The 68693-nt window shown below is 55.3% G+C and overlaps 2 protein-coding genes and 2 long non-coding RNA genes across 12 annotated transcripts in view; all 4 read left to right on the top strand.

Annotated features, from left to right (window-relative positions):
• LOC127462008 (uncharacterized) overlaps positions 1 to 3274 on the top strand; it is a 6119-nt gene extending 2845 nt beyond the window's left edge. Inside the window, exon 2 of the long non-coding RNA XR_007900279.1 lies at positions 1 to 3274. This exon is cut by the window's left edge and continues 125 nt beyond it. This is a non-coding gene — a long non-coding RNA (uncharacterized LOC127462008).
• A 4128-nt stretch (positions 3275 to 7402) lies between these two features.
• Positions 7403 to 21475, top strand: LOC127461989 (ankyrin repeat domain-containing protein 26-like). 9 transcript variants are annotated; one of them, XR_007900267.1, is made up of 19 exons: positions 8422 to 8826; positions 9241 to 9355; positions 9600 to 9773; positions 9862 to 9968; positions 10676 to 10766; positions 11023 to 11198; positions 11367 to 11460; positions 11922 to 12203; positions 12461 to 12696; positions 14369 to 14501; positions 15703 to 15984; positions 16676 to 16911; positions 17588 to 17812; positions 18271 to 18918; positions 19079 to 19245; positions 19779 to 20108; positions 21066 to 21101; positions 21226 to 21264; positions 21390 to 21475. XR_007900267.1 is itself a non-coding variant. In XM_051770238.1 (14 exons), exons 1-13 carry the CDS (start codon positions 8609 to 8611, stop codon positions 17787 to 17789), a joined length of 2346 nt encoding a protein of 781 aa, XP_051626198.1. In that variant the 5' UTR covers positions 8422 to 8608; the 3' UTR covers positions 17790 to 17812; positions 18271 to 19065. The 9 variants fall into 9 exon arrangements, 2 of the variants coding, with proteins under 2 accessions (XP_051626198.1, XP_051626199.1); XR_007900265.1 differs by lacking the exon at positions 21390 to 21475 and having other exon boundaries at positions 21226 to 21358; XR_007900266.1 differs by lacking the exons at positions 21066 to 21101; positions 21226 to 21264; positions 21390 to 21475 and adding an exon at positions 20227 to 21057.
• Positions 21476 to 45831: 24356 nt separating this feature from the next.
• LOC127462004 (uncharacterized) lies at positions 45832 to 46703 on the top strand. Its single transcript, XR_007900276.1, has 3 exons — positions 45832 to 45868; positions 46068 to 46133; positions 46527 to 46703. It is a non-coding gene; the product is annotated as an uncharacterized LOC127462004 (long non-coding RNA).
• Positions 46704 to 55673: 8970 nt separating this feature from the next.
• On the top strand, positions 55674 to 59802 carry LOC127462018 ((3R)-3-hydroxyacyl-CoA dehydrogenase-like). Its single transcript, XM_051770276.1, has 8 exons — positions 55674 to 55725; positions 56160 to 56359; positions 57378 to 57494; positions 57733 to 57831; positions 58217 to 58302; positions 59017 to 59101; positions 59510 to 59584; positions 59751 to 59802. The coding sequence occupies exons 1-7, from the start codon at positions 55674 to 55676 to the stop codon at positions 59579 to 59581; spliced, it is 711 nt and encodes a 236-aa protein (XP_051626236.1). The 3' UTR covers positions 59582 to 59584; positions 59751 to 59802.
• Positions 59803 to 68693: the final 8891 nt, after the last annotated feature.

The raw sequence follows: 68693 nt of genomic DNA, 5'->3' as shown, positions 1-68693 counted from the left end.
GAGGGGCTGCTGCTGGTGAGCACCGTGTTGGAAAGCTTCCCCCAGAGCTTTGGAATGCACATGAGAGAGAATCCGAGGGAAGAATTGCAGGATGTAGAACCTGTGACTCAGACCTTCTGTGTTCAGTGGAGGAGTTTGGGAGATGGTGAATGACTGTAATTCTGATAAAGAGCAAAACCTAACGTTTGCATTGACAGCTGATGACGAGGAAGTACCATTACGACCCTTAATTAAAACTGAGACCACAAACGATTGTCAGGGTCAGCAAACTGCTACTAAAATGGTGCCAGGTACAGCTATGGAGATGTGAAGGTCTGGCCATAAATGAGGTGAGATTGAAATCTGGCCAGTATTAAAGCAGTGGGATGCTGAGAGGCCAGGTGTGCTTCCCGGGTAGCAAAGAGTTAAAATCACTGCAGTAAACAGAGCAAGTGGGATCTGCCAAACTGCTGAGTTACTTTATGGCTCCCAGTTGAAAAGTGGCAATCTGGTAATCTTAACCCTAAAGGAAACACAGGGACTGTGCTCTCACAGTGCTGGGGTTTGCTGCAACACCAAACAGAATTTCTGAAGTTACAGCTAATTTGGCTCCACTGACAGCTGCAGCATTAAATGTTGCAAACCCAGGAGCCACAGTAGCAGCACACCCGTGCTTCAGCCCTGGAGGAGTGGTCTCAGCCTTCCCTTCTAATTCTCCTCCCTGGGCAGTTTATTACAGACAGTTGAATACCAATGCCTGGCCTTTACCAGCTGCTCTGCCAACCAGAGGGGACCCCCCTGAAAAATAGGGGAAGTTTGTGTTGTTTCCTTTTCCCAGGAATGCCAGCACTCCCCCCACTGAAGGTGAGAGGAACGAGTTGCAAGCAGGGCAGCTGCCAGCGGATTTCCCCGAGAAGGCTCACAGCCAGCCAAGATGGGATAATCATTTTTCCCTTAGGCCCTTTGAACTTTGGTTACTTGCTGCTTGAGTAGCATCCTGCCAGACAAGACATTCTTTCTTCTTTTTAAGGATTGGTCCATATTAGGCCAAATTTTCCCTTTCTTTTTCTAGGAACCTGCTGACAGGTGAGACCCAGCTGCCTGAAACCGATGGAACTTTTAATTGCCCCATAATTGCTTGTGCTGTCAGTTTATTAATGTTTGTGATTTGTTTGTGTTTCCATGGAAAGCAACTTGTTGAGAACTAAAAATATTTGGAGGATTTTATAAGACAAACTTCTATGTATTGCAAGTTTGATTTTTACTAAGTTTATTTTGTCTTTTTACTAAAAAGAATGGGGTGGGGAAAGCTTTTATCTTATGGACGTATAAGTTTGTCTCAGAAAACTCAATCAAATTTAGCCTGGGAGTTGGTACAAGAATTTATGCCTATTTGGAATCCTATAAATATGTATTAATCTTCCCACTCTGCCTCAGAAGGATTTAGATTTATTATGATTTGGCTAAATTTTTCAGAGATGTTAATGAGTGAACTAAATAATCTTAACAAAAGAAAACATTACGTGGGAAATGGTTGAGTCCCCCTTCCTAAACCAGAAGGAGGGACGGCCACGGACTGCAAAGGGGACATGGATAAAATACAGGAAGGTCTTTTACCAGCTCTCAAGACCTGTAACCAGTTTTGGAAACGCTTGTATTCTCACTTGAACGTGTCTGATGTACTACTGGGTTTCCTACCCTGTGTCCTAAGCAGGTTTTTTACTTTGCATCTCTTCTTTCATTTATGCTAATCAATATGGTAACTATAGTCCATTGTGCACCCCACATGCTTCTAAACTTTGGGTGCAATTTACTGTAGCAGCAATTGTAAAGGAATGTGATGAGGGGAATTTGCCCACTAGAATTTAAAAAAAAGGAAAAGCACCTGGGGATAATACAGTTAAATTTGAAAGGGAATTAATTTCATTTATGACCCCACCACCAGTAGAACCACAGCTTTTTGTTCTGTGTCAGGACTAAATCACAACAGAGCTCTCCCCTGTGCTCTGTCCCCTGAGAATGGAGCATAGGCTCGATGTAAAGATGTGCTTATATGAACACTCTTTTACATTTTGTGGGGCAGGAACGTTGCCTAGAAATTCTTCCAACTCGATGTGGATGTGGCCAAGAGAGAACCCTGTTTTAAAGCCTTTGAACTGTATGAACACACCTCCTTACAAACCCAGTCACACTTGTTCTGGTGTGCAAAGGGAACCAATTTACTGTGAGACCTGGAGATCCCCTTTGAGTCTTGGCTGAAAAACACGTGTCTTATACGTGAGGTGTATTTGTTGGGGATCCCCCTCGATGGGATTGAAAAATTAGTACTTGCTGTGGAATTCTGGGACTCATTTCAAGCCCCAGATGTACTTGAGAGACCCCTGGACTTGCAAGACAAGCAGCTCTGGTGCCCCACTTGGGTTAGCTTGGGGTGTTCCTGACTCATCACGCAGGTCTGAGGTGGGGGGAGTGCTGCCATCCATTTGCCCAAATCGTGTCTCTCCTTACCCATTGGCAGGAAGGACAGGGCAGGAACTGAGTTGTCCTGAACAAAGCTGAGACTGGATCACTGACACACGTGCCCCAGATTATTGTACGGTCGGGCAAAGGATAGATTTTCATCTTTGGGTATTTTTTACACCTTCTCTAGTTCTAACACACCACCAGTGGGCCTTGGAAAGTACCCCAGGGCAGGTGCATGCCCTCAGTAATTGGGCCAGGTGTGTGTTCAGAGAGCTGAACTTGGGAGTCCAGCAGGTGTCAAAACTGGCTTTACAAAATGGGTTGGCGTTAGATATGTTACTGTTAAAGGAACAAGGGGCGTGTGGAATGTTAAATCTTACTGAATGTTGTATTGCCATTCACAATGTAACGGCAGCAATTGAAAAAACCTGAGCCAAAAATGAAAGCAATGGCTGATCAAACATCAGAACTTTTGCAATCACTCCAACCCAAGGACTGGCTTCAAGGAATTGGCCCCAGCTCCTGGCTGATGTCCATGTTCTAATCCTTGGGACTCGCGGGGTGGGGGCAGTGGCTGATGAGGATTGGGTTGATGGTTGCAATTGGATTTACATTTTTCATGATTGGAACAGCTGATGTCCGTGGTATGATTACTCTTGTTGTTGTTTCTGCTGTTTGTGTCTTTTCTGCTCTGTCTTGTCTACGTGCACATCACCCTGATGGAAAACCCGTGAACTGAGGAAAAGTCCCTGGCAGAGAGTGTTTGAGCCATGGGGTGGGGGAAGGACTTCAATGCAGTTGCCTCTCTCCAAACCCTGTCAAAGCCACAGAAGGAACTTGCTGTAAGAGAAGCCACTGGACAAAAAATCCCCCCTGTGCAGACGGTGAGAACTTGAGATGAGCCCAGAAGGGAGGAATCTGCAAGAGGAAAGAGCTCATTCCAGGCAGGTGGTGAGGCAGATCTGGGGAACCTCCTCCTTCCTGCATCTCAACAATAGTTCCCACTGTGGCAGCCTGGGGGAAAGGAAACAACTGCTCACACATGTGCCATCCCAAGTAATGGGAATGGGATCTAGGCCCCTTTTAAACTCCATGAGTTCAAGTAAGGCAGTAAAACTTAGGAGATTGATGTATCTCACCATACTCAGCCATAAGGTTCACATCTGCAGCGGACACTTTTATAGCATGGAGGCAAGAGGTACCTGCACTACCACTTCATGAGGTAAAGATGATTGACTGTAGTCAAGGGGGGGCTGTGGCAGGAGGGCCTACCCCGAGAAGGCCCAGAAGCCCATCAGAAAATGCCCACAGTGCAGGCTCTCATGCAAGCTGGCTGTGGTGAGTTCCTGGTGGTGCCACAGTGGTGGGTTTTGGTGTTGAATGAGGCTAAAACCAGCCTGGTTCACCAAACCCCAAACACATCCTGCTTTTTGAAGTTGGATGTGGCAGATAAGCTGGTGGCTGGCCTGTAAATTTGTGACTAGCAGTCAATCACTTTATACTATAAAAGTCCAGTCCACTTTTCTGCAGTCAGGTTCTTCAAACCTAACCCTTCTTGGGGTGACTGTGTGGAGATTCCTCCCTTGGGCTGGGGACCCCCCAAGGATACTCCTTGAGGTTGAGCAAAAGAGTTCTCCCCACAAGTGTTGGTATGGGTGAGTTACATCCAATCTCTACTTAATGATTATTTCCCTTCTGCTACCTTGAATATAATTGCTTCAGTAATTGCTTCAATAGAGTGCACTATCCTATCCTACCCTGTACTAGTAGTAGTTGTAGCCTTTATATTGTGCAGTAAATAATTCTCATAAAGATCTTCCCTCTGTTCACCTGTTGATTTGTCTGATCATTTGTATCAATAAATGATTCATTTTATAGAAATAGTCTCACTTTGTCATCCTTCAAACCTGCAGGACAGAAGTGGTTCAATCCCACCCACCTCTGTAATTCCTCAGATTTAAACCATTGACATGATCCGAGGCTAAGATTGGATCCAGCCACACCGAGACTCCTCTCTGAGAAGGACTTTAGAAAGCAAGGGGGTCCTTTCTGCCCCTTGTGACTCCCCAGCAGGGCTTCTGTAATAAATGTTGTCTGAGCCTTCCACTCCCACCCGCGACAGCGATCTGGGGGTGTCTCGGCCCTCCTGGTCTTGGAGCCAGAGGAGCTGCTCCCAGGTCTGCTCTCAGTGCTGCTCCTCGTGCAGAAGGAGCTGTGTCATGGCAGTCCCAGCCCTGAGGACATGCTGTTTGTCCTGGAAAGGGAAAGGAGAGGCTCTGCTGGGAGGGCTGAAGGTCGGTCTGTCCTCCCTGCTGGGAGGGGTTTCCCTTTGCCTTCTGGCCTGCAGGAGAAGGGCTCCCTGGAGAGCAGAGAAAGCAGCATTTCCCCATGCTGGCCCCCCAGGCCTCCCTGCAGAAGGGGCCCAGGACTGGGCTGTGTCCCTCCAGGGAGCCCCCAGCCTCGGGCACGGTGCTGGCAGGCTCCTGGCTTGGGGTGCTTCGTGCCCTGAGGTATCTGGATTCAAACCCCTGGCTGTTTCTCTCCTCCTCCCCATTGCACCTTTTCCTCCCAAGTGGCTGTTCCCCTCCAGCCTCTTCCACTGCACCCCTGCACTTGCCCTCCCAATACTCACCCTTTTAACCCTAAAGCAAAGCCAGGGAACAAAGTCATGGGAAGGGACCCGGCAGCTTCTCCACCCCAGCACTGGGGAAGGGACCCTGCAGCTCCTCCACACGCAGCACTGCCACATCCTGCCCACAGGAACCTCCCAGGCTTCCCCCGCTCCTCCTGCTCACTCACAGCAGTTGGGGATCTCCAAAGCCTGACCTTGCAGCAGGCTGACACTCCCCATGTTCCCTCTGAGATCACAGGGAGGCATCCAAGGTCACTCCAGCCCCTGTCCCCGGGATCCCGGCCAAGGAGCCGACACTCAGCACTGCAGACGGGCACAGGATCCGGCCCCTCCACACCCGACTGGGCACAGCAGGGCGAGAGCGGCATTGCCACGAAGGGGATGCACCGGGGGCTGCGGAGAAGGCAGAGACAGGCACTGAGAGGAGTAGGGAGAGACACAGGAGGCTGGGGCTGTTCCCTGGCAAGGCTGGGTGCTGGGCCATGTAAGATGAACCGGGAGGGTGTGGGGAGAGCTGTCTTCCTAAGGGGGACCCAGAGGAACCCTTGAGGCAAATGAGGAGGACAGAGAGGGGCAGAGACCCTGCAGGTTTTTCCCACCGGGTTCCTACCCTGCAGGAACTGGGATTGGGCTGGTAAGGCAGAGCAGCCGGCTGGCCCTGGTTCAGAGCAAGGAGGCACAGCAACTTCGTAGCCCCCAGTCCAACAGGGAGCTTTAGAGAAAGGGGAGGGACGTCCCCATGACCGCAGACCCCTGCCCAAACCAGGGGGCCGAGAGTGCCGTGCCAGAGCTGTGGCCACTTTGCCCAAGGCGAGGAGCACAGCCTCACCAGGGCCCTTCCCCGTGGCCTTCAGGTGGCTCTGGAGCTTGGACAGGGCACAGTGGGAGCAGGAGCGGGCCAGAGCCACCCAGATGTCACTCACAGCTGCCGTCACATCATCTGTCACCCCCTGAACAAGCACCACGGGACAAGCTCGTGGCTTCCATTATCTGGTGGTTTGACACTGTAATGGAACTACAGTGGTATTTTTTCCTGTCATGGGTCCTTTTTCCTGTCATGTATGTTTTTTGCCCATGGAAATAGGGAAGGTCTCCTTTCCAGGACGAAGCCATCCCAAATGTCCCATTGCTCTGGTGGCAACTCATGGAAGTTGTTCATGTCTGCAGCTTTAGTTGCAAGCTGTTTCCTTCCACCTCTGGCTTGGGCTGCTGAGGCTGCACCAGCAGCTCCACTGTGCAGGGAACAGAGGCTCTTTGGCTCTCTGGTCCCTTAAGTGTCAGCTCATTTGCATCTTCCTCTGGAAACCACCCTCACAAAACCTCCTATTGATGCATAGATAGCACATAACAGTGACAATGGGAAGCTGATGTCCAGTTACAAATTCAGACTTCCCAGAGCTGGGGACTGTCACTTCTTAACTTCATTTGCTGCCCCTTGTTTCCCTCACCTGCTGGAACACTCTCAGCACCCTGTCTCTTATACCCAGAGCTATTCTGGGGTTAGGTTGACAGCTTTTGAGCAAAGCTCTATTCTAACTGAGAAAGTTTTGGGTAGTCCCATTTCTGGAGAAAATTTATTTATTCTAGGATTCTATGATTGATGAGGGTTTCCTTTCTTCAAACCTTATAAGTTATGTCCTGACTTCCTTCTATTTCTTTTTTGGACCCAATGAATCCTGCTTTTTGCCGGCTGGGGTCCTATCTGTGCAGGTACTACTGAATATGTAACAGTTCTCCTCTAGTTGGGGGGGCTTTTTTGTTTTGTTTTGTTTTGTTTTTTAATTAATTTCTGTATCAGGGAGAGTTCAGAATAAACAAAACCAATATTTATTAGCAAGAGGTGGCCAACAAAAGGAAAAAACCCAAGAGAGAGGAAGGAGGAGAAAAATAAGCCCTCAGTACGACTCCTCAGTCCCCCAGGTGTTGCTTCTGAAGTTATCTCACCGACCCAGAATGCCCAGAATTGCCCAGAGCAGAAGCTGCATTCTGGGAGAGTCGGCAGGCTCACAAGATCGCAGCGTCCCCGCAAAAGGCAACGTTGTCCTTTCATGTGAAGCTTGTGTCTGCCGAGCACCAGCCATCTGCTTTTTACCCAATTAATTGGTGAGGTCTGCCTGGGCAGGTGTGGCCAGCACCACCCAGCCAGAGGCCTTCAGTCCCTGCCAACGTTCTGGAAGTGGTGCCCCTTCTGTGCATGCGTGTCCTTTGCAATTCCCCCATGCTTGCATGCTGTACTTCAGGGGGTCTTTTCTAAATGAGTCTGGCGGCGTACTTCATCCCCCTCCTCTTCACTTTCCTCTTCAAATGCCCTTGGAAGGCCATCAGCCAGTAAGAAGACACCAGTTAATTGCAGTTTGTACAAAACGCCTCCTTCAAAGACCAAGTTCCAGTTTCTCAGTGTTTGTTTTCTCCTAACTTGGCAGGAAAAGGAGAGACTCTCCCAGGTGGATGGGCCAAACACAGACCAAAAGTATCAACATCTAACACAACCCTGATACACCCGCAAAGAAAAAGGGAAATTTCATCAGCCTGCTTGCGGTGCACTGTAGTGTCCCTCCCCTGAGAAAGCTGGTGCAGAACTTGTGGGCCTTCACTTGGTGTTGTCATCGAGACAAAGTGGGACAAGATGTGTTTGAAAGTTTCTTCCTGCCCTGCTGTGTGCTGCCCGTTGGCTGGTGGAGGAGCAGAGCAGAAATTCACTGTTGGCATCTGGCAAAGCAGCAGGAGAGAGCAGTTGTGAGGGGGAGAGGGGGTGAGGTGTCTGCTCTTCAAGAGGGACAAGACAAAGGAGTTGGGGAATTGTCCTGGAACTCTGGCCTGGCAGGCTTGGAGCGCTGGGTGGGCATTTCTTGAGAGCTGTGGTGGCCCCACTTCCTCCTGAGCCTCATTGATGGCAGTGTGTCCAGAGGCAGCCCGGCTCCAGGCTGAAGCAAAAAGCCAGAGCGGGTGATGCGGGAGCTGCTCCAGCGCCTACCGCAGCCTCCGGCCCGGTGGGAGCGTCCCGGGCCCTGCCCCGGGCGCCCTGAGGCGGGGCAGTGCCCACTCCCGCCGGCCGCCCTCACAAGGCCCAGGCCGCCTCCTTGCCACAAGGCCCAGCAGGGCCGCCCTCACACCTGCCCCGCCCTGCCCTGTCCCGCCCGGCCCCACCCTGCCCCGTGGCCTCTGTCACACCCCACGCTGACGTGCTGAGCCTTCCACCAGCCATTGTGACGCCACAGGCGCCAGTCGGGCACGGCTTTGTTGGTGCCCGCAGCCGGCGCTCAGAGCTGCTGTAGCCTCTCGGGGAGCAGCAGCACATCCCGCTCGGGGAGCATTGCGCGCCTGCATCGCCGTCTGGGCAGCTGCAGGCCACGACCACTGCGCAGGGCGACCTCGTCTGCCTTGTGCTTCATACCCTGTGCCCGTCCTTATTCTCGCCCCTTTGTCACCCTCCCCCTAAACCTCGCCCCGTCCCATTCCTCATCCCCACTTGGCTCCCGGCAGCCCGCCGGGGCCTTCTTGCCCTTCCTGCTGCTGGGAGCTCCAAGCAGGGCCATGCCGTGGCTTCTGAGCAAGAAGCGACGGCAGTCGCCCTCCAGCAGCCCCAGTGGGCAGCCCTGGGCTGCCACCAGCTCCAGCAGCGCCTCCCAGCTCCGGGAGCAGGGGCTGGGCAGGCTGCACCGCGCGGCCGCCCGCGGTGACCTGGGCTGGCTGAGGCGCTGGCGCTGGTACGTCAAGGTAGTCGGCATCGACAGGCCAGACCAGGAGATGCGGTGAGTTCTGGGCCACGCTGATGGCACACCTTGCCTGCTCCTGAGCCAAGCTGCAGTAGTCCTCGGCAGCCCTCTCTTAGGGACAAGGCTTGAAAAGTGACATTTGCCCTGTCAGCTGGGACAGGGAACTCTTGAGCTTTTCACTGCTTGCAGCTGCCGCCCGGGCTCCAGCGTTGCTGCAAACGCGTGTTGCCCACCTGCCCCTTGGCCGTGCTCTCTCTGCAGGGCTGTTCTGCAGCTGCTCAGCCCTCACCTGTTCTCTTCTGCCCTCTGGCTCATCAGGGCAGGGTTGCAGCAGCAGCAGCAGCAGCAGCAGCAGCAGAGTCCGGGCAGGGTCCCCAGGGTGTTGGGTACAGACACAGCTTGGGCTCATCCTTTGTCTGTCTGGGTTAAGAGAGTCTGTTTAATTTTTAGGACACCTCTGCATCTGGCTTCGGCCAATGGCCATGCAGATGTCGTCAGATATCTGCTAAGGAAGAACAGCCAGCCCAACCTCGCTGACAGCTTCAAGAGAACGGCCCTGATGAAGGTGTGTGCAATGCCTTCTGAGCTTGGAGGTGGGGCTTAGTGCTGGGGTGTTAAAGGGGAGGTGTCTGGCAGGATTCCTTGCAGGGCAGGGCCATAGAAACACACCTATTGCAATGGGCACGGCACAGCCTCTGTTAGCTGATCTTTGAAGATGGTCTTCTATGCCAGCACTCGGGAGCTGAGGGAGTTGTGACAGAGGGGGATGAAAAGTTGGAAGCCTTTCCCTTTTGGTGTGTTGTTGCCAGGCAGTCCAGCAGGAGCAGGAAGAATGTGTTGCTGTTCTGCTGGAACACGGTGCCGACCCCAATCTGGCAGACGCTGACGGCAACACTGCCCTTCACCTGGCTGTCCTCTCTAAAAACACAGCTGTAGCAGGGCTGTTACTGGAGCATCATGCCAACAGTGATGCTCAGAACCAGGTAACCTTGGCACGGGGCTAAAGCTGCTCTTTCCAACAGCTGCAGAGCTTGTCTGTGTCTTTCTAATGGGGATTCTTTCTCCTTTTAGTGGGGATTTACCCCCTTCAAACTTGCAGCCTTGCAACAGCACGAGGAGATTCTGGAGTGCCTTGTGAACAAAGCAGCTGACAGGCCTGCTCAAGCCCAGGGGGAAAGGTGAGGGCTTTGTCAAAACAGCACCCGGGTGTTCTGGGTAGTCTGCAAGTGTGACCCAGACGAGGGGCGTGGCAATGAGCTGGGAAAAAGAAGGAGCAGCCCCGTGGAAGCAGTTCCCCGTGGGACTGGTAAATGCAGGTCTGCCCTTGGCTGCTCTCCTACCTCAGGGGCTCTCATCCTTTGCCCGCTGAGGTCTGCAAGAAAGCCTTGTCTGTGGTGCCCTCTCCCCACCCAGAGCCAGAGCCCCGGGGAAACTTGCCAGTAGCTCAGCAGCGTGGCTGCTATGCAGGCCAGGGGGGTTTAAGGCACGGCAGAGTCGGTGCGTTCAGTGCTCTGAAGGGAAGCGTTGGGGGAAAGAGAACCAACACTGTCCCAGGGGACACGAGGGGCTCCGAGCACACAGAAGGAGAAAACTTCCTGCCATGGAGATGGTCAGGGGGTCGAAGGGCTTGCCCTGGGAGTTTGTGCAGCCGCATCTGGGGGGACTTTGAAGAGCAGTGCAAGGAGCCCTGAACAGCATGGCCTGAGCTGGTAGCTGAGGCTGCTTTAGGGAGGCCCCTTGTAAGAGAAATTCTCCAATGCTTCCATGGACTTGGCTTTGCTTTCCCGGAGCTTGTAGGAAAGGGGGGAAGAGCTGTTTTGGGAGCAAGCAGGGGAAAACTGATGCAGGATCAGACATGTTTCCGATGAAATTTTGCATGCTTTAGGACTGCTCTTGTGGTTCCTGGAAGCCCTGAGGCTCACCTGGAGGAAGATAATCTGCGCTTGCAGGAGGAGCTGGACAGGGCTGGCGCGGAGGTATGGAAAGCCTGTCCCCACAGGGAGAAACCTGGGGGTGCCTGTTGCTTCCTATCCATCCTGAAAATGGACAAAACAGTGTTCAGTGTGTTCATTGGGGAGCAGAAGTGAAGCTTTGAAGGGACTTGAATGGATTGCAGTTCTTTGGGCAGAGGGGATGCACACAGACATGCAGCACCTGAGTTCTTCAGCAGCAGCTGGCTCCTCTCTGGAAAAGCTCCCCTGACAACTGTGCATTCTTCCCGTGATTTTACAGCTGAGGGAGGAGGAAGAAAAGCATCTTCAGTCTGAGCATTGTGTTCCTGACTTGAAGACTGCCTTGGATGCCAAGAAAAGAGAGGCAATAACTTCCTCCCAGAAACTGCAGGACTTCCTGTTGGCATCTTGCGAGACCAATCCGACTGTGAACCAACTGGAAGAAGACGCGCAAGAGTAAGAGAGGAACCCAGTGAAGCGAGGGGTCTGTGGCTTTGGGGATTGGGTGGAAACAGGGGGAGAGTCAGTGGGATTTTGAAGGACGCTTCTGCTGTGGCTTCTGTTCCTTAGCACAGTTTGTCTGGCATTGGCTTTTCTGGTAATAAAGCTGTATTTCTTCTTAAGGTTTGCAAGTGAGAACAGCGGATTGGAAGCCACTGTCCAGCAGCCAAGCGAGAGCGTTGAAGCCCTTCCGAGAGCCCTGCAAGCCTCTGCCTCAGTAAGCTGGTGCTAAATTTGCCTTTTTGTGACTCTGGAGCCCAGTTGCTTATAAGGGGCAATTATCAGATGAAGTTTTCCTGGAGAGCCTGGGGAGCTCAGCTTCTGCCTTCTCCTCAGTAGAGGCTGCTCAGAAAGCAGCCTGGTCCTTTCCCCAGCTGCTACAAAAGCCCTGAGGGTATTTGGTGTGCTGGACACTGGAGGAATTCTTAGATTCTAAATGAGGAGTTTCATCATGAGCTCCAAGGGACCCAGAAGTGTTGTTGCCAGAAGTGTCTCCCAAATTCTTAAGTAGGTCTAAAGTTTCTTCTTTCTGTTGGGGAATCTTTCAAGTGTTTCCTACGTTCATTTCCAGTAGATGATAAATACAGTTACCATGGCCACCCCCTTGAGAGGTTTTCCCAGAATTCACTGCCTTTAGGTCATGCTGAGTTTCCTTTTCTTTTATTTTTCTGTGCACAGGGTGGTGAACTTTCCCAGCAGCTGGACATGGAGCCTGGCACAGGCATGCAGCTCGAGGCCCTAAACCAGGCTTTGCAAGAAGAGCTGTCCACTCTGCTTGGGAAGTGTGAACAACTGGAGAAGAGCAAATGTCAGCTGCAAGAAGAGGTGACAAAACACCACCATCATTTGGAGACTTTGGTGCTGGATGGCAGCCAAAGAGAACAGTGTACAAGAGAGGTGGCAGAAGGAGCTGACCAGGAAAGAAGTGCAAAGCTACAAGAGGTCAGCCTCGTTTTGCAAGTAAGTGAATTTCTCCCCAGTGTCCACAGGCTCTTCATTAGGAGCTTTGAAGCAGAGTGCTCATTTGGGCTTCTTTCCCAATGAAAAGAATTGTTTGCCCTGGCAGCTCCTGGGTTCTGCCTTGGTTGCTGCTGGGAGTGAGGAGGCAGAGCTGCCTCTCTGAGTAAGGCTGGGCCCTTGAAAGTGGGTGTGTGCATTTTGTGCTGGGCAGAGCTCTCTTTTTCTTGTGGTGGTTGAAGGTGCACTGTCTCCTTCAGGCACAGGCAGCCCACCAGGCCCCACTAGGACAAACTGGAGACAGTCATTGTGATTCCATGAGAATCCAGTTGGAAGAAAGAATTAGAAATCTGGAAAGTGAATTGGAGAGGATCAAAAACACCCAACAAGAGAGTGCTTCTCGTAAAGAAGCAACACAGGGAGAGATGGGGATGTACAAAGAGCTGTATCTGGAGGAAGTGAAAACCAGAAGATGCCTTGCCAAGAAACTGGAAAGGTACGTCCGTGCTTGTTTGGAGTGGTGATAAGAGAGTCCTTTTCTTCCTGCATTTTCCTTGGAAATCCATCTTCTACATCTGGCCAGCATTATTGCCCTCCACTGGCCAACAGGGTCTGATGGAGGTGCCAAGACCCTCTCCTTGATATTTGAAAAGTCGTGGCAGTCAGGGGAAGTCCCAGGTGAGGGGGAAAAGGGAAACCCACTGTGCCCATCTTTGAAAGGGGTAGAAAAGAGGGCCCTGGGAACTGCCAACGTGTCAGCCTGCCCTCTGTGCATGGGGAGGTGATGGAAAAGATCTTTCTAGAAGCTCTGTCAAGGCACGTGGATGACAGGGAGGTGATTGGAAGCACCAGCACAGCTTCCCCAAGGGCAAGTGCTGCTTGACCGACCTGGTGGCCTTCTAAGATGGAGCGACTGCCTCAGTGGACAAGGGCTACCCATGTCATCTCCCTGTCATTCTGGGAAGCCTTTGACAGAGTCCCCCACAACATCCTTCTCTCCAAAGTGGAGAGAGATGGATTGGATGTGTGGACTGTTAGATGGAGAAGAAATTGGGTGAACAGTGCCATGCAGAGGTGGTGACCAATGGCTCAGAGTGCTGAGGGCCATCAGTGACGAGTGGTGTCCCTCAGGGGTCTGGATTGGGCCCAGTGTTCTTTAATCTCTTCACTAATGATCCAGAGGAAGGGATGGAATGCGCCCTCAGCAAATTTGCAGCTGACACCAAGCTGAGGGGTGTGGTTGACACAGCTGATGCCATCCAGAGGGCCCTGGACAAGCTGGAGAAGTGGGCCCATGGCAATCTGCTGATGGTTTACCAAGAGCCAGTGCAAGATGCTGGCCGTGGCTCAGGGCAGCCCCTGTATCAGTGCAGGCTGGGGGATGAAGAGGGGCAGAGCAGCCCTGCCGAGAAGCCCTTGGGCTGGAGGAGAGGCCGGACATGAGCTGGCGATGTGCGCTCGCAGCCCAGAAAGCCAATTGTGTCCTGGGCTGTGTCCAAGGCAGCGTGGCCAGCGGGTGGAGGGAGGGCATTCTGCCTCTCTGCTCTGCCCTTGGGAGAGCCCAGCTGGAGTGCTGCATCCAGCTCTGGGCTCCTCAGCACAGCAAGGACCTCCAGCTGTTGGATAGAGTCCAGAGGAGGCCACCAAGGTGCTTGGAAAGATGGAGCACCTCTGCTAGGAGGAAAGGCTGGGACAATTGCAACACTTCAGCCTGGAAAAGAGAAGGCTTTGGGGTGACCTAATTGTGGCCTTTTGGGGTGTGAAGGGAGCCTACAAGAAGGATGAGGAGAGTGCATTTAAAAGAGCAGGTAGTGAGAGGACAAGGGGGAATGGCTTCAAACGGAAAGAGAGTAGGTTTAGATTTGATCCTCGGAAGAAATTGGTTGCTGTGGGGGTGGTGAGGAACTGCAACAGGTTGCCCAGAGAAGCTGTGGATGCCCCATGGCTGGAAGTGTTCAAGGCCAGGTTGGATGGGGTTGTGAACAGGCTGGTCTGGTGGAAGGTGTCCCTGCCCACAGCAGGAGGCTTGGAACTGGATGATCTTTAAGGTCCCTGCCAAGCCAAGCCATTCTAGGCTTGGATGCTGTCTGTGCTGTTTCTGTGAGACTGTGGGGGAAAGGCTGGTTCTTCCTGTGTTTCATGGTTTTCTTGACTAATTTGCTGTGCAGGCTGGAAAAGCTTCTGAGGATAGAGAGCAGGAAACTCCGGGTTAATGAAGAGAAAGGAAGTCAGTCCCAGCTGGAAGAAATGAAGAAGAGATATTCTGAAAAGGTCAAGGAAGTTGATAGATTCCAAAGAGAGGTGAGCTGTGCTCTGGGTGGGGTCTTTGGTTGTGGTGTTCCTTCTTTTGAAAGCTGGGAGATGCTTTCCCTCTATTTCTTGTCATGCTGATGATTTTTATTCCCTTGGCTGCATTTTGGATGTGATGGGCTTTTCTTAATGCTCCTCCTGCTGTTCCAGTGGGAGATGACTTGAACTAATCCGGGGTAGTTCTCCTTCTGGGGAAAGATGCAAATGTTGAGGGCAAAGCAGTAGGTGTAAGGGCTGATGGAGGCCAGGCTGTCCTGCAGAGGAGGGGCAAGCCAGGAGTGGCAGCCAGCCTGGCAGGGTGCGTGAGCTCCCGGGCCAGGGAGCCGTCCCACAGGCCCTGAGCAAGAAGAGCAGAACAGGCCCCCTGACAGTGAGCGGGGTCAGCCAAGAGTGCAGATCCCTCAGCTGGGCCCTAGGGATGGGCAGGTCTGCCGTCCTGGCAGGACATCACGTCCATGGGCTGAGAGCAGTGGGGCCCAGCTGAGGCCTGGCTGCAGCTGGAGGGAGGCTGTGACAGCGTCCTCTGGGTGTGACAGATGAATTGCTGCCCTGGCAGAGAGGGGAGGAACAGCACTGTCACTGGCAGGGCACCATCAGCCCCTGAGCCCTGTCTCAGGCACAAGCTGAGCAGGAGGCACTTGAGGTTTTGCTTTTCTGCACAGTGTTGTTGCTGCCCAGGGCCCAAGGAGGACAGGGGCCTCCCAGGGGAAAATCTGTCCCTTCTTGCTCACGGGGAGCTGTTTCAGCCCATCCTGTGGCGGGGAGCCAGAAGGACTGTTCCCAGCAGGTCTTTTGAGACTGCTCTACCTGTGCAGCAGTGGCACAGAACCTCTCATCCCTTCTCCGCTCGTCACTCGGATCCGTTGCTAAAGCGGCGTCTGTCAGAGTCACGCCTGGGTTTGAAGGCATCCCTGTAGAATGGCTTCCTGCCTTTGCAGTGATTCCTTTGGAGTCCAGAAGCGTGGAGCATTTTTGCATGAGGAACTCCAAAAGGCTGGGAAGCTGAGGAATCCTATGAGAAATGATGGGAATACTGTTCTTGCTGGAAAAGAAAAGCCTGGTTGCACTTTGTGTCTAGTCCTGAGCCAGCAGATGATGAATAAAGTCTCCCTGGGCAGCCAGTTTTGGATTTTCCCAGAATTCACTGCCTTTACACCACGCTGAGCTCCTTTTTTGTTCTTTCTGTCTGCAGGTTGCTGAACTTTCCCAGAAGCTGGACAGGGAACGTGAACAGTGCACGCAGCTGGAGGCCAAAAATCAGGCTTTGCAAGAAGAGCTGTCTACCCTGCGTGGGGAGTGCGAGAACCTGGCCATGGACAAATGCCAGCTGCAAGAAGAGCTGGCTAAACTCCACCATCATTTGGAGACCAACGTGGTGGATCGCAGCCAACTCGAACAGTGTAAAAGAGAGGTGGAAGAACAAGCAGACCAGGAAATAAGACAAAAACTCCAAGAAGTCAATGAGTTTTTGCAAGTAAGTGAATTTCTCCCCAGTGTCCACAGGCACTTCCTAAACTTCTCTTGTGGCCATGGTGTTTGGTCTTTTTCTTTTGCTCCTGTATTCTGTGGGTTAGCTTCTGTCTTTGCTGAAGGCAGTGGCAGAAGGCAATCTGGTTGGGCAGGAGTGCTGTCATGGGTGTGGAATGTGCCGGCAGGTCCCTGAATGCAAAGGCTGCCCAAGGCAGATTCCCACTTTGCAGTGCTTGGGGGGATCTCTGTGCGCTGCTCTGCTTCTCACTGCTCATCCTTGAATGGGTTTGGCAACTTGCAGCTGTCATGGCCAGACCTACAGGTGCTGCTTTGTCCTTGTAGGGGGTGAAAGTGCTCAGAAAAGGAGTCACTGAAATTCCAGGGATGGGAGGGAGGGGGTGGAGGTGGAAGCTCTTCTTGTCTTTGAAGAATCCTTTTGGACATGCCCTGCCCTACAGATCCAGTGTCTCTTCATTAGTAGCTTTGAAGCAGAGTGCTCATTTGGGCTTCTTTCCCAATGAAAAGAATTGTTTGCCCTGGTAGCTCCTGGGTTGTGCCTTGATTGCTGCTGGGAGTGAGGAGGCAGAGCCACCTCTCTGAGTAAGGCTGGGCCCTTGAAAGTGGGTGTGTGCAATTTTGTGCTGGGCAGAGCTCTCTTTTTCTTGTGGTGGTTGAAGGTGCACTGTCTCCTTCAGGCACAGGCAGCCCACCAGGACACCTTAGAAGAAATCAGAACCAGTCATGTGGAGTCACTGAAAAAGCAGCTGGAAGACAGAATTAGAGATCTGGAACGTGCACTGGGAAGGACAAAAAACAACCAACCAGAAAGACCTTTTCAAAAGGAATCCACCCAGGCAGAAGTGGACAAGTACAAAGAGCTGTATCTGGTGGAAGCCCAAAGAAGAAAAAGCTTCGCCAAGAGACTGGAAAGGTAAGTCCATGCTTTTTTGGACTGGTAAGAACAGACTCCTTTTTCCTCCTGCATTTTCCTTGGAAATCCCTTTTCTACATCTGGCCAGCGTCAGGTGTGAAAGCAGAACGTGGCATCTTTGTGGGGAACGTTCCTTCAGACCCTTCCCTTCCTCAGACCTGTCTTCCTTTCTCTTTAGAGTTCCAGCAGTAACCCCACAGCAGCACCACTATGGCATTATTGGTGTCTTTTCAAGTTGAGGTTGTTTTAGCAGGCAGTCTTTTTGCCAGTCTCTACTCTCCTCATCCCGTGGGTGACAGAAAAGATGAATCTTGTGCCCTTTCCTGTTTGAATAAGGAGAGGCCTCTGGGAGAAGAGAGTTGGATTCTGTGAATCCAAAATAAGGCGGCTCTTTCTTGGCTTCTGTTTTGGCAGCGGGTCTGAGGGTTGAGCTTTCCTTGAGAAGGCCAGGGTAGGCCAGAGTTCTTCTGGAGGTGACACTGGCTGCTCCTTGCACTTGGTGTGATTTCTTAGAAACAGGCCCTGTGAACAAGCTCAGATCAAAGGATGTGCTGGTTTTGGACGCTCTTCATGCCCTTGGCTTTTAGAAGTCGAGTAGTAGCCAAGGCTGTGGAGGGTAACTTTGCGAAAGCCTTCCTGCCAAAGATGACTCTGTGTGTGCTTGTGAATGTTTCAGAGCTACTGAGAGACTTGCAGAGGCCAACACCAAGCTCTTTTTGGAGCGCCACAGAAGCAGATCTGCAGTCCCAAGCAGCGCTGTCAGCGGACTTCTGGCTGCAAGTCCACTTCAGGATTCACCTGGCCTGGGACATCTTGGCATCAGTTTGGGACTGAGCAGAAGTCTGGCTCTCAGAACACCACCCAGACACCTGTGGTAAAGCCCAAGACTTCTGCTCATCAGGTTTGTCCAGATTTTCCAGAGTGGTCAAAAAAGATTGAAATGGAAGCAATGAGCTGTGGAACTCCATTCTTTCCCAAGAGAAACTGTGGGCAAGAGCTCTGTGGCACAGGAACCTCCCACCTAAGTTCTACCCTAAATTTACACGTAGTAATCTTCTGTAGTCTGTGGGGTTTGGCAGGAAGCCAACTCCAACTGGCTACAGATGGTTTTGGTGTCAGAAGTGGGATTGTTTTGGTTCCTTTGGTTTTGTTGTGGGAACGTTGTCTGGGAAAGCTGCCAAGAGCAGGTTTGTTTGTAAACATCCACCATTGTTTTGGGACACTCCTGGGAGAGCTGCCAAGAAGGATTGTGTTTATCTAAACATAGCTTTGTTTAGGAACAAGGAGAAAGAAAAATAATAACAATGGTCTTTTTACTAATTTTTTTCCTGATTCTTGCTGGTTTTGTGCCTGTCCTAGGACATCCTGTAAGGGACCATTCAGATGGATGGAACAAATTGCTTCCTTTCCTTAATTTGGACATCCACGGCCTAGTAGCCAGTTTCCTTAATGGTGGCCTTCAAGGTTTGGTAGCAAAGACTCCAAGATCAGCTCTAACCCATCCCTACATTGCTCAGTGACAATGATCCTAGTGGTGAAGGCAGCGAAAATGCTACTTAAAATTGGAGAGGTGGTGCTGCATTGGTCCCCTTGTTGTACGAAAGGAATCGCTGGAGCTCTGGGGACAAGAAGTGCCAAGGGCCACGACAACTGTACACAGGCAACAGTATCGGAGGAACCGAGATGCTGTGACCCCCATCCATACATCCAGTACATCCATGACATCATTGTGTGGGGGGACACAGCAGAAGAAGTTTTCGAGAAAGGACAGAAGATCATCCAGATTCTCCTCAGGGCTGGTTTTGCCATCAAGAAGAGTAAGGTCAAGGGCCCTGCCCAAGAGATCCAGTTCCTAGGGCTGAAATGGCAACTGGACGACACCAGATACCAACAGACGTCATCCACAAGATTGTAGCAATGGCTCCACCCACAAACAAGAAAGAAACCCAAGCTTTTCTGGGAGCCATTGGCTTCTGGAGGATGCACATCCCAGAGTACAGCCAGATGGTGAGCCCTCTTTCCTTTGTGACCCGTAAAAAGAACAATTTCCAGTGGGGTCCTGAACAACAACAAGCTTTCAGGCAGATCAAGCAAGAGATTGCACATGCCATGGCTCTTGGAGCAGTCAGGACAGGACCAGATGTAAAGAATGTGCTCTACTCTGCAGCTGGAGATAAAGGTCCCTCCTGGAGCCTCTGGCCAAAGGTGCCTGGTGAGACGTGAGGGCGACCACTGGGTTTCTGGAGCCGAAGCTACAGAGGTTCTGAGGCCAATTCCACCCCTGTGGAGAAGGAAATCTTAGCAGCCTATGAAGGCATAGGAGCAGCTTCAGAGGTAATTGGTACCAAAGCACAGCTCTTCTTGGCACCCCAGATGGGACCCCAGCATGCAAAGTGTAACTAGATAAGGGAAAAAGGGGGTAGGGTTTATCCATTTTAGGGAAAGGGTGGCCAAAAAAGGAAATACTGCAATGCAGCAAACTTTGGCCAATCGGGGAGCGGGGTCTAAGGATACAGACATCAAGGGGATTTTTCATCAAACAACTTCAGGGGACAAACAAGGGAAAAACTACAAGAAATGTTAAGACACAACCGTAAAACTCGAAAGGCTTTGGGTCTGAACTTCTTGACAACTTCATCCAGGGCTTTCATCCTCTGGAGGGTCACACATTTCTTGTTGTCTTCTCCAGCTTTCAGATTCAGCAATGTCCTCACTCCCGACAGACCAGGGTCCCCTTTCCAGAGTAATGGAGGAGCACCGTGATTTTTTAAGCCAAAATTCCCAGATTTGAATGAAATGCTCTGGAAAGGCTCTGGAAATCATTTGGTGTTCACAGTGAGTCTCTGGTTTCCCATCCCCTGCTTCAGATGTGAAAACATGTTCCTTGCAGTCGGAATGTAAACTCATCAACTCCATTAAACTTGAGCACTATATCCCATCATCCAGATCATCAATGGAGATGTTCACCAGGAATTGCTGATCACTGGCCTCCAGCTGGATGTTGCACTACTGATCACCACCCCGGCCAGCAGATTTCAACCAGCCTGCTGTCTGCTCATCCAGCCCATACTTCATGGGCTTCTCTGTGAGGGAGCCCTGTCTGTGTCCACTAGTACACACATTCATTTTGATTTTAAACAATCAAACAGAAGTGAGTGTTTTAACAGCAGAATTATTTTTCAAAGGGAAATAGAAGGGTAAGAGTTTTTAATTTTAATGATCATGTTTTACATGATACTAATTGACCTCTAGTAGAAATGAGACAGCACCTTAGGAGACAAATCTACATTCTCTATTTATGCCTCTGAATTACAGGTATGGCTTTGATGGAACGAGTGCCTTCAAGCTCCACTGGCAGGCACTGTTTGAAAACTATTTGGGTGATTTTTGATAAGAAATGAAAGATGCAACGGCAGGAAGCCATTCAGCCATCCCTGACAAGGGAGGTCCACTGTCAATTGCTGGGAGGGCCCCCACCTGTTTCTTTTAATGGTGCTCCCAAATCCCACCCCTTGGACCTCCCAATCCCATCCTTTTTGGTCCCCTCAGGCATCACCTCCCCAGGATCTGCTCTGTGTCCTACCCAGGATCCCCAAACATCCTCCCATTGATCATTCCCAAAGCTTTTCTTTCCAGACCTTTGCCTTTCACCCAGAACACTGCCCTGGTACCTCCCAAGACCATTCCTTGCCTCCCTCTCCACTCCCAACCATCTCCCAGTGCCCTCGTTTTTGTCCTCCTCCATCCTCCTCCTCCTGTCCCCACCAAGCCTCTCCCTTGCAGTCCCCATGTCCCTACACTTGAATTCCTTTCCCCTCCCCTGCATCCCACACAGGGCCCCTTCAACACCCCAATCCCAGTCCCGTGGGCTCCCCAGTTCCCCCCAGTTCAGCATCTTTGGGTCCCCCCCAACCTCCCCCCACCCTCCCTGCAGGCCCTGAATTCCCCTGGCTCTCCTTGTCTCCATCCCCACCCTGGGCCCTGCAGGCACAGGGGTTGGAGGTGAAACTGGGTGCAGTGGGAGCGGGGGGAGCAGAAGGGATTTTCCCCCTCAGATGGGGGCAGCCCTGGGCTGGGGGGGCTGGGGACACCCGTGTCCCTCCCCCAGCCCCACAGGGACCAATCCTGAGCAACCCTTTGCTCTCCTTGCCCAGGCACTGATGGCAGGAACCCAAAATGATCTGCAGGAGGTGAGTGGGCCGGGGGGACTGGAGGGCATCCAGTCTGGGAACTGGGGGACACTTTGGTCCCCCCATCCCTCGCTGGCACCGGGGACATCCCAGTGACCAACCAGGGCTCCTGGTCTCTCTCCAGCTGCATTTAGTGGACGTTGGGATCCTGAAGACGGCTCAGGTGGGTACCAGGAGTTCTGCCTGAGTCGGGTCCTCCCCTCACATGGCCATGACACTCCCGGACATCCCAGTCTGCCCCAGTATACCCCAGTGCACCTTACCCAAGGATCCCATTTCTTCCCCCAGACTCCCAATACATCCCACTGCACCCAGTGTGTCTCTGAGCCTGTCTTTGTCCCCAGCCCCTGTGGTGGAGAAGGTGGTGGGTCCTGTTGGTGAGAAACGTGTGGCTGCATCCCTGGATGGCTGAGGTGAGCAGTGCCTGCAGGGAGAGGGGTCAGGACAAGGCCCCTCTCATGTTGCAGTGGACTTTGAGGGTGACGATTTGGGCTCTGTCTTTCAGGACTGGTGGTGACACCCATGCCCTGTCCCCCTCCAGTGGCATGAGGAGATGATCATCCCTGGAAGAACCCCCTGATTTCCCTCAGAGCCCAGGGGCATTTCCCCTGAATGATCAATAAATGCCTTCAGCAAAGCCACTCTGCTTGATCTTGTGTGTGTGTTCCCGTCTCCATGGGTGTGTTCCCATCTCCATGTGTGTGTTCCCATCTCCATGTGTGTGTTCCCATCTCCATGTGTGTGTTCCTGTCTCCATGTGTGTGTTCCCGTCTCCATGTGTGTGTTCCCATCTCCATGTGTGTGTTCCCATCTCCATGTGTGTGTTCCCATCTCCATGTGTGTGTGTTCCCATCTCCATGGGTGTGTGTTCCCATCTCCATGTGTGTGTTCCCATCTCCATGGGTGTGTTCCCCTCTCCATGTGTGTTCCCATCTCCATGTGTGTGTGTTCCCATCTCCATGGGTGTGTTCCCATCTCCATGCCTGCATTCCTGTGTCCCTGTCCCCTCCTTCTCCAGCCCCTGCACACCCAGTGCCTCTCTGGCTACTCCCCTGCCATGAGCAGAGAGGCTCAGGGGGCTCCTGGGGGTCTCTGCACACGAGATCCCCTTCACCCCCTCCATGTGCATCCTGAGCAGTGCAGGTTGGGGCATCGTGGAATGTCCCTGCTGGGGGCTGGGACAGGCAAGGGGCACACGGGGCAGCCCCTGGAGCACCTGGACCTCCCCTGTGCTCTGGGAGGGATGGGAAAGGGGATCAAAGGAGCCAGCGGGTGTCAAATGGCCCCAGATCTCAAGGCACAGGCTCGGGGCTGAAGGGATGGAGAGCAGCCCTGCATCCAAGGCCATGGGGATAGTGGGGGATGAAAAGCAGGATGGGAGCCAGCAATGGGAGCTCACAGCCCACAACCCCCCCGTGTCCTGGGCTCATCCCACAGCGTGGGCAGCAGGGCAGGGGGGTTCTGCCCCTCTGCTCCGCGCAGCTGAGACCCCCCTGCAGTGCTGCCTCCAGCTCTGGGGCTGCCTCAGGGTGTGGTTTTCTGTTGAGGAGGAAAAGGCAGGACTGAGTCAGGTCAGACTCTATTGGCAAAATGTGTCTCTCTTTTTAGGAAGACCTCTCTGCATCCCCCTCCCCTGAGCTCTGGGTTTTGCTGGCTGATGGGGGCTTTGAGAGCAGGGACCCTGTGACAGGCTCCCGAGGAATCCTCCTTGCTGTGAGAGGCAGCTCGGGACACGGGGTGATCCGAGATTAAATGTGCCTGTGACACATCAAAGCGTTTCCAGCCCTGCTGTTCACAGTTTGCCCAACTGCAGAGCAGAGCTGAGGGGATTTGCTGTAGTTTTGTTACAGTTTCACTTGGCACATTTAGGAGTGAATTTGGATGGGTGAAATCCCTGACGTTTCTGATGTTCTCCAAGTGAAATCTCGTGGGTCCTGGGAGGCAAAGGGATGGTCTCAGTGCAGAGAGAAGAACTATGCTGGCCATCACTCCTGTTCTCAGCCACCCCTCCCTGGCAGCTTGGAGCTGAGGGAGGATCACACTAAGGAGCTCCCTTAAAAAGAGACAGGGCCTTTCTGGGAGTAGAGGAATCCAGGCTGAAAGGGCAGATTGACAGACTCCTTGTCTTTTCTCAGGGTGCCTGATTAGGATCTCCTCTTTCTTCTCCCAGACTGCTACACAGAGGGATCAATGCAGCTGCCCAGAGCATTTCTATGGCTCTACCACCGAGGTGTCCTCTCCATGGGGATCCCAGACAGCACAGAGATACTATGGCAGAGCTGTGCCTTTCTGGAGGACACCCTGCAGGACACCCGAGGAAGCAGCTGAATGTCCTGAAGTTGCCTGGAGGGCACTTGGGCATTTTGCTCCCACAGACACATCCCCACAGCAGCACCCAAAGGGTTTGTGTCTGGACAGGAACCTGGCACCCCAAAGCCCCTGCACTGCCTGAGAAAAGCCAATGGTGAGAAGAACAGCCCAGACAACAGGGGATGGCAGGGAAATGCCACAATGCAGCTGCCAAGGGAGGAGGGACACACAGAGAGAGATGGAAATGGGGGCCTTGTCCTTGCCTGGACTCTGGCTGCTGCAGGGCAATGCACAGCCCAGGGGCCATGGCCTGAGGGCACAGGCTCTGCTTAGGCTGGGAAAGGAGCCCAGGGAGGAGCTGCTCAGGGAAGGGGTCTGTGCCACAGGGACAGCAGGGAGGGGCCCACATCCCCCTGCCCAGCACTTGTGGCAGCAGCTCCCTGTCCCTGCCTGCCTGTCTCTGGGTGAGGAGCTGTTCCTGCCAGCAGCCCCTCCCTGTGCCCAGCTCAGCTCCCTGCCAGTGCTGCCAGAGCCATCCCCAGCCCAGTGCCCAGGGGCAGCTCTGCCTGGGCAGGGGCTGCAGAGCAGATCCCAGACCCCTGCGGTGGCTGGGAAGGGGGAGGTGTTCTGGGGGGATGTGCTTCCTGAGAAGGGCCCCTGGAAATGGAGGAGGTGGAGCTGAAGCTGTGAGGAGCCCTGACCCTGCAGCTGAAGGGCCCTGCCCTGCCCTGCTCTGCCCTGAGGGGTCACTCCTTCCACCCACCCCTTCTCCCCCAGCCCCGTGGCAGCTCCTTGGCCGGGCTGAGAGCTGCCCCTGGCAGGCAGCAGAGTCCCTGCCCCAGCACACAGAGCCCTGGGGGCAGGACCCTGCTCTGCACCACAGCCCTGGGCACCCCTGGCTGCACCCCCACCTTCCCACCCCACAGCCAGCCCTGGCACAGGGAACCTTCTTGCCCTGGGCCTCTGAGGGGGCAGCAGCAAGTCCTGCTCTGCAGCAGCTTCTCCTGCTGCACCCCAGCAAATCCAGCAGAGCCATCCTGACAGCTCCTGCCACTGCTGCCATTTGGCAGCTGGCAGAGGCACTTGCAGGAACTCACCTGCACTGCTCTGCAGCCACAGCCTGATCATGGCAAAGGGCTGGCAAGGTTCCTCCCCTGAGCAGCTCTCCCCTGTCCTCCCACCCCAGGGTCCCTTGAACCTCCTGCTCACTTCTCCTGTCTGCCCTTGCTGCCTGCAGCTCCTGCCCTGCTCTGCCATGTGGCCACTTCCCCTGCACTGCAGCAACTGAGAGAGTCCTTCTGAAAGATCCTAGAAGCTGTGGCATGTGGCAGCTTTAGGAGATTCCTCCAGGAAGGGAAGTTGAACTTTCCTGCAGCCAGAGAAATATTCATTCAAATCCCGTGAAGGTTTCTCCCACAGTGAGAGCTCAGTCACCTCCCAGCCCAGGCTGCCTCTCATCTCTCTGCCTTCTCTCCTGTGCCCTGGGTGCTGCAGGCAGTGCCCTCAGCCCTGCTGGGCTGTGCAGAGGAGCTGCTCCTGGGCAGAGCTTGCCAGGAGCTCCCTGTGTGCCAGGAGCCCGGCCCGGCTCAGCAGCACAGCAACAGCCTCAGGCGGCACTTCTGCCATTCAGGGATCCCTCCAAGTGTCCCTGGGGCTCCAGGGGACTCTGCTGGCACACAGCTGAAGGAAATAATGATGATCCTTCTCTCAGCTGGGCACAGACACTTCTTTCAGCAGGGTCATTTCTCCAAACAGACACTGAGTTAAATTCAAGATTCCCCTTTTCCTGTCCCATCATTAGACAGGAAACCCAGACAGTGCCCAGGAGGGATCTCCTTCACCTGCACTGAGGGAAGGGACTCAGCTGAGTCAACAGAGGTGTCTCATTGTGGCTCTGCAGACCTGGGGCCAGAAGGACACTCAGCTCCCTCCACAGCCCCCATGGGGTGGGATTCCTCCTGCCCCAGGTCAGTGGGCCCAAAACAGGCACCTGCAGGTGACTCCTGTTGGGTCAGATGACACTGCAGAGATAAGAAATTATCTTAGCCAGAAACCATGGAATTGAAACACAGACAAGGAAAGCTTGTTTACATATACCACCTGATATTTTTATACTATCTTTTAATTAAGCAGACTTGCTGTCTCCACGAAAATCCTTTTACCACCTTGTTTACCCCATCTCTTGTTGTAATTGTGATAAAGAAATAACTGTTTATCTGTTTGAAGAAAAATATCTCCCTGTGCTTCCTGGACCCTCAACCTCAAATGTGAATACAATGTATGTCCCCCCTTCCCTGAACCCTATATATAGCTAGAGTTGTGTCAAATTCAGCTTTGTAGCCACAAAGTGGATCGTGCAATTATTTAAACTGTCTTAGACTCCTTGTCCCACCTCCCGTGGGAATGAATGAAGACCAAAGCCAGGAGTCACCTGCTGGGACACAAAGCCCTGGTCACTTCTGAGGGGCCAGAGGTGACCGAGATTCCTGCTGGGAACTGCAGGCTCCAATGGAGCAGTTCCTAGGGACAGGGCAGCAGCTGTGGGATCTTCTTGGAGGCTGCTGGGACATTGCTTTGGCCAACTTCAGTGGCAGAAGGTGCCCACATGTATGACAGGGGAACCTGTCACTGTTCCTTCTGTCCAGGGCAGCCCACAGAGGTGCTCAGCTGACCAAATGCAGGGAGGGAGGTCTCTCTCCTGTTCTTTATCAGGGTATTTTCTACACATCCTTAGGGTACAATGGCAGTTGTCTCATGGACATCCCTTCATTGCTGAACATAATTCAGGGCAGCTGAACCTGAATTTCGTACCCAAACAGGGGCCTGTAGTGCCAGGGGAGGTGCCAGGGCTCTGCAGCACAAGTGCAGCAGCTGCCATGGACAGCACAGGGCCTGTGCAGGGACCCCATCCCCATTCCCAGCAGTTGTGTGACAGGCACCACCCAGGGCTCCTCAGACACATTGGGTGCCTTTGGGGCAGGGAGTGAATCCCAGCCCTGCAGGGACATAAGGTCTGGCCCTTCTCTATCCAGCTGGTGCTGGGCAGTTCCTGAATACAAAGCTGTGGTGGTTTGGGCGAGGCCTTCCTTGGTGACCAGTTTGTAACCAAGGAAGGGCCCAGATTTACCCAGTATTCCCTACGATTTTTACGTAAGCCAGACTATAAGAAGAAAGGAGGAGAGGCCTTCGCTCTCTTTCCTTCCGGCGGCTTGGAGGTGCAGGTTCCCTGCTGTTGATCTGCCGTGTTGGGAGCGAGGCCTGGTTAGGCCTTGCCGACCTTGGGAGACGGAGGTTGCCGGCGATCGTTCTGGAGCAACTCTCGGTTGTCCCAGGAGAGTAGTGAGCTATTTTCTTTGCTAACTCTTTTAGTTGTTAGATATTGGGTCACTAATTGGGATATCTATATATTTTATTTTAGTTTTGTTCCTTTTTTCCCTTCCCCCTTCCCTTTCCCTTGTGAAATTGTATATTTTAATTGTGTATAAGTGTAAATATATTTATATATCTCACTTTGGTTGTCTCTCTCTCGTTTCTTAGTTTTTTTTTCTCCCTCTTCTCCCTGAGGTTTGAGGGGGGGGACACTTCTGTTGGTAAGGTTTGGAGACTTGGCAGGGAGCCAGCTTCAAACCATATCAAAAGCACATCCCAGCAGGGTCTCCACTCCTGTGCATTCCCTTTTTGTGTGGTTTAACCCCAGTGAGCAGCCAAGTGCCACAGAACTGCTCCCTCAGTCCCCCGACCTCCCCCTGCACTGACAGGGGAAGGAGAATCAAGAAAAGGCAAAACCTGTGGGTTGAGATAAGAAAAATGTAATAACTGAAACAAAGTAAAGTATGAAAATAATAATAAGTGTAGTAACTGTAATAATAACTGTATTGAAAAGGGAGACAAAAGAAAGAGAGAGAAGAATAAAACCCCAGAGGAAAAACTGATGCTCAGCATGATTGCTCACACACACTGCCCAGTGCCCCACACCCCAAGCAGTGATCTGCCCCTCCTGCACAACCCCTCCTCATGTATCCACTGGGAATGATGTTCTGTGGTGTGGAATATCCCTTTGGAATGTCCAGGTCGGCTGTCCTGGCCCTGCTCCCTCCCAGCTTCTTGTGCACCTGGCAGAGCACAGGAAGCTGGAAAGTCCTTGATTAGGGTAAGCACAACCAAATCATCAGTGTGTGATCAACGTTGTTCTCTCATGGAATCCAAACCACAACCCTGCACCAGCTACTAGGAAGAAAATTAACTCTATCTCAGCATTAATCTGTAGTTAATCTATAGGAAGATTAACTCTATCTACTAGGAAGAACAGCCAAGACAAGGCTGGTGTCCACCCCTTGTTCCACACCATTTACACCATGTCAGATCCCACACTTTCCAATACATTCCACCATCACCTTTCCTATCATTTGATATAAACCCACAGATCTCATTGCTTAGTCTATGAAAGTCTGTTGAGTTCATTTAGTCCAGGATTTTAGGCTCCATCTGTCAAAATACTCTTTCAGGGCAGGAAAAATGCTGTCTACTGTGGGATTGTTGCCTGTTGCAGCCAGTTCTTGTTCCATCACCACTGTGTTTGTCTGGTCTCCTCCAAGCTCATTGTTCATTTCTCTCAGTGATTTTCACTGTAATACCCCTGACACGGCAAAGAGTCGCCACAGCAGTGAGAATGCAGTGTTAGAGAGTTACCACCGTAATACACCTGAATTCCTTGGCTGTTCTCACCCAAAATCCAGTCCCTTCGAGGCACACACTGGATTTCCCATCTTTCCCTCCTTACCCACCAAGTGCATCCGTGTCCTTGAGCAACGTGAATCCCACGGGTGCACTTCCCTTTGCCTGAAGCAGGAATAACCCAGACTGTCTTCTCAGCATGTTTTTAATGTGCACTACAGGAACTTTATCCCTTTCCATGGCACGTAAAAACTTGGACTGGACAGGGTCAGCCTGATTGGCACATCCCCCGGTGCTGAGTGACCAGGGGGCCTTTGCTAAATGTGCATCCCAATGTTGGCAGGTCCCAGCACCCACTGCATCATTCCATCTTTCCTGGTGCATGGCAGGTGTGGTGGTTTTAGCACCATCAGGAAATTAAAATTCACATAAGTCACTCCCTTTCTCACGCCCCTTCCGGTGAGGGAGGGACAAAAAATGAGAGACTCTGGGTGGAGATAACAATTCACTAAAAGCACAGAGCAATGGAATAAGACACGCACAGTCACAACAGCAATATCAGCAGCAAAAGTATCCAGAAAGAGAAGGTGTTTCACTCCCAAAAGGGGGTCACCATGAGGCACACAGACAAGATGTTGGGTGCTCCCCGAGTGACGTGTCCGCGCGGCACCCCCGGACAAAGGCAGTGCGGTGGGGGAGCTCCCAAGGGTAACGTGTCCAACCCCTCAGCCCGACAACAAGGAGAACCAAGGACAAGCCAAGCCCCGGGAGCTGGGTCATCCCGGCCGTGTGGCGCAGCCGCTCCCTGGGCTCAGTCCCGTGCTGGCTCCTCTCTTCTCCTCCCAACCCAAGGGTTGAGGGGGCTGAGGCTGCCCCCCAACCGCCCCGTCCTGCTCAGAGCTGTGGTTCAGCACCACGGCCCGTCGTGGTTTCCCCTTTCAGCACCAAAGGTCCATCGTCCCAATCCGGGGAAAACATGAGGGGGAGCAGCGGGGCAGAGGACGGGGAGCACAGGAGTGATGCTGACAGTCCCTGCCCTGCAGAGAGCGGGGCAGGATGGAGCAGTTGCGGTGCAGAGCCCCGGTTTTTCCTGCTGGAAGCACAACCCTAGGGATGGCATGGATGGTACAGGATAAATAACTTGGTGACACCCACAAAGCGCTAAACTGCCCCCTCTGCTCCCTAACCAGGACACTGTGGTGACTGACCGTAGCAATGGGAATGTCTGATGGTTGCCATGGTAACCGACCATAGCAATGGGAATGTCTGATGGTTGCCATGGTAACCAACCGTAGCAATGGGAATACATGATAGTTGCCATGGTAGCTGACTGTGGCAAAGAAGAATGTGTGATGGTTTGCATGGTAATTGTCGGTAACAATGGGAATGTATGGTGGTTGCCATGGTAACAGACTGTAACAATGGGAATGTATGATGGTTGCCATGGTAATTGACCGTAGCAATGGGAGTGGATGATAATTTGCCATTGTAACTGACTGTAGCAGTTGGAAGTAGAATAGTTGCCATGGTAACCAACTGTAGCAATGGGAATGTTTGATGGTTGCCATGGTAACCGACCATAGAAATGGGAAGTCTGATGGTTGCCGTGGTAACTGACCGTAGCAATGAGAATGTATGATGGTTTCCATGGTAACTGACTGTAGGAGTGGAATGTATGATGGTTGCCATGGTTACTGACTGTAGGAGTGGAATGTATGATGGTTGCCATGGTAACTGACAATAGCAATGGGAATGTCTGATGGTTGCCATGGTAACTGACCATAGCGACAGGAATGTCTGGTGGTTGCCATAGTAACCGACCATAGCAATGGGAATGTATGATAGTTGCCATGGTAACTGACCATAGCAATGAGAATGTATGCTGGTTGCCATGGTAACTGACCATAGTAATGAGAATGTATGCTGGTTGCCATGGTAACTGACCATAGCAATGAGAATGTATGCTGGTTGCCATGGTAACTGACCGTAGCAATGAGAATGTATGCTGGTTGCCATGGTAACTGACCGTTGCAATGAGAATGTATGCTGGTTGCCATGGTAATTGACCGTAGCAGTGGGAAGTATGACAGTTGCTATGGTAACCGACCGTAGTTACGGCAATGACTTATGGTTTCCGTAGCAGTGGAAATGGTGGGAAACCATCACGTATGGTGACCGTAGCAATGGCAATGTGTGATGGTTGCCATGGTAACTGACCGTAGGAGTGGGAACTATGATAGTTGCCATGGTAAATGACCGTAGTGATGGAAATGTATGATGGTTGCCATGGTAACTGACTGTAGCAACAGGAATGTGTGATAGTTTGCATGGTAACTGACCATAGCAATGAATATCTATGCTGTTTGCCATGGCAACTGACTGTAGGAATGGCACTGTATGGGGGTTGCCATGGTAACCAACCATAGCACCGGGAATGTATGATGGTTGCCATGGTAACTGTTTGTAGCAATGGCAATGTGTGATGGTTGCCATGGTAACTGACCGCGGCAGTGAGAATGTATGCTGGTTCCCATGGTAACTTACCATAGCAATGAGAATGTCTGATGGTTGCCATGGTAACTGACCATTGCAATGGGAGTGTATGATGGTTGCCATGGTAACAGACCCTAGCAATCTCTCCTAGTTGCAAGAACCGGGACCAGTTTATCACTGGGTGGCTACAACCAAAACTGTGTATTCTACACCCTCTGTGGCATTTCTGATGGACTCTTAACAATGGATCTGTTGCAGCAGCTGCCCAGGGACCACCTGACACCTCAGTCTACCAGCTGGCTGGGAAAGAACTGTGCAAGGAGTGTTCCTTTGTCTTCACACGCAGGACTCAGCTGGGAGAACTCCCCTCGGGGAGGCATTAGCACCTTCACCCCCAGCCTGAGGGGTCATCTCTGCCAATGGGCCGCCTTGGACTGGCAGAACAGGCAGCTGCACACCCAGACCATCACACGCTCCAAAAATACCCCGGGACTCACAGAGTTAAATCATCCATTGGGAAACTCCCCGCCCTGGGGGAGGTGCTGCACATCCCCACCTGAACCTGAGCACATTTACTCTTGGGCTCTGGGGACTTCTGCTACCACTCGTGGGATGGAGAGGAGGACCAGAACTCCAACAGGACTGGGATTGGCACTCTCCACAGGACTGCCATCATTACCTCAACACAACTGCCACCATCATCTGCACCAACAGCTTTCCCTTGTCCTTTGCACCCTGGGGGGCCACGTGGTGCTCAGCACTGTTCTGTTCTTGTCCCAGGGTGCTGGCTTATACAGCTATTTGTGTGGGTTAGAACCAGTTTTCTCTGTATCATTGTATTTCTTGTCATCTTCTCAGTAAATTGTGAGTCTGACTTGTAATCCCTCGGGTGGGTTCATTTCTCCCTCCGGTTTACTTTTAACCCAACACACGATGGGAACATACGATGGTTGCCATGGTAACTGACCGTGGCAAGGGGGCTCAGTGCCGTTGCCCACGGCTTCCACTTCTGCAAATTGGCTTCATTCACCTTCTCCTTCAGCAGCCTCAGCCACTCGTCGTGGGGGGCCCCACACAGCAGCTTCCCAGCTCCGTGAGGTTCTGCAGCAGCCCAGGGTTCCTTTGGCCCCCCAAGGTCCTGCAGTGTCCCAATGGCCCCTCGATTTCGTGAGGCTCCACAGTGTCCCAGGGTCTCCTTGCTTCCATGAGTTTCCCCAGTGTCCCAGGTTTCCTTTGATTCCACGAGACCCAGAGGTGAAGCAGTGGTCCCTTCATTCCACGAGGTTTTGCAGTGTCCCGAGGGCTCCTTTCTGCTGTCAGGTTCTGCAGAGTCTCAGGTTCCTCTGTTTTCAGGAGTTTCTGCAGTGTCCCGATGTCCTAGTTAGGACAGCTGAGACCAGTTCATCACTGGATGGGTGTAACCCAAAATTGTGTATTCTATAGCCTTCCATGCCATTTCCCAGAAACTGTTATCAATAGAGCATTTACACCATCTGCACATAGAGCCTGACTCCTCAGGCTATAAACTAGGCATTAAGAGGCCTGCAAGATAGGAATATGTTCCTGTCCTCACACCTTTTTATGGAATACCCCACTCTGAGGGAAGGACTGAGCATTCCTGCCTGAACTGGAGAATATATAAACTTGGAGTTTTGGAACCTTTTTTACCACTCGTGGGATCCAGAGGAAGACTGCAGCTCACCACTCTCAACCAGACTGAGACCACCACCCTCAACTGGACTGCAATCCCCACTTTTGACCAGACTGCACCAGCACTCTCACCAACAGGTTTTCCCCTCACCTTTTCCTTTGGACTCAGGGGGCCCAAAGAACACCACTCTGTTCATGCCCCAGGGTGCTGGGTTATATATTTGGGTTTTGTGGGTTAAAACCAATTGTTTGTCTGTATAATTGTACTTATTGTATTATTTTATTAAATTGTTATTCTGACTTATAATCTCTCTTTTGAGTTGAGTTCATTTCCTATTTATTCTTGCTTTGGTTTTCTCCTTTCATATGCTCTAGTTTTATGGGAGAAATTTGCTTGAACCATGCATCACCACAGAATTCCAACATTTCACCGAGGGGAATATCTGGAGGAATATAAGAGTTGTCACCCTTTTTGCCACATCCCCTATCTGGATTTTTGCCCCTCATGGGCACTGGCCTTTTGTGCCCCTTGGACATTTTCCTTTTGCTTTCCCCCAGTTCCCACATTTACTCACTGGTGAGATTCCTCAGTCTTTCCCTGTGGACTCCTTTCCAGATTATGACATTTCCTTACCCTTTCTTCCCCTCTCGCCTGTCTCTGGACAGTCTCAGGAACCCGATGAACTGTCCCATTCTGGCCACAAATGAAGGGAGTAGATCACCAAAGCTTCAAAGCAGGGGCTTCCCTATCCCTTGCAGCTGCTGGGTTCTCTTGTTCCTCAGCAAACTATACAGATGCTTCAAAATGGGGGTCAAAGGTTGCTTCAAAATGGGGTCAAAGGCTGCATAAACTGTAACTTTCTACTCTACTGCTAAACCAATTAGGACTGTAGTACAACTTTTGCAAGAACAGTCTTATTATTACTTATACCAGGCAGGAAGTTTCCAACACAGGATGAATTGTCTTTGTTAGTCTCTTCTTTATCTTGTGGTTGCTTCACATGTCCTTGGAGGGCTCTAAATTCTGGATTCCATGTGTCCAGATTTTAGTTCCCCCAGGATTTCTTCATTGAAGCTTCTCATGGTTAGTTTGAAACTTAAAGTTTCAGTGATCTCATGATCAAACTCTGACAGTAACTGTCTGTGAAAACAAGCTTGGCACCAAACTGACTGAAGTGGGAAATTTCTTGATCGAGGTGTTTGTTCCCTCTGGAGCCTCCTTTTGCTACGAGGGGATTTCTCTGATGGTCCCCTGTTGGCTTCCATTATCCCAGGAGTCCCTGGCTCATCTCTGTGAGACATCAGCTGTGCTCCAGTGTGGCTGTTCCATCTCAGAGTCACCTCAGAGGGGCCCTCACGGGTACCTTGTCCCTCTAAGTTTTTCATGTTATCCCACAGATTTCCCAGAACAAGCCTGATCTTGTGCCCCTCCCCCATCATGTCCAGTGTAGAGCCCTGGGACACTGTGGAACCTCATGGAACCAAGGGGCCACTGTGACACCACAGGGCTTCATGGAACCCAAGGGACCCTGGGACACTGTGGGGGCTGATGGAACCAAAGGGACCCTGGGACACTGTGGGGGCTCATGGAACCCAAGGGACCCTGGGACACTGTCAGGAGCCTCGTGGTGCCCAGGACTGAGGAATCCCGTGGGTGCAGGTGGCTCAGGGAGCAGCTGCAGTTGGAGCTGTGGGATGAGCTCTGGGTGAGGGGCCTCAGACCAAAGGCCGTGAGCTGCTGACCCTGGAGACACAGCAGGAGCCCAGGACTCAGCAGGAAGAACGTTTTATGTGCTTGGAGTGTGAGGGAATAAAACCTCGTGGAGTTTTTTAGGGGGTCCCTCCTTGAGGCACCAGCTCAGGCTGTTTTTGTGTTTCTTCACAAGAAATAAATTGTTTTATTGTTTCTAAGACATGAGACTCTGCCATGGGAAACCTGGAGTGGAAGCAGTGAGGAAACCTGGTCTGACTGTGAGAGTGGAGGGTGTGGGGAGTCACGGGGGACCCGTCGGGTCACTGGAGCTGCTGCTGCTGGGAAGGGGCCTGAGTGTCAGCAGTGCCAGTCTGGGCTGGTGGGAGAGTGACTGCCAGGGAGTCTTGGGAATGGTGAGCCTGGGAAGTTCCCTTAAGAGTGTGAGGGGGATCTCGTGTGCAGAGACCCCCAGGAGCCCCCTGAGCTGCTCTGCTCAAGGCAAGGATGCAGAGAAGGCAGAGTTACTGAACACCTTTGCACTGACAAGACCTCAGGGATCTCTGGCCCGGGAGACCAGGCTATAGGAATGTTGGAAGGAAGACCTTGCCTTGCTCAAGGAAGATTGGGTCAGCGAACACCTCCAAAAACTCTACACCCACAAGTCTGTGGGACACTTGATGACCTCCTGTCACCAAGGGGACTCTGTGACACTGTGGGACCTTGTGGTTATCAGTGTCTTCTGTAGGAGGCGTGTCTGGATGCACAGGGGATGTGCCAGGGCGATGGGCCCGAGGGGACATGCGCAGTCACATATAACTCTATTGGCTGAAGAAGTCACATGGTACACAGGGATTTAAGAGTGGGAATTTTGAATAAACTTTCTCTTTGTCTCACCACCGCACGAAGAGCGTCATTTATTCCTTGTTGTGCAAGGGGCCCATGCCATATCTTCCAAACATGTGCAACTACAGAGAGGCAAAACAGTGGAGCCTGAGTGTGTTGATCCAAACTATTCCCATCTCACCTGAAGATGTCCCTGCTAACAGAGGTCCTGTGTGTTCCCTCTGCTCTCTGGGCACTTGCATCCTTTGAGAGCTGCCCATCACTGTGGTAGCCAAGAGCACAGGGCAGGGGATCCCCTGGAGGGGGAGCAGAGACATCTTTCCTAGATCACCTTGTTCAGAGCCCCATCCAACCTGGCCTTGAATGTTTGCAGGGATGGGGCATCCACCACCTCCCTGCAAATGTGTTCCTGTGTTTCAGCATTCTCACTAGAAAATAGTTCTTCTTTATCTCTAGTCTGAACTTGCACTTTTTTAGTTTAACTCCCTCACCCCCTGTCCTATTGTGACAGGCCCTACTGAACCCTTTGCCTCTAAAAAGCTGCCTTGAAGTACTGGAAGGCCCCAAGGAGGTCTCCCCACAGGCTTTTCTTCTGCAGGCTGAAGAGCCCCCACTCTCTCAGCCTGTCTCCATGCGAGAGGTGCTGCAGCCCTGGGATCCCCTTGGTGGCCTCCTCTGGAAGTGCCCCAAGAGGTGCGTGTCTTTGCTGTGCTGAGGAGCCCATGGAGCTGAAGGAGATGCCAGGGCTGGCAGGGGAATCCCCCCAAGCCATTGCCATTGCGGGTGGGTGCGTTGCAGACAGCCAGAGGAGCCCAGAGCTGGAGGTAGCACTGCAGGGGGGTCTCAGCTGAGCGGAGCAGAGGGGCAGAACCCCCCTGCCCTGCTGCCCACGCTGTGGGATGAGCCCAGGACACGGGGGCTGTGGGCTGTGAGCTCCCATTGCTGGCTCCCATTCTGCTTTTCATCCCCCACTATCCCCATGGCCTTGGATGCAGGGCTGCTCTCCATCCCTTCAGCCCCGAGCCTGGCCCTTGACATCTGGGGGCATTTGACACCCACTGGCTCCTTTGATCCCCTTTCCCATCCCTCCCAGAGCCCAGGGAAGGACTGAGGGGCCTTGGTTGATTGTCCCTGACCCTCCCCTGCCCCGACACCAAGCTGTGCTCCTTGGGGACGGTGCTTGGACAGCCCCAGTCAGACCCTGTTTCCCGCTGTGCCCCCAAACCACCGGGTGCCCCAGGGGACGTGGGAACACACATGGACACGGGAAGGCACCCGTGGAGGTGGGAACACACACACCCAGACAGACACAGAGCATTTGTTTTGCTGCAGGGGTTTATTGATTCTTGTAGGGAAATTGCCAGGGCACCCAGGGGATCAGGGGGGTCCTCCAGGGATGATCATCTCCTCATGCCGCTGGAGGGGGCCAGGACAGGGGTGTCACCACCACTTCCAGTCCTGAAAGACAGAGCCCCAAACGTCACCCCCGGTGTCCACAGGGACATGGGAGGGGCGTTGTCCCCACCCCGTCTGTCTGCAGGGAGCTGGGGCAGGAGAAGGGAATTGGATGCTGAGATCCATGTGGCCCCCAGAGCCCCTGAGCCCGGGATGCTCTGACACCTCCCCGAGCCCCTCCCTGCCCTCCCGGTGAGCCTGGGGGTCTGCAGAGCCCCCAGTGCAAGGCCAGGCTTGGGGGCAGCTCTGTCCAGCTGCCCCGGGACACGGAGCAGGGACAGCCCCCTGCGTGTCCCTCTGCTGTCCCCAAGCTCTGCCCACTGCAGAGGGCTCAGGGACCCCCCCAGGGCCCTGCCAGGCTCCTTTGTGGGGCTGAGGAGCCTCCCATATTTCTCACCTGGACATGCAGAGAGGCAGCCGAGCGTCACTGGCGCATCAGCTCCACCTGGTCAGCCACGGGGGGCTGGGGACAAAGGCAGGGTTAGAGACACACTGGGCTGGTTCTGGGACGAACTGGACTGGACTGGGACAAACTGGGCAGAACTGGGACACACTGGGATGTACTGGGGCACACTGGGCAGGACTGGGACACACTGGGATTCTGGGGAGGGTGGTGGCCATGAGAGGGGAGGGTCTGTGCCCAGCAGAACTTGGGGTACCCACCTCAGACCTCTTCACTCGACCGATATCCATGCCTCCCTGGAGAGAGAGCATGAGGTGTCACTGGTCACTGGGGTGTTCCCAGGCCCAGGAGGGATGGGGGGACTACATTTCCCCCCATTTCCCACACTGGGGACATCTCAACTCCAGGACTTACCCCAACACATCCACCTCCTCCTTGTCCCGAGATTGGCTGGGGAAGGAGAGCAAAGGTTTAAGCAGGATTGGCCCCTGTGGGGCTGGGGGAGAGACACGGGTGTCCCCAGACCCCCCAGCCCATGGTTGGCCCCTGGTCTGAGGGGGAAAATCCCTTCTGCTCCCCCCAGCCCCACTGCACCCAGTTTCCCCCGGGATCCCTGTTCCTGCAGGGCCCAGGGTGGGGATGGAGACAAGGAGAGCCAGGGGAATTCAGGGCCTGCAGGAGGGTGGGGGGAGGAGGAGGGGACCCAAAGAGGGTGAAGTGGGGGGAATTGGGGATCCCAGAGGATGGGCATTGGGGTGTGGAAGGGATGGGACTGTGGGGGATGCAGGTGAGGAGGAAGGGATTGCAGTGGAGGGGACCCAGGGAATGAAGCAGGGCAGGGGTGGGGGCAGGAGAAATGGGGAAGGGGAGAAAACTGGAAGGGACTGGGAGGGTCTTTGGGACTGAGGTGTCAAGGAAGGGGATTTCTGGACACAAGTGTCATGGGCAATGGGAAAGGGAAAGGATTAGAGGAGAAAGAAGGGAAGAAATGGTGTGGGAATGATGGCCTGTGTGTGTGTGGTGGGGTGGACTGGGGTGTGTGGGAATAGAGTGGGGGCCCTGAGGAAGGGGCCTCCCCAGTGCACACTGGGGTGGACTGGGGAGAACTGGGATGGCCTGGAGGGTGGTGACCACCAGAGGGGAGGGTCTGGGCCCAGCACAAGCCCTGGTACCCACCGGGCCGCCGATGACGCCTCCCTGTAGAGAGACAAGGAGACGTCACTGGTCACTGGGGTGTCCCCAGTGCCAGGAAGGGATGGGGGGCCCAAAGTGCCCCCCACTTCCCACACTGGGTGCCCCTCAACTCCCAGACTTACCTCCCCACATTGGACGCTGTCGACCTCAATGGGCTGCAGGAGGAGAGCAAAGGCTTGGTTAGGGTTGGCCTTGTGGGGCTGGGGGGGACACGGGTGTCCCCACCCCCTCCAGCCCCGGCTGCCCCCCGGGCTGAGCGGGGCTCTTTGGGATTGCGGCTCCCAGGCAAGTTGGGGACACCAGTGCAGGGGGAAAGGCAAGGCATTGAGGGCAAAGCCTGGAGGAAAGGCCCTGGGAAGGGGCCATGGCAGGGCATTTCCCAGTTGGTGCCAGTTCAGCCTGGCCAGGCGTTGTCCCACTTGAGCCCAGGGTGGAGCTTGGGCCTGTTTGTCCTCCTTGGACTCCAGTGGGGCTTGGCCCAGTTCCACCCAGTTTGGGTTGGGCCTTTGCCTTGGCTGGGAAAGAGAGGAGATGGTGGGGAGATGCCCCAGGGGACCAAGAGGATGGGATGGGGAGGCCCAAAAAGGTGGGATTTGGGGTCAGAAAGAGCAGGAAGCGTTGGGACTGTGCCAGGACGGAGCCGGGTGCAAGCATCCCGTGAGGAAGCGGAGCTGCAGCAGCAGGAGTTGAATTGTGGGAAGGGGAAGGAGAGAGGGAATTGTGGCCAGAAGAAAGTGGCCTGGCCCGGGGCTGGGGGTGCTGGGGAGTGCTGGGGAGCCCCTGGATTGGGAAGGGGCCCATCCCTGAGCCCATGGCCGGGTCATGGGGGCCTCACCTTGGCATCTGCCGGGGGGCTCATCAGGATGGTGAAGAGCAGGGCCACGCTGAGCACAGCGACCTTCATCTTCCTCTGGGCCTGGGCAGCGCTGGCTGAGGCTGCACAAGGGCAGGAGCACATTTATCCCTGCCGGGACTCCTCCCTGCCCCCTCCCCGAGAGCCCCCGGGGCAAAGCCCGGCTGGGCACAGCCCCCAGCCCTGGCCACAAGCCCAGCCCTGGCACAGAGTCCATCCCGCCTGCGGCACCCATCCAGCCACCTTCCCCGGCATCCCTCCAGCTTCCTGCACGGGGCAGCTGCCCTGGAAGGGTCCAGGCCCCTGGGGGTGCCAAGGGGGTGGGCAGGGAGCTGAAAGCAGCTGCATACCCTGTGGGGACAATCCCACACAACACAATCCATCCTCCAACATCCCTCAAAGCCTGATCCCCCCATGTCCTCCTGCCCATCCCTTCCCAGAGCTTTCCCTCTGGGCCACCCCAGAGCTCAGCCCAGTCCCACACCCGGCATGTCTGAGCACAATTGTCCCTGTTCCCACTCCAGTCCCTGTGCTGAACACAGGGCTGGCACTGACCCCCTTCTTGGGGCACCAGGAGCCCGGGATCAGGGAAACAGGGAGCTGGGAGATAAAGGGGCTGACGGGCAATGGGCACAGGCGGGTGACTGGGATCTCCAGTCTGGGCAGGCCCTGGGGAGCACTGGGCAATGCTGGCCCTGGCCCACAAGGGCTGGGCCCAGGGAAGTGCTGGGGTGGTGGCAGTGCCCGGCTCCAGCCCATTTGCGGGCACTGCAGCCCCCAAGTGGTGCAGGCCCAGCCACGGCCTCCCCGAGCAGAGCCCAGAGGGGCAGATGCCCTTTGCTGGCCCTGCCCCTGTCCCAGCTGGGCACACCGTGTCCTCCCGCATCAGCCGGGCCCCGCTCTGCTGAGCTGGCCCAGGCAGGGGGGGCCAGGCACTGGCAGCCCAGCAGGGCTCTGGCTCCACACTGGGCTGGCCCTGGCACACAGCTGCCCCAGTGCCCCTGTCCCCAGGGATGGCCCTGCCCTGCCCTGGGCCCAGCGCTGGCCCTCAGCAGGATGGCACCTTCCCGCCCCACTCTCCCTCCCTCCCCACCCGCCTCACAGGCCCCTCTGGGCTGGGACCCCCGTGGGCACAGATCAAGGACAGCCACTGAGCGGGGGCTCCCGGCACCTGCCACAGCCTCAATTCTCCACTCACCTTTGGCCACAGTTCCGCAACACCTTCCATCCTTACGGGCCCCTGGCCAGACACAAGAGACCATTGTGGGGCAGCTGGGAAAACATCTCAGCTGAATGACTTGACTATTTGCCTTGCATTTTCCCCAGGAGCCGGCAGTGACCTGGAAGATTTTCCTTTTGCACTTTTCTGCTTCGTGCCTCGTTTGTTGGATAATTGAGGAACGTTGACTGAGGAGGGGCCCAGGGGAGGTGAAGCCGCTCAGGGGGGGCATTTACAGCCCCTGCAACCCAAGGGGATGTGATTGCCTCCACCACAGGGAATTCCATCTCATCCTGGGCACCTCCTGCACCGGGAGCTTGCAAGATCTTTCTCCAAGCCATTCCTGTCCTTCCCTCTCTGCAGGAGACACCTCCAGAGGCTGAGGACTGCTGCCCCCTTCCCAATCCCACTGTCCTTATCCCCAGCAAGGAATCCCCAGCTGGACTCCACACCCTCCAGTTCCTCACTCTTGGCCCCAGTATCTGGCATCTTCCTTAATGATGGAGGCCAAGGGATGGAGGGCACCCTGAGCCCATGACACTGAGCTGAGCGGGGCAGGTGACACACCTGAGGGATGGGATGGCATCCAGGGGGACCTGGACAGGCCAGAGAAATGGTCCCAGAGTGTGGAGAGAGAGATAAGGCTAAAGGTTAACACAGAATAGGAATTAGAGAGGAAAACCAGCTGCTGCTTCCCGGACAGCAAAGAGACTCCAGCTGCTGCTTCCCAGCTGGGATAAGGTCACGATGCCCCACAAAGCTCCCCAGGCACCCAGAAACAATTGTAACACTTCTCAGTAGAAACCCTCAAACTTCTCCAAAACCTTAAAAATAGCATAAGAGATAGTTGAAAATGGGGAAAGAATTGTGGGAGATTTCCATTGAAACTCCTGGGATCAATGGAGGGGTTGAACGTGCCTTCCTCCCCCTCAGGGACGCCTGTGCTGGGTGGGAAGTGTCAGTTCTGCGTGTTAGTCACTGCTTGGAAGGACTAGAGCTGGCTTTTGCTTCCTAATGTAGTTGTGGATTGGTTTGGTGTAGAGGTTGTGCTTTGCTTTGCTTTAACAACAATTTTGAGATTGTTTGAAGTGTGTTTTTGCAGCCAGACCCTGTCCCTGACCACCACGAACCTTTAGCCTGTGCCAATTTGTATTAATAAAGAGTGTTATTCCTCAGACTGTTGGAGGGAGTCCTTTATAAAGGTGCTGCCAGTTTTGTTCATGCTGGAGTAACTGGTAAAAATATCCACTGAGGGGTTTTCCTTTGGCTGTGACGTGTCAGTCCCCAAAAAGGGCACTGGAATTCCCCCCAGCTGGTGGATCTGTTTGGTGGAGGGTTCCTGGGTGGAATATGGGACAGACTAGATGGGACTGACAGGGTTTTGTTTTTCCCTGGGGCACCAGCAGACAAACAAATCCCCAAGAGTCGGGTGAATTCCCCTTCCCCCGTTTGCCGGCACACACGGGAATCTGCTGAGGTTGGACAAGACCAAGGTGGTGCAGCCGGGTCAGGGCAACTCCGGGATCGGTGCAGGCTGGGGGAGGAAGGGATGGAAGTCCCTGCTGGGAGAGGGCTCTGGGGGTGCTGGTGGGTGACAAATGGGACACGAGCCAGCCCGGAAACCCCCCCTGTGCGGGGCTCATCCCGGGGCAGGGGAGGAGGGGAATGTGCCCCTCTGCTGCCCTCAGGTGAGACCCCACCTGCAGTGCTGCCTCCAGCTCAGGGGGCCCAGATCAGGAGGAATGGACCTGTTGGAGTGGATCCAGAGGAGGCCACAAAGATGCTCTGAGGGCTGGAGCCCCTCTGCTCTGGGGACAGGCTGGGACAATTGGGACTGTTCATCCTGGAGAAGAGAAGGAACCAGAGCGGCCTTAGAACCCCTTCCAGTGCCTCGAGGGGCTCCCAGAGAGCTGCAGAGGGATTTTGGCCAAGGAGCTGAAGGGATGGGAGAAGGGGGAATGGCTTCCCACTGACAGAGGGCAGGCTTAGGGGGATATTGGGAAGAAAGTTTTCCCTGTGAGGGGGAAGGCCCTGGTACAGGTTACCCTGAGAAGCTGTGGCTGCCCCATCCCTGGAAGTGTCCAAGGCCAGGATGGACGGGGCTTGGAGTAACCTGGGTTAGTGGAAGGTGTCCCTGCCCATGGCAGGGGGTGGCACGGGATGAGCTTTAAGGTCCCTTCCCACCCAACCCAGTGCATGATTCCAGGATTCTGTGCTGAGACAAGTCCCTGTTGTGGGCAGTGACTGTAAACCAGTCCATTATCCCAGTCAAAACCAGGACAACAGGACAGACACCTCCTGCTGAGTCTGGTGTCCTCCTCGTGCAGCTACTGAGGGACTCTGGGAAGCTGAGGGCACCAGGAAATTGGGACGGGAGACGTAAATGTGGGGAGAACTGGGCCCCTTTTTCTCCTCCCCTTTCCCTCTGGGAGTCACCACAACACCTCCCTGCGGGTCATGGCCTGAGGAGAACGGCCAGGCCCCAAATCCATTTGGAACCAGAGGGTGGGAAAAATCCCACAGCAGGGATTGCAGGAACAAGAGGAATTTCCCCAGGTGCTGCCAGCCCTGCTCGGGAGAAGGAAGGAGACAGTCCAGGGGGGATCAGCTGCACCTCAGGCACCCTGGTCACATCTCTCGTCCATCTCTCTCTCAAACACCAAACTGGAGACAATTCCCTCTTCCAGTGAGCTGCTGATGCCACAATTTGGATGGTCCAGAGTGGGATCATTGGTGTTGAGGGGCTGTAAATGCCTCCTCCTTGAGCGGCTTCACCTCCCCTGGGCCCCTCCTCAGTCAACGTTCCTCAATTATCCAACAAACGAGGCACGAAGCAGAAAAGGGCAAAAGGAAAATCTTCCAGGTCACTGCCGGCTCCTGGGGAAAATGCAAGGCAAATAGTCAAGTCATTCAGCTGAGATGTTTTCCCAGCTGCCCCACAATGGTCTCTTGTGTGTGGTCAGGGGCCCGTAAGGATGGAAGGTGTTGTGGAAACGTGGCCAAAGGTGAGTGGAGAATTGAGGCTGTGGCAGGTGCCGGGAGCCCCCACTCAGTGGCTGTCCTTGATCTGTGCCCACGGGGGTCCCAGCCCAGAGGGGCCTGTGAGGCGGGTGGGGAGGGAGGGAGAGTGGGGCGGGAAGGTGCCATCCTGCTGAGGGCCAGCGCTGGGCCCAGGGCAGGGCAGGGCCATCCCTGGGGACAGGGGCACTGGGGCAGCTGTGTGCCAGGGCCAGCCCAGTGTGGAGCCAGAGCCCTGCTGGGCTGCCAGTCCCTGGCCCCCCCTGCCTGGGCCAGCTCAGCAGAGCGGGGCCCGGCTGATGCAGGAGGACACGGTGTGCCCAGCTGGGACAGGGGCAGGGCCAGCAAAGGGCATCTGCCCCTCTGGGCTCTGCTCGGGGAGGCCGTGGCTGGGCCTGCACCACTTGGGGGCTGCAGTGCCCGCAAATGGGCTGGAGCCGGGCACTGCCACCACCCCAGCACTTCCCTGGGCCCAGCCCTTGTGTGCCAGGGCCAGCATTGCCCAGTGCTCCCCAGTGCCTGCCCAGACTGGAGATCCCAGTCACCCACCTGTGCCCATTGCCCGTCAGCCCCTTTATCTCCCAGTTCCCTGTTTCCCTGATCCCAGGGTCCTGGTGCCCCAAGAAGGGGGGCAGTGCCAGCTCTGCGTTCAGCCAAGGGGCTGAGTGGGAACAGGGACAATTGTGCTCAGACATGCCGGGTTTGGGGCTGGGCTGAGCTCTGGGGTGTCCCAGAGGGGAAGCTCTGGAAGGGATGGGCAGGAGGACATGGGGGGATCAGGCTTTGGGGGATGTTGGAGGATGGATTGTGTTGTGTGGGATTGTCCCCACAGGGTATGCAGCTGCTTTCAGCTCCCTGCCCACCCCCTTGACACCCCCAGGGCCCTGGGCCCTTCCAGGGGCAGCTGCCCCGTGCAGGAAGCTGGAGGGATGCCGGGGAAGGTGGCTGGATGGGTGCCGCAGGCGGGATGGACTCTGTGCCAGGGCTGGGCTTGTGGCCAGGGCTGGGGGCTGTGCCCAGCCGGGCTTTGCCCCGGGGGCTCTCGGGGAGGGGGCAGGGAGGAGTCCCGGCAGAGATAAATGTGCTCCTGCCCTTGTGCAGCCTCAGCCAGCGCTGCCCAGGCCCAGAGGAAGATGAAGGTCGCTGTGCTCAGCGTGGCCCTGCTCTTCACCATCCTGATGAGCCCCCCGGCAGATGCCAAGGTGAGGCCCCCATGAACCGGCCATGGGCTCAGGGATGGGCCCCTTCCCAATCCAGGGGCTCCTCCAGCACTCCTCAGAACCCCCAGCCCCGGGCCAGGCCACTTTCTTCTGGCCACAATTCCCTCTCTCCTTCCCCTTCCCACAATTCAACTTCTGCTGCTGCAGCTCCGCTTCCTCACGGGATGCTTGCACCCGGCTCCGTCCTGGCACAGTCCCAACGCTTCCTGCTCTTTCTGACCCCAAATCCCACCTTTTTGGGACTCCCCATCCCATCCTCTTGGTCCCCTTGGGCATCTCCCCACCATCTCCTCTCTTTCCCAGCCAAGGCAAAGGCCCCACCCAAACTGGGTGGAACTGGGCCAAGCCCCACTGGAGTCCAAGGAGGACAAACAGGCCCAAGCTCCACCCTGGGCTCAAGTGGGACAAGGCCTGGCCAGGCTGAACTGGCACCAACTGGGAAATGCCCTGCCATGGCCCCTTCCCAGGGCCTTTCCTCCAGGCTTTGCCCTCAATGCCTTGCCTTTCCCCCTGCACTGGTGTCCCCAGCTTGCCTGGGAGCCGCAATCCCAAAGAGCCCCGCTCAGCCCGGGGGGCAGCCGGGGCTGGAGGGGGTGGGGACACCCGTGTGCCCCCCAGCCCCACAAGGCCAACCCCAACCAAGCCTTTGCTCTCCTCCTGCAGCCCTTTCAGGCCAGCGGCGATGCCTGCGGGGGGGTAAGTCCGGGAGTTGGGGGCACCCAGTGTGGGAAATGGGGGGCACTTTGGGCCCCCCATCCCTTCCTGGCCCTGGGGACACCCCAGTGACCAGTGATGTCTCCTTGTCTCTCTACAGGGAGCCGTGATAAGCGTGAGTACCAGGGCTTGTGCTGGGCCCAGACCCTCCCCTCTGGTGGCCACCACCCTCCAGGCCATCCCAGTGCTCCCCAGTCCACCCCAGTGTGCACTGGGGAGGCCCTTCCTCAGGGCCCCCACTCTATTCCCACACACCCCAGTCCACCCCACCACACACACTGGGCATCATTCCCACACCATTTCTTCCCCTCTTTCTCCTCTAATCCTTTCCCTTTCCCATTGCCCATGACACTCGTGTCCAGAAATCCCCTTCCTTGACCCCTCAGTCCCAAAGACCCTCCCAATCCTGTCCAGTTTTCTCCCCTTCCCCATTTCTCCTGCCCCCACCCCTGCCCTGCTTCATTCCCTGGGTCCCCTCCACTGCAATCCCTTCCTCCTCACCCGCATCCCCCACAGTCCCATCCCTTGCACACCCCAATGCCCATCCTGTGGGATCCCCAATTCCACCCACTTCACCTCTTTGGGTCCCCTCCTCCTTCCCCCCACCCTCCTGCAGGCCCTGAATTCCCCTGGCTCTCCTTGTCTCCATCCCCACCCTGGGCCCTGCAGGAACAGGGATCCCGGGGGAAACTGGGTGCAGTGGGGCTGGGGGGAGCAGAAGGGATTTTCCCCCTCAGACCAGGGGCCAACCATGGGCTGGGGGGTCTGGGGACACCCGTGTCCCTCCCCCAGCCCCACAGGGGCCAATCCTGCTTAAACCTTTGCTCTCCTTCCCCAGCCACTCTGGGGAATAGCAGGAGGTGGATGTGCTGGGGTAAGTCCTGGAGTTGGGATGTCCCCAGTGTGGGAAATGGGGGGAAATGTAGTCCCCCCATCCCTCCTGGGCCTGGGAACACCCCAGTGACCAGTGACACCTCACACTCTCTCTACAGGGAAGCATAAGTTCCAATCGAGTGAAGAGGTCTGAGGTGGGTACCCCGAGTTCTGCTGGGCACAGACCCTCCCCTCTCATGGTCATGACCCTCCCTTGCATCCCAGTGTGCCCCAGTCCACCCCAGTGTGTCCCACTCAAGCCCAGTGTGTCCCAGTCCACCCCAGTGTGCCCCAGTACATCCCAGTGTGTCCCATTTTACCCCAGTGTGTCTCTAACCCTGCCTTTGTCCCCAGCCCCCCATAGTTGACCTGGTGGAGCTGCTGCGTGAGTGACGCTCGGCTGCCTCTCTGCATGTCCAGGTGAGAAATATGGGAGGCTCCTCAGCCCCCCAAAGGAGCCTGGCAGGGCCCTGGGGGGTCCCTGAGCCCTCTGCAGTGGGCAGAGCTTGGGGACAGCAGAGGGACACGCAGGGGGCTGTCCCTGCTCCGTGTCCCGGGGCAGCTGGACAGAGCTGCCCCCAAGCCTGGCCTTGCACTGGGGGCTCTGCAGACCCCCAGGCTCACCGGGAGGGCAGGGAGGGGCTCGGGGAGGTGTCAGAGCATCTCGGCCTGGGGGGCTCTGGGGGCCACATGGATCTCAGCATCCAATTCCCTTCTCCTGCCCCAGCTCCCTGCAGACAGACAGGGTGGGGACAAGGCCCCTCCCATGTCCCTGTGGGCACCGGGGGTGACGTTTGGGGCTCTGTCTTTCAGGACTGGAAGTGGTGGTGACACCCGTGTCCTGGCCCCCTCCAGCGGCATGAGGAGATGATCATCCCTGGAGGACCCCCCTGATCCCCTGGGTGCCCTGGCAATTTCCCTGCAAGAATCAATAAACCCCTGCAGCAAAACAAATGCTCTGTGTCTGTCTGGGTGTGTGTGTTCCCACCTCCACGGGTGCCTTCCCGTGTCCATGTGTGTTCCCACGTCCCCTGGGGCACCCAGTGGTTTGGGGGCACAGCGGGAAACAGAGTCTGACTGGGGCTGTCCAAGCACCGTCCCCAAGGAGCACAGCTTGGTGTTGGGGCAGGGGAGGGTCAGGGACAATCAGCCAAGGCCCCTCAGTCCTTCCCTGGGCTCTGGGAGGGATGGTGTGGGAAATAAAAAATAGGTTTTATTACAAGCAAATGAATTAAACAAATCACTAACGTAGGAGTTTTTCTTTACTAACCTATAAGGCATATCATGGAGTTGTAAGACACCAGATTCAGCCTGGAATCGGTGTCAGGGAAACCTGGGGACGGGAATAGGGAACTGTAAAATGAATATTGGTAAGGAAACCCCTTATACCATATGGCTGGTCCTGGAAGCCGCCGTGCTGCTGGACACTCCACCTCCCAGCACAACACAGCCAACCAGGGGGAGGGGAACACCTCTTCTATGACATAATCAGGGTTGAACCTTAAGAATGTTTAAAAAGCGGGACTTTTGAATTGGAGGTGTGTTCCTGGGAATCCTGCATGCCTAGGACACCCAACATGTGTTGTAATTAATTTTTCCTTTTCGTTTCATTCATTTTGTTTTGCAAACTTTTGCCATTTGTCTAAATTTAATAAATGAGATTTTTCTCACACTACTGCTCACCCTCTGCACTTAATTACTGAAAGACTAAGGTGCTCTAGTCCAAGGCCTGTTCTGGAACAGGGTTTCCTAGAGTCAGTTGTCCCAATCCTTGAAGGTTGGGAAAAGCCAGGAAAGATGTAGGCAAAGAAGACATTCAGTATTCCTGCTTTTTTCCTGTCCTCTGGAACAAGCTCCCCCATCTTGTTGAGAGATGGGCCCACATTTTCCCTGCTTTTCCTTTTGTCACCTACAGACTTAAAGAAGTCCTTCCTGTTGTCTCTGACATCACTGGCCTGATTCAGTTCCATTTGGGCTTTGGCTTTACCAACTTCACCCCTGCATGCCCAGATAACATTTCTGTTTTCTTTCTTTGCATCCACTCTCTGTAAGCTTCCTTTTTGTGTTTGAACAACAAGCTCCTTGTCAAGCCATCCATGCAGGCCTCCTGGAATTTTTGCCTGACTTCCTGCTTTTTAGGATGAAACTCTCTTGAGCTCGATAGAAGTGATCCTTGAATATTAACCAGTTCTTTTGTGTCATGGTGCTTTGCAAGGTGTTGCAAAGGCTGTTAAACCCAACAAGTATGGAAAGGGGGTTTCGATGAGAAGAAAATTAGTAGGATCAAACCCAGGATGAATGGGCTCTGTCTGTAGCACTGTGCCAGATTCAATGAAATTTACCAGTAACACAGTTCCCTGTGGCACAGCTGCTGGGATGTGGAGCACAAGTCCTCACTGCTGTGTTAACTTATGAGCCTTGCAGTCATTCAGCCCCCAAGGACAGCTCCGTTTGTGTTCACAGAGATCCAATGACAGTAAGAATCCCTGCCCAGCCTAGTGTTCAAAGGAGACGACAGTGTAGAGATGGGGGAAATAAACTGGGGGATTTGTTCCCCAGTGTCACGGGTTTACTTGTTCTAAAAAACTGAACAGGAATTTTTTTTCCCCTGCTGCCTGTGGGGGAGGGATGTTGAATGGGGAGGACAGTTTTCTGCCTTGGGTGATTACCTACCCAAAGGAGCTGGCTGGCAGAACTACATTCCAGCCTGACAGCTCTCTCTGGGGCTGGGGGGGGCTCCTGAGGAGGTTTTTTCTCCCCTCCTCTCCTTGGAAAGTGGCACTTCACTTTTTGCCTTAACGGAGGCAAGGGGGGTGTGTGTTGGAAAAAGCTCTGAGGTCGTTTTGCTCTCGACCTGGTCATCTGGCTGCTCTCCGGCCTCGGCTTGCCTGCACACTGCTCTGTCTCCAGCCCCAATCTGCTCAGATTTCATCGGAGAGTTTTGTGCTCATCGACGAAAAAAGGGGAGTCCTGACCACAGCCAGGCACAGACAGCGTGAGTTTAGTGGGAAAGAAACCGCCCTTCTTTCCCCTTTTCCCCTTCCCCTCCTCGGGGGAAAATCTCCATTTTCGGCTTTTGCTGCGATCCGGGGCCCAACAGCGCCCCCTGCTGGCCAACACCGAGCACTGCAGGCCCCGCCCCTTAGAGATCCAACAGCGCCCCCTGCTGGCCAACACCCAGCACTGCAGGCCCCGCCCCTTAGAGATCCAACAGCGCCCCCTGCTGGCCAACACCCAGCACTGCAGGCCCCGCCCCTTAGAGATCCAACAGCGCCCCCTGCTGGCCAACACCCAGCACTGCAGGCCCCGCCCCTCCAGGGATCCAACAGCGCCCCCTGCTGGCCAACACCCAGCACTGCAGGCCCCGCCCCTCTGGGGATCCAACAGCTCCTGTCCTATCAACCGGGATTGGAATTGCGCCAGAGCACAGGGAAGTATCAAACTCTTTCCTTTTTTTGAAGGGGACTTTTTGGGCACAGGATTATTGTTTAGTTGGTTTTGTGTTCTTTTGCTGGTTTTGCCAATACACAAATATCCTTTAATAAAGGGCTGTTATCTCTTCCTTTTTTCCATACTTCCTCGATTGGAGCCTCTTAATTTTGGATTTACAATTGCTGAGAGAGAGGACTTTGGTCTACTTCAGAACTCATCCTCCTTAGCAAAACATTCCAGTCTATTTACACTCAGACAGGAGGGTAGTGGAGTGGTTTCAACAGGCCCCTGGCATCTGGCCAGGGTCAAACCACGACACAAGGGGAACCAGGAGGATGTGGAGACCCCGTCATGGGAGAGTGGAAGGCTCGAACAAAGTTTTAAAAAGCAAAGCCTTGCCAGAGAGTCTGGAGGTGCAGGAAGGACTCCCTGGCTTTCTGAACTCCTTCCCAGGGAAGGGTTTGGGTGCAGCTCAATCCTCTCTTAGCCCTGGACTGTGTTTACTTTAAAGGAATTACAGAGCTCTTAAATCACTTTGTCCCGCAGGTTTTAATGATGGTAAAACAAGAATATTTATATAAAATGAATAATGTACTTTATACGACTGATCAGACAAAAACCCTTAATCAGAACTAATTACTGCACAACAGAAACATTAAAACAATATAAACACTAAAAATCTACTAGTAGAGTCTAATACAGCATGAAGTAGGACAGGGCACTGTAACAAAGCATTTATTGAAGCAGTTCTATTAAAGCTGGCAAACAGAAATAATTATTAAGTAGAGATCTGATGTAACTCACCCAGACCAATGCCTGTGGGGAGAGCTCTTTCTCTCAGCCTTGAGGAGTGACCTTGGAGGGCATCCCCAGTCAAGGGAGGAATCTCCACACACCCCCTAGGGAGGGTTTTGTCAGAAAGAACCCGACTGCATGAGAGGGGACTGGACTTTTTATAGGATAAAGTGATTGAGTGCCAGGCCCACCTTTCCAGGCCAGCTCTCAGCTTATCTGTCAACTCAGACTTCAACCAGCAGGGTGTGTGTTCAACGTTGGACCAATCAGGATGGTTTGAGCAGAGTTAACACTGAGACAACCCCCTGGCTCCAGCAGTTGATCTTGTGTGACAGCTTGATTATGAGCTTGATTGGACCTTGGGTCTGGCCAGGCTGGGACTATCCTGCCACAGTCCACCAGCCAGGGGTCTTCCCAAGGTGGGTCACTGGGAATGTGGGTCACCAAACCTGTTCCCAAGGTGGGTCACTGGGAATGTGGGTCACCAAACCTGTTCCCAATGTGGGTCACTGGGAATGTGGGTCACCAAACCTGTTCCCAAGGTGGGTCACTGGGAATGTGGGTCACCAAACCTGTTCCCAAGATGGATCCCTCTTCCCGCAGTCGAGGTACTCACAGGGCTTCCCTTACTGGTGGGTCCGTTGGTGTCTGGTCAAGTCAGAGCTCTGCCTGAAGCTCTTCCCACACTCCCCACACTTGTAGGGTCTCTCCCCAGTGTGGATGCGCCGGTGAGTAATGAGGGCAGAGTTCTGTTTGAAGCCCTTCCCACAGTCGGTGCAGCAGAAGGGCCTCTCATCCGTATGTGTCTGCTGGTGCTTGAGGAGCTCCGAGCTGCTCCGAGACGTCTTCCCACACTCCTCACACTCGTAGGGCTTCTCCCCCGTGTGCATGAGCTCGTGGGCGACGAGTTGAGAATTGTATGTGAAGTTTTTCTTGCATTCCCCACATTTGTAGGGTTGGGGTCCCCGTTCCCCAGTGTGGATCTGCTGGTGACAGATCAGGCGGGAGCTGACGCTGAAGCCCTTCCTGCATTCCAAGCACTTGTAGGGCCGTTCCCCCGTGTGCGCCCGGCGGTGGGTGAGGAGGTGGGAGCTATAGAGGAAGGTCTTCCCACATTCCTCACACTCGAAGGGCCGTTCCCCTGTGTGGACACGCTGGTGGGCGAGGAGCTTGGAGCTGCTGTTGAAGCTCTTCCCACATTCCAAGCACCTGAAGGGCTTCTCCCTGCTGGGAGGCTGCTCAGGGACCACCAGTTCGCAGCTCCGGCTCACGCTCCGGCTCAAGCTCCAGCCGCCTTCCCGGCACAGGGTGGGTCTTTCCTCCTCAGAGCACCCAGGGCTGGCTTTGGAGCCCCTCCTCCTGAGGGATCTCCGGCCCTTTTCCTCCCCGCTGCCTTCCTGTGCCGTGGAGCCCTTCAAAAGGGCCTCTCCCACCAGGCTCTGCTGGGGGGATTTGTCCTCCGTGCCCTCCGTCCTCAGCTCGGGGCCTGGGGCAGGAAGGAAGGACAGGGAGGGGATTTGCCTCCGGCCCAGAGGGAAGAAGGAGGAGAAGGAAGACAGAGAAAAAGGAGGGTAGAGAAGGAAAAAGGAAAGGAAGAAATATGGAGGGAAAGAGCAAGAAGAAAAAGAAACACAGAGAGGAAGGAAGAAGAAGAAGAAACAAAGAAGAAGAAAGGAAGAAAAAGGAAGGAAGAAGGAAAGATGAAGAAGGCCCAGAACTGGACACAGCACTCCAGGTGTGGCCTCACCAGTGCCAAGTACAGGGGAAGAACCACTGCCCTGGTCCTGCTGGCCACGCTGGTCCTGAGAGAAGGAAGGAGCAAGGAGACAAGGAATGATGAAAAGGAAGGAGAAGACAGAACAAAGAAAAAGGAGAAAGGAGAGAAAGGAAGGAGAAGAAAGAAGGAGAGAAAGGAAAAAACATAAGGAAGAAGGAGAGGGAGGAACAAGGAGCAGGAAGAAGGAAGGAAAAGGAACAAGAAGTGGAAGTAAGAAGCTCAGGGAAAGGATTTGCCTCCGGTCCAGAGGGAAGGCCAAGGACATCCCCCCAAATCCGGCCCCGGCAGGACGGCGGCGGCAGCGGGGTTGTCCTGCAGCCGGGGGCGATGCTGGGCTGGGAGATACAGGACAAGACAGGGCAAAGGGGTACTGACTTCTTCCTCACCTGCCTGGGGGGCCCATGGCATCTTCCTCTTCCTCACAGCCTCCTTCATCTGGCCAAGCTTTGGGAAGGAGAAATCCTGATGGAGGGGAAAAACAAGGGCTGAGCGCATTGGGTTGGGGGTTCCTCCTACCCAAGTCCATCTCTAGAAGTCACTGGGCATCCTGTGTGCATAAAAACCTCCAAAACACCAAGTTTCAGCCCAAAAAGCCCCCCGAAACTCCAAAGTTCAGACCAAAAAAACCCATCCTTGAGTTCCCCCTCTCAAGTCTCTCCACTTTGGGGTTCTGGAGGCCCCTCTTTTTTTGGCTGTTGGGGGTCCCACATGTATTGGGGGCCCCCCTCTCCAGGGTCCCGCCCTCTCTGGGTTGCTGGGGGTCCTGCAGTTCCATGACCCTGGGCCCCCCTGGAGCCCCTTCCCAGTTCTCACAGCTCTCCCCCTTTCTCCCTTGCCTTGACCCTGGGACCACCCTGACCCCCAAATCTCCCTGTCTCCCCACTTCCCCACTCCTGCCTTATCCTGCAGGGTAGTCCTAGAGTGTCCCAGGGACCCACTGAACGCCTCATTCCTGGACATCAGATCCTCCCTGCACCCCCTTATCCAGACTACCACCCCCTGCACCCACTTCCCCAGCTCCAGAACCCCCTGCACCCCCTTTCCCAGCCATCCTGCCTCTCCCAGACTCCCTTTTCCTTTACCCTGCCACTCCCTGGACCCCCATTCCTGCCCATCAGGACCCCCCTGCACCTCCTCTCCAACACTGGCATTCTCACCCCCTTCCTCAGCTCCAGGACCCCCCTGCACCCCCTTTCCCAGCCATCCCACCTCTCCAAGTCCCCACACCCTCCCTTCTCCTTCACCCTGCCACCCCCTCCACCCCCACTCCTGCCTTTCCCACTCCCCAACCCCTCCTTTCCTCAACACCCGGCACCCCTGAACTGCCCTTCCTGCACATCCCGGCTCTCCCCACCCACTGAACCCCCTTTCCCTCACACTGGAGGTCCCTGCACCCTCCTTTCCTGGACACAAGGACCCGAGAGACCCCCTGGGCCTCCTCTCCCAGTCCCTACAGGCCCCCTTTTGCCTTCACTCTGGGACACCCCCAAAGCCCCATTCCTGGCCACAGGAACCCCCTGGCACCCCCTTATTCTGCACTAAGACCCCCCTGCAACCTCCTTTCCCGCCCAGCCCGCCTCTCCCAGCCCCCAGGCCCTGCTTTTCCTTCACGCTGCTACCCCCTGCACCCCCAGGCCTGCCTTTTCCACAACCCACAGGACCCTTTTCTTTGGAACACGGGGGGACCCCCTGAACCCCGGGTTCTGCCCATTCTCCCGACCCCCAGGACCTCCCTTTCCCCCACACCGCCGACCCCTGGGCAGGGGATCTCCCCCGACCCCCCATCCCACCTCTCCAGAGCCCCGCACTCCCCTTTCCTCGGCCCTGGCATCCCCCAAAACCCCCTTCCCCAGCACTCTGCCCCCCGACAGCCCCAACACTCACCCCAAAAAACACTCCCAGGCTTCCCCCTCTCCCACCTCCCCACTTTGGGGGGCGGGAATTGGGGAACTCCCGCCACTGTTGGGGACAATCAAAGAGTTCCCGACGCGTGGCCGGGGCCTTTGTTCGGCCTGCCGGGAATTCCCAACAAACATCCCGGCCCCCATCAGCCGCTGGGGCCCGGGGGTCCCTCCTCTCCAGGGATCGAGCTGTGGGGACACGAAGGGACCCCCACGGGAACCCCTTTGCCGCTCTCCCACCTCCCCTTCTTCCCCTCTCCCACCCTTTGCCCGTCGCCCCCCGCTGCTTTGGCACTGACCCACCCCCTCTCTCGCTCACTTTGGGGCTCCCAGCCCCTCTTCTCCTTCCCCTCTGCCCCTTTGCCATCGGGGCCCCCCAACTCACCTCGAGCTCCCGGCTCGGGGATGGAGCGGGGGGAGGAGGAGCGGGCAGAGGCAAAGGAGGAGGAAGAGGAGGAGCATCGCCCCCCTGAGCGGGCGGGGAGGGGGAGCTCGGCTGCGGTGGGTTGGGGGTGTGCGGGGGGTTTTGGGGGGGATGTTTGGGGCTGAGCCGCAAATGGTCCTCGGGGGGACCTCAGGAGGTGTTTTGGTTTTGTTGGGGGGGATCCCGGGGTGGGTTCCCGGCAGAGGCGGGAGGTGGGCGGGGGGATGCGGGGACCCCCCGCGGTGGGGGTCGGTGTTGCGGGGTCAGGCCCCGCCGCCCCCATTGTCAGCCCGGTGCCGGCGGGGGGGGACGCGACGAGCCCCTTTTTTAGGGCCCCCGGAGTGGGGAGAGCAGAGAGGGGCGACAGCGGAGCTGGGGGACCCCCGGCAGCCTGGGGGGGCGGGAGGGGAAGCGCGGAGAGGGGGAGCCCAGAGGGGTGGGGGGCCGGGGACCCCCGGCCCCTGGAAGAGGGGGCTCCGAGAGGGGGGACCCCTGGGATTCCCGGCATCTCCAGCAGCCCGGAAAAGGCAGAACCCGGAGAGGGGGCCCCCAAAACACGAGGGACCTGCAACAGCCTGAACGGGGGGACCCCCAGAACCCCAAAGTGCAGAGAGCAGAGGGAGTGAACTTCGGGGAGGGTTTTTTAGAGCCTTTTCCACGGGCCTCCCTCCCCTGGCTGTGGTCTCCCTGTTTGTCAGCACTGTCAGGTTTGCCCACCTGAAGCCCCCCTCCATCTCCTCCCCGCTGCTGGAACTGCTGAGGTCAGTTCTGGACTCAGTGGTTCCAGTTTTCCCATGGGATCATCCCCTTAGGCATGGGATCCACAATTCCCAAAATCGTCCCTGAATCCCACCCCAAAGCCTCCCATTCCCGACCCCCTGGATTCCGGTGTTCCCCTGGGAGTGCCCCAGTATTCCCGCGGGAGCGTCCCGGGATCGTCCCGCCGGGAATGGGATCTGAAATTCCCGGCTTGGGACCTCAAAATCCCAGTTTTCCCGTGGGATCATCCCCTTGGAAATGAGATCCAGAATTCCCAAATTGAGACCCCCAAATCCTCCCTGATTCCCACCCCAAACACCTCTTTCTGGCCTCTTTTTCCATGCTTTATCCCAATTTTCTCAAGGGATCATCCTGTGTTTTCCATGGGATCATCCCCTCGGGAACGGGGTCTGCAATTCCCAACCTTCCCCGCCCCCCCCCCAATTTGGGACCAAAAACGCGGCCTCACCCCCGTCCTAAAATCCGGCATGTGGGGTCTGGGTCGCCCCAAGAAGTTGGGGTGGGATTCACATGTGCGGATCGCGGAATTCCGGGAGAATTTTTTGAATTTCCGGAGTGTTTTTTTTCTTAATACTGTTATTCAGGGTTGTAGCAAACCATGGGGTTGGTGGATTAAAATGGAAACATTTGGAGGAGCCCAGAGGGTGAAATCCAGGACTTGGCGATGCCACGAGGGGATTCAGGTGTTTATGGGATTCAGGTGTTTATGGGAGGGGAAAAATCAGGGAAAAGGGGGAAAAAAACCCGGGCAAAGCCGAAAAACTGCGGCTGGAGGACTGACGATAGAGTTGGTGCGGGCAGAGCGGCGCGGCGTGCGCGCCTCCGTCTCGGTTTTCACTTCCGGCGCCGCCATGTTGGGGAGGTCGACGGGGCGACTGGCGGGGGTCGTGGCGCTGGTCACGGGTGGGTTTTGGGGGGGATTTTGTGGTGTTTTGGGGGCGAGAGGGAAGGGGAGACCCCCAGGGTTGGAGTGGGGGGGAACTTAGGGCGGGGAGACCCCCGGGAGGGACGCTGGGAGGGGTTAAAGGTGACCCTGGTGATACTAGGAGGGTCACTGGTGATACTGGGATGGTCACAGACCACTCTGGTGACACTGGGGGAGGTCACTGGTGACACTAGATCCCACTGGTGACACTGGGAGGACACCGGGAGGGGTCACAGACCCCACTGGTGTCACTGGGGGGGTTATTGGTGACACTGGGAGGGGTCACTGGTTAAAGTGGTCCCCACTGGTGCCATCGGGCAGTCATTGGTCCTCCGGGTCGCCAGGGGGCGCCAGGGGCGGTTCCCATACCCCTCAATGGCCCCGGTTATTCATTGGCCCTCCGAACCGCCAGGGGGCGCCAGCGGCATCGGCCGCGCCGTGAGCGGCCGCCTGGCCCGCGAGGGCGCGCGCGTGGCCGTGGCCGATCGCGACATGTCGGGGGCGGCGGCGACAGCGAAAGGGCTCCCCCGGCACTGCCCCCCCGACCACGGAGCTTTCCAGGTGGATGTGGCCGATCCCAAAAGCGTCGCCGGGATGGTGAGGGGGGTGCAGGTAATGTCGCCGCCGCCTCCCCCCCACCGGTGACATGTCGCGAGAGTGTCACACCCTCCCCAGTGTCCCGCAGTGTCCCTGAGTGACCCCCGATATCCGCAATGTCGCCCTCAAAATTCCCAAATCCACCCAAAATCACTCCCAGTATTCACAAATTCCCACAAATTCCTTCCTATTCCCACAAAATTCTTGGGAAATCGCAGCCAAACGGCCCCAAATTGCAGGAAAAGCCCCCCCAAATCCACCCAAAATCGACCCAAATCCTCCCCAATTCACCCCAAATCACCCCCAGAATTCCCAAATCCCCACAAATCCACCCAACCCAGACCCAAATCCACCCCAAATCACCTCCAGAACTCACAAATTCCCCCAAAACTTGCAAATTCCCACAAACTCCCCCAAAATTCCATCCGATTCCCACCAAATTCCTGGAAAATCGCAGCCAGCCGTCTCCAAATTGCAGGAAAACCTCCACAATTCCCTCCAAAATCGACCCAAATTCCCTCGCATTTCCCCCAGAATTCCCAAATCCCCAAAACTAGACCCAAATCCACCCCAAAATCACCCCAAAGCTCCCAAATCCCCATGATTTCCCCAAAACTCACAAATTTCCTCAAAATTCCATCCGATTCCTACCAAATTCCTGGGAAATATCAGCCAAATGTCCCCAAATTGCAGGAAAAAAACCCCAAATCTGCCCTAAATTAACCCAAATCCACCCCAGAATTCCCAAATCCACCCAACCCAGACCCAAATCCACCCCAAAATCACCCCCAAGACTCCCAAATCCCCACAAGTTCCCCCCAAATTCCCCAAATTTCCATCAAATCCCCACCCAGTTCCTGGAAAATTGCAGCCAAATGGCCCCAAATCCCAAGAAAACCTCCCTCAAATCTGCCCAAAACCAACCTGAATCCACCCCAGGATTCCCAAATCCACCCAAATCCACCCAAAATGGACCCAAATCCTCCCCAGTCCTCCCCAAATGACCCCTTGATGTCCCCAAATGTCCCCCCAGGAGCACTTTGGGGTTCCCCCCCGTGTCCTGGTGTCCTGTGCCGGGATCACCCGCGACCGGATGTTCCTGGAGATGGGAGAGCGGGAATTCCGGGAGGTGCTGGGGGTGAACCTGGAGGTGAGAGGGGACACTGGAGACATTGAGGGGACATTGGGGGGACAGTGGGGACATTGGGGGTCATTGGGGGTCATTGGGGACATTGGGGGGTCATTGGGGGACATTGGGGACATTGGGGGGACAGTGGGGGACATTGGGGACATTGGGGACATTGGGGGGACATTGGGGGGACATTGAGGACATTGGGGGACATTGGGGGGGTTGTGCCACCCCCGATGTCCCCCCGCTGCCCCCCCAGGGGACGTTCCTGGTGACACAGGAGGTGACAAAGGCCCTGGTGACATCGGGGGACCCCGGGGGGGCCTCCCTGGTCCTCGTGGGCAGCGTGGTGGCCAAGGTGGGACCCCCACTTGTCACTGTCCCTGTCACTTGTCACTGTCCCTGTCACTTGTCACTGTCATTGTCACTTGTCACCGTCAGTGCCCCCGAAATGGGGGTAAAAGCCCTAAAAATGGGGATGAAGCCCCTGAAAACGCCAATTTTGGGGGAATTTGGGGACACCAGGGGGGGTCTAGGGATGTCCCCTCCCCCCCTTTGTCATTGTCACTTGTCACTGTCCCCTCCCCCCTGCCCAAAACTGGGGATAAACCCCCCAAAATTGGGGATAAAACCCCCAGAAACACGAATTTTGGGGGGCTTTGGGGACACTGGGGGGGGGTGTGGACACCGAGGGGGGTCCCAGGGGGGTCCCCTCCCCTTTGTCATTGTCCCCTCCCCCCCAGGTGGGGAATTTGGGCCAAACCAACTACGCGGCCTCCAAGGGGGGGGTGGAGGGGCTGACCCGGAGCGTGGCCAAGGAGGTGGCCAGGTGGGGACATTGGGGGACATCTGGGGACATTTGGGGACATTTGGGAGGGACAAGGGAAAATGGGGGGGAAAGGGAGAAAATTGGGGGATTTGGGGGGAATTCGGGGGAAAAACTGGGGGGAAAGTGGGGAAATTTGGGGGGAAATGGGGAAAGTTGGGGGATTGGGGGGAAAATTTGGGGGATTTTGGGGGGAAATTGAGGGGATTTGGGGGGGAAATTGGGGGATTTTGGGGGAAATTGGGGGGGAAATGGGGAATTGGGGGGGGAACTGGCGGAAAGGAGGAAGAAATGGGGGGAAATTGGGGGGAAATTGGGAAAATTTAAGGGGGAAATGGGGAAAAATTGGAGAGAAAAGGGGGAATTTGGGGGGAAATATGGAAAAATTGGGGAACTGGGGGGAAAAGGGGGAAGAACTGGGGAAAACTGGGGAGAAAATTGGGAAATGGGGAAAAATTGGGGAGGAGAATTGGGGGAATTTGGAGGGAAATTGGGGGGAAAAGGGGAAGAAATGGGGAAAACTGGGGGGGAAATTGGGAAATGGAGAAAAGGGGGAAATTGGGGGAATTTGGAGGGAAATGGGGAAAAATTGGGGGGAAATCAGGGGGAAAACTGGATTGGGGGGTTTGGTGACCCAGGAGGGGGTTGGTGACACCCTGTGGGGGGGTGACACGGGTCAGGGGGACCCCTCTGACCCCCCCAAATCCCCTTCCCAAGGTTTGGGATCCGCTGCAATTCCGTCCTGCCGGGATTTATCGTCACCCCCATGACGGACAAAGTGCCCCTAAAAGTGCTGGACAAGGTGACAGCGGGGGGTGGCACCTCCTGGGGACATTGGGGGGACATTGGGGACATTGGGGACATTGGGGGTCATTGGGGACATTGGGGGAAATTGAGGACATTGGGGACATTGGGGACATTGGGGACATTGGGGGGACATTGGGGGTCATTGGGGACATTGGGGGACATTGGGGATGTTGGGGGTCATTGGGGGACATTGGGGGGACATTGGGGACATTGGGGGACATTGGGGACATTGGGGAGGTGACACCAGAGGTGACCCTCGTGTGTGTGTGTGTGTCTCCCCCCCCTTCCAGTTTGCAGGGATGGTGCCACTGGGACAACTGGGGGACCCTGAGGGTGAGTTGGGGACACTTTGGGGACACTTTGGGGACACTTGGAGGTGCCACCACCCCCCGGTGTCCCCCAGACGTGGCAGACGTGGTGGCTTTCCTGGCGTCGGGGGACAGCGGCTACGTCACCGGGGCCACCCTGGAGGTGACAGGTGGGGACCCCCCATGTCCCCAATGTCCCCCCAGTGTCCCCAATGTCCCCCCAGTGTCCCCCCAATGTCCCCAATGTCCCCCCAGTGTCCCCCCAGTGTCCCCCCAATGTCCCCAGTGTCCCCCCAGTGTCCCCCCAATGTCCCCCCTTTCCCTCTCTCATTCCAGGGGGTCTCTTCATGTGACGGATCCAGCCCCTCCCCCCAAGTGTCCCCCCAATGGGGGGGAGGGGCAGACCTCAAAATGTGGGGGGTTGGGATGGGGGAGAGGCCCCGAGTTTGGGGGGAGGGGAGTCCAAAATTTGGGTGGAGGACAAAAGGGGGTCCCAAAAATTGGGGAGGGTCCCAAAACTGGGGAGGAGGGGCCTAAAGTAAGGGAGGGGCTCCCCCAAAATATGGGGGGAACCCCAAAACTGGGGGGGTCGAGGGAGGGGGGTGGAAACCCCTCCAAAAAACCACCAGGAGCCGTTGCCATGGAGATGTTTATTGGCCACGCCCACCGAGACCACGCCCACCCCTCCCCTCCCTTAAATTTCTAAAACAACAAAAATAAACATTTTGGACCCCAAATTTGGTTTTTTTTTGGGGTGGAGACCCCAAATTTTTGGGGTGAGGGGTTAGGAGGGGTCTCTTAAATTCGGGGGGGGGGAGGTCAGATGTAGCCCTGCCCCCTCTTGACCCTACCCCCCTTAAAACCTCCTCTAAAACCACAAAAATAAACATTTTGGGCCTCAAATTTTGGAGTTTTTTGAGGCAAATCCCCCTAAAAGCTTTGGGAGGTGTCCCCAAAATTCGGGAGGGGTGGAGTTAAGAGAGGGCGGAGCCAAATCCTCCATCTTTTCTGCCTTAAACCTCCTCTAAAACGACAAAAATAAACCTTCTGGATGCCAAATTTTGGAGTTTTTAGAGGCAAAATCCCCCAGAATTACCCCTAATTAGCACATAATGCCCGGGGTTCATGTTAATAATTAATTAGCCCATAATAGCTGTGGGTAAATCATTAACCCCTAATTAATCCATAATATCCGTGGGTTCCCATCAATCTCTAATTAATCCATAATATCCACGGGTTCCCATCAATCCCAAATTATCCCAAATGGTCCCAAACGGTCCCAAATTATTCCAAATAGTCCCAAATGATCCCAAATCCCAAATGGTCCCCAAACTCAAATCCCAAATCCCATGTGGTTCCAAATCCCAAATAAACCCCAAATCCCAAGTAAACCCTAAATCACCAATGATCCCCAATCCCATGTAGTTCCAAATCCCATATAAAAGCAAATCCCAGATGTTCCCAGATAACCCCTAAATCCCGAATAATTCCCAATCCCATATATTCCCAAATCCCAAATAAACCCCTAAATCCCCAATAATTCCTAAATCCCAAATAAACCCCCAATCCCCAAGAATTCCCAATCCCATATATTCCCATGTCCCAAATAATAGCAAATCCCAGATGTTCCCAAATCCCAAATAACCCCCAAATCCCCAGTACTTCCCAAACCCATGTAATCCCAAATGCCAAATAAACCCCAAATCCCAAATAATAACAAATCCCATTGAGGTGGTTTGAAGCTGGCTCCCTGCCAAGTCTCCAAACCTCACCACAAGAGCTCCCCCCCCCAAAACCAAGGGAGAAGAGAAAAGAAAACCAAGAGAACTAAAACGAGAGGCAGACAGCTGAAGCAATATATATCTAAATATAAATATATTTACACTTATATTACATTTATATACAATTGAAATATATGTACAATTTCAAAAGGAAAGGGGAAAGGGAAGGGGAAGGATAAAAAGGAACAAAAGCAAAATAAAATATACACGATCACTCTCCCAAGATCTAACAACAAAAAGAATTAGCAAAGGAGATCCCACTGCTCTCCTTGGGACAACAGAAAGTGGCTCTGGAACGACCCCGGCACCCTCCGTCTGCCAAGGCCGGCTGGGCCTTACCAGGCCTCGCTCCCCAACCCGACAGACTCCACACAGGGAACCTGCACCTCCAAAGCTGGAAGGAAAGAGGGCAAAGGCCTCTCCTCCTTTCTTCTTATAGCCCGGCTTAGGTAAAAATCGTGGGGAATAGCGGGGAAATCTGGGCACTGCCTTGGTCACAGACTGGTCACGAAGAAAGGCCCAGACTAAAGTACCAGAGACATCACATCCCCCTCTGTGACATCACATCCCCCTCTGTGACATCACAGCCTCCTCTGTGACATCACAGCCTCCCCATGACATCACATCCCCCTCTGTGACATCACATCCTCCTCTGTGACATCACATCCCCCTCTGTGACATCACATCCCCCTCTGTGACATCACAGCCTCCTCTGTGACATCACATCCCCCTCTGTGACATCACATCCTCCTCTGTGACATCACATCCCCTTCTGTGACATCACATCCCCCTCTGTGACATCACAGCCTCCTCTGTGACATCACATCCCCCTCTGTGACATCACATCCCCTCTGTGACATCACATCCTCCTCTATGACATCACATCCCCCTCTGTGACATCACAGCCTCCTCTGTGACATCACATCCCCCTCTGTGACATCACATCCTCCTCTGTGACATCACATTCTCTTCTGTGACATCACATTCCCCCCTGTGACATCACATCCTCCTCTGTGACATCACATCCTCCTCCATGACATCACATTCTCTTCTGTGACATAACATCTCTCCTGTGACATCACAGCTCCTCTATGATGTCACATCTCCCTCTGTGACACCACAACTCCCGTATGAGATTACATCCTTCCGGTGACATCACATCCTCCTCTGTGACATCACATCCTCCCAATGACATCACATCCTCCTCTGACACCACAGCTCCCCTATGACATCACATCCTTCCTGTGACATAACATCTCCTCTATGACGTCACGTCCATCCTATGACATCACAGCTCTCCTGAGACATCAGATCATCTGTGACATCAGATCCTCTGTGACATCAAACCTCTCCTGTGATATCATATTGTTCCTGTGCCGTCACATCCTCCCCTGTGCCATCACATCCTCCTCTGAGACATCACGTCCTCCCAGTGACATCGCATCCTCCCTTGTGACATCACAGCTCCCAGGTGACATCACATCCTTTCTGTGACATCGCATCATCTTTGTGACGTCATGTCCTCCACTGTGACATCACATCACCCCATGACATCACATCCTCCACTGTGACATCACATCTCCTCTATGACATCACACCCCCTATGACATCACGTCCTCCTCTGTGACATCACATCTCTCCTATGCCATCACAGCTCCTCTATGACATTGCATCCATCATATGACATCACATCCTTTCTGTGACATCACATCCTCCCCGTGATGTCAAGGCGATATGTGATGTCACAGGGGAGGACGTGACATCACAGGGACGATTTGATATCACAGCAGAGGTTTGATGTCACAGGATGGATGTGATGTCACAGAGGAGGATGTGATGTCAGAGGAGGATGTGACTGTTCCATCTCAGAGTCACCTCAGAGGGGCCCTCACGGGTACCTTGTCCCTCTGTTTTTCATGTTATCCCACAGAATTCCCGGAACAAGCCTGATCTTGTGCCCCTCCCCCATCATGTCCAGTGTAGAGCCCTGGGACACTGTGGAACCTCATGGAACCAAGGGGCCACTGTGACACCACAGGGCTTCATGGAACCCAAGGGACCCTGGGACACTGTGGAGGCTCAGGGAACCAAAGGGACCCTGGGACACTGTGGGGGCTGATGGAACCAAAGGGACCCTGGGACACTGTCAGGAGCCTCGTGGTGCCCAGGGCTGAGGAATCCCGTGGGTGCAGGTGGCTCAGGGAGCAGCTGCAGTTGGAGCTGTGGGATGAGCTCTGGGTGAGGGGCCTCAGACCAAAGGCTGTGAGCTGCTGACCCTGGAGCAGCCAAGGGAGAGGACACTTGGAGACAGGGCAGGAGCCCAGGACTCAGCAGGAAGAGCAGTTTGTGTGCTTGGAGTGGGAGGGGATAAAACCCCAAGGAATTTTTTGTTGGGGGTCCTTCCTTGAGGCACCAGCTCAGGCTGTATCTGTGTTTCTTCACAAAAAATAAATTGTTTTATAGTTTTTAAGATATCAGAGACTCTGCCACGGGAAACCTGGGGTGGAAGCAGTGAGGAAACCTGGTCTGACTGTGAGAGTGGGGGGTGTGGGGAGTCACAGGGGACCCGTCGGGTCACTGGAGCTGCTGCTGCTGGGAAGGGGCCTGAGTGTCAGCAGTGCCAGTCTGGGTTGGTGGGAGAGTGACAGCCAGGGAGTCTTGGGAATGGTGAGCCTGGGAAGTTTCCTTAAGAGTGTGAGGGGGATCTCGTGTGCAGAGACCCCCAGGAGCCCCCTGAGCCGCTCTGCTCATGGCAAGGATGCAGAGGAGGCAGAGTTACTGAACACCTTTGCACTGACAAGAGCAGCCCTCAGGGATCTCTGGCCCGGGAGACCAGGCTATAGGAATGTTGGAAGGAAGACCTTGCCTTGCTCAAGGAAGATTGGGTCAGAGAACACCTCCAAAAACTCTACACTCACAAGTCTGTGGGACACTTGATGACCTCCTGTCACCAAGGGGACCCTGTGACACTGTGGGACCTCGTGGTTATCAGTCTCTTCCAAACGTTGTGTGCAACTACAGAAAGGCAAAACAGTGGAGCCTGAGCGTGTTGATCCAAACTATTCCCATCTCACCTGAAGATGTCCCTGCTAACAGAGGTCCTGTGTGTTCCCTCTGCTCTCTGGGCACTTGCATCCTTTGAGAGCTGCCCATCACTGTGGTAGCCAAGAGCACAGGGCAGGGGATCCCCTGGAGGGGGACCAGAGACACCTTTCCTAGATCACCTTGCTCAGAGCCCCATCCAACCTGGCCTTGAATGTTTGCAGGGATGGGGCATCCACCACCTCCCTGCAAATGTGTTCCTGTGTTTCAGCATTCTCCTATAAAATATTTCTTCTTTATCTCTAGTCTGAACTTACCCTCTTTTAATTTAAGCCCCTCACTCCCTGTCCTATTGTGACAGGCCCTACTGAACCCTTTGCCCACATGTCTCTAAAAAGCTGCCTTGAAGCACTGGAAGGCCCCAAGGAGGTCTCCCCACAGGCTTTTCTTCTTCAGGCTGAAGAACCCCCACTCTCTCAGCCTGTCTCCATGCGAGAGGTGCTGCAGCCCTGGGATCCCCTTGGTGGCCTCCTCTGGAAGTGCCCCAAGAGGTGCGTGTCTGTGCTGTGCTGAGGAGCCCATGGAGCTGCAGGAGATGCCAGGGCTGGCAGGGGAATCCCCCCAAGCCATTGCCATTGCGGGTGGGTGCGTTGCAGACAGCCAGAGGAGCCCAGAGCTGGAGGTAGCACTGCAGGGGGGTCTCAGCTGAGCGGAGCAGAGGGGCAGAACCCCCCTGCCCTGCTGCCCACGCTGTGGGATGAGCCCAGGACACGGGGGGCTGTGGGCTGTGAGCTCCCATTGCTGGCTCCCATCCTGCTTTTCATCCCCCACTATCCCCATGGCCTTGGATGCAGGGCTGCTCTCCATCCCTTCAGCCCCGAGCCTGGCCCTTGAGATCTGGGGGCATTTGACACCCACTGGCTCCTTTGATCCCCTTTCCCATCCCTCCCAGAGCACAGGGAAGGACTGAGGGGCCTTGGCTGATTGTCCCTGACCCTCCCCTGCCCCGACACCAAGCTGTGCTCCTTGGGGACGGTGCTTGGACAGCCCCAGTCAGACCCTGTTTCCCGCTGTGCCCCCAAACCACCGGGTGCCCCAGGGGACGTGGGAACACACATGGACACGGGAAGGCACCCGTGGAGGTGGGAACACACACACCCAGACAGACACAGAGCATTTGTTTTGCTGCAGGGGTTTATTGATTCTTGCAGGGAAATTGCCAGGGCACCCAGGGGATCAGGGGGGTCCTCCAGGGATGATCATCTCCTCATGCCACTGGAGGGGTCCAGGACACGGGTGTCACCACCACTTCCAGTCCTGAAAGACAGAGCCCCAAACGTCACCCCCGGTGTTCACAGGGACATGGGAGGGGCCTTGTCCCCACCCTGTCTGTCTGCAGGGAGCTGGGGCAGGAGAAGGGAATTGGATGCTGAGATCCATGTGGCCCCCAGAGCCCCCCAGCCCGGGATGCTCTGACACCTCCCCGAGCCCCTCCCTGCCCTCCCGGTGAGCCTGGGGGTCTGCAGAGCCCCCAGTGCAAGGCCAGGCTTGGGGGCAGCTCTGTCCAGCTGCCCCGGGACACGGAGCAGGGACAGCCCCCTGCGTGTCCCTCTGCTGTCCCCAAGCTCTGCCCACTGCAGAGGGCTCAGGGACCCCCCAGGGCCCTGCCAGGCTCCCTTGGGGGGCTGAGGAGCCTCCCATATTTCTCACCTGGACATGCAGAGAGGCAGCCGAGCATCACTGGCGCATCAGCTCCACCTGGTCAGCCTCAGGGGGCTGGGGACAAAGGCAGGGTTAGAGACACACTGGGGTGGACTGGGACACACTGTGATGTACTGGGGCACACTGGGCTGGACTGGGACACACTGGGCTGGACTGGGGCACACTGGGCTTTACTGGGACACACGTGACCATGAGAGGGGAGGGTCTGAGCTCAGCAGAACTCGGGGTACCCACCTCAGACCTCTTCACTCAATGGACATCCATGCCTCCCTGGAGAGAGAGTGTGAGGTGTCACTGGTCACTGGGGTGTTCCCAGGCCCAGGAAGGATGGGGGGACTACATTTCCCCCCATTTCCCACACTGGGGACATCCCAACTCCAGGACTTACCCCAACACATCCACCTCCTCCTTGTCCCGCAATTGGCTGGGGAAGGAGAGCAAAGGTTTAAGCAGGATTGGCCCCTGTGGGGCTGGGGGAGACACACGGGTGTCCCCAGACCCCCCAGCCCATGGTTGGCCCCCGGTCTGAGGGGGAAAATCCCTTCTGCTCCCCCCAGCCCCTCTGCACCCAGTTTCCCCTGGGATCCCAGTTCCTGCAGGGCCCAGGGTGGGGATGGAGACAAGGAGAGCCAGGGGAATTCAGGGCCTGCAGGAGGGTGAGGTGGAGGAGGAAGGGACTCAAAGAGGGTGAAGTGGAGGGGAATTGGGGATCCCACAGGATGGGCATTGGGGTGTGGAAGGGATGGGACTGTGAGGGATGCAGGTGAGTTGGAAGGGATTGCAGTGGAGGGGACCCAGGGAATGAAGCAGGGCAGGGGTGGGGGCAGGAGAAATGGGGAAGAGGAGAAAAGTGGAAGGGACTGGGAGGGTCTTTGGGACTGAGGGGTCAAGGAAGGGGATTTGTGGACATGAGTGTTGTGGCAAATGGGAAAGGGAAAGGATTAGAGGAGAAAGAAGGGAAGAAATGGTGTGGGAATGATGCCCTGTGTGTGTGTGGTGGGGTGGACTGGGGTGTGTGGGAATAGAGTGGGGGCCCTGAGGAAGGGCCTCCCCGGTGCACACTGGGGTGGACTGGGGAGCACTGGGATGGCCTGGAGGGTGGTGGCCACCAGAGGGGAGGGTCTGGGCCCAGCACAAGCCCTGGTACCCACCGGGCCGCCGATCCCGCCTGCCTGTAGAGAGACAAGGAGACGTCACTGGTCACTGGGGTGTCCCCAGTGCCAGGAAGGGATGGGGGGCCCAAAGTGCCCCCACTTCCCACACTGGGTGCCCCCCAACTCCCAGACTTACCTCCGCACATTGGACGCCACTGGCCTCAATGGGCTGCAGGAGGAGAACAAAGGCTTGGTTGGGGTTGGCCTTGTGGGGCTGGGGGGCACACGGGTGTCCCCACCCCCTCCAGCCCCGGCTGCCCCCCGGGCTGAGCGGGGCTCTTTGGGATTGCGGCTCCCAGGCAAGTTGGGGACACCAGTGCAGGGGGAAAGGCAAGGCATTGAGGTCAAAGCCTGGAGGAAAGGCCCTGGGAAGGGGCCATGGCAGGGCATTTCCCAGTTGGTGCCAGTTCAGCCTGGCCAGGCCTTGTCCCACTTGAGCCCAGGGTGGAGCTTGGGCCTGTTTGTCCTCCTTGGACTCCAGTGGGGCTTGGCCCAGTTCCACCCAGTTTGGGTTGGGCCTTTGCCTTGGCTGGGAAAGAGAGGAGATGGTGGGGAGATGCCCCAGGGGACCAAGAGGATGGGATGGGGAGGCCTAAAAAGGTGGGATTTGGGGTCAGAAAGAGCAGGAAGCATTGGGACTCTGCCAGGACAGAGCCGGGTGCAAGCATCCCGTGAGGAAGCGGAGCTGCAGCAACAGGAGTTGAATTGTGGGAAGGGGAAGGAGAGAGGGAATTGTGGCCAGAAGAAAGTGGCCTGGCCCGGGGCTGGGGGTGCTGGGGAGTGCTGGGGAGCCCCTGGATTGGGAAGGGGCCCATCCCTGAGCCCATGGCCGTGGCATGGGGGTCTCACCTTGGCATCTGCCGGGGGGCTCAGCAGGATGGTGAAGAGCAGGGCCACGCTGAGCACAGCGACCTTCATCTTCCTCTGGGCCTGGGCAGCGTTGGCTGAGGCTGCACAAGGGCAGGAGCACATTTATCCCTGCCGGGACTCCTCCCTGCCCCCTCCCCGAGAGCCCCCGGGGCAAAGCCCGGCTGGGCACAGCCCCCAGCCCTGGCCACAAGCCCAGCCCTGGCACAGAGTCCATCCCGCCTGCGGCACCCATCCAGCCACCTTCCCCGGCATCCCTCCAGCTTCCTGCACGGGGCAGCTGCCCCTGGAAGGGCCCAGGCCCCTGGGGGTGCCAAGGGGGTGGGCAGGGAGCTGAAAGCAGCTGCATACCCTGTGGGGACAATCCCACACAACACAATCCATCCTCCAACAGCCCCCAAAGCCTGATCCCCCCATGTCCTCCTGCCCATCCCTTCCCAGAGCTTTCCTTCTGGGACACCCCAGAGCTCAGCCCAGCCCCAAACCCGGCATGTCTGAGCACAATTGTCCCTGTTCCCACTCCAACCCCTTGGTTGAACGCAGGGCTGGCACTGACCCCCTTCTTGGGGCACCAGGAGCCCGGGATCAGGGAAACAGGGAGCTGGGAGATAAAGGGGCTGACGGGCAATGGGCACAGCCAGGTGACTGGGATCTCCAGTCTGGGCAGGCACTGGGGAGCACTGGGCAATGCTGGCCCTGGCACACAAGGGCTG

This window comes from Manacus candei, unplaced genomic scaffold (assembly GCF_025592945.1).
Source record: "Manacus candei isolate 608988 ecotype Guabito, Panama unplaced genomic scaffold, ASM2559294v1 h1tg000118l, whole genome shotgun sequence".
NCBI lineage: Eukaryota > Metazoa > Chordata > Aves > Passeriformes > Pipridae > Manacus > Manacus candei.
The sequence above is the reverse complement of the archived record's forward strand: the minus strand, read 5'-3'. Positions and strand labels throughout refer to the sequence as shown.

Excerpts from the sequence above, each read along its gene's own strand:
- LOC127461989 (XM_051770238.1), top strand. The coding sequence starts at position 8,609 with ATGCCGTGGCTTCTGAGCAAGAAGCGACGGCAGTCGCCCTCCAGCAGC. Across the intron at positions 8,827-9,240 it reads AGGCCAGACCAGGAGATGCG|GACACCTCTGCATCTGGCTT; the intron begins GTGAGTTCTGGG and ends TTTAATTTTTAG. Across the intron at positions 15,985-16,675 it reads AAGTCAATGAGTTTTTGCAA|GCACAGGCAGCCCACCAGGA; the intron begins GTAAGTGAATTT and ends TGTCTCCTTCAG.
- LOC127462018 (XM_051770276.1), top strand. The coding sequence starts at position 55,674 with ATGTTGGGGAGGTCGACGGGGCGACTGGCGGGGGTCGTGGCGCTGGTC. Across the intron at positions 55,726-56,159 it reads GGTCGTGGCGCTGGTCACGG|GGGGCGCCAGCGGCATCGGC; the intron begins GTGGGTTTTGGG and ends CCGAACCGCCAG. Across the intron at positions 59,102-59,509 it reads CCCTAAAAGTGCTGGACAAG|ACGTGGCAGACGTGGTGGCT; the intron begins GTGACAGCGGGG and ends GGTGTCCCCCAG.